This window comes from Leiobunum rupestre, chromosome 8 (genome assembly GCF_980474605.1).
Source record: "Leiobunum rupestre chromosome 8, qqLeiRupe1.1.hap1, whole genome shotgun sequence".
NCBI lineage: Eukaryota > Metazoa > Arthropoda > Arachnida > Opiliones > Sclerosomatidae > Leiobunum > Leiobunum rupestre.
In genome coordinates, this window is record NC_143391.1 from 41,105,479 (window position 1) to 41,177,567 (window position 72,089).

Genomic DNA, 72,089 nt, shown 5'->3' on the forward strand with positions numbered 1-72,089 from the left:
ATATTCATCATTCTTAAGAATTAAATCAAAATTTATATTTATTTTTTTAGTGTGGTTAACAAAACAGAGCTGCCAGGCATATTTATATCATTAATTATTCAATTCATTGATTTGTTAAACAATTGCTTGTGACGATTTTTCTTCAAAACCCTGTTTGACCAAAGCAATTTACCAAAATTTGGAATTTCAACACGGCAATCTGCCAGATAAATGGATATTGGACTGGAAATATTCATCATTATTAAGAATTAATTCAAAATTTATCTCGATTTTCTTAGTGTGGTTAACATAAAAGTGTTGCCAGTTTAATTAAATGTTTAATCACTTACTGTCTTTTTTTTCGTTATCAAAATATTAGTGTCGTTCTTACTTTTAAGCCGTAATTGACCGAGGCGACTAACTAAAAATGTCAATTTCCTTTATGAATTCCGTAAGTTTTTGTTGTTGTTGGAAATCCGCCAAAATCTTCCTTCTTAGGCAGATCAACTGGTTATAAAACTGAAAAAGTTAAGAAAATTATGGAGTGTGACTAATATAACAAAGCTGCCGGGCTTATATATATCAATAATTATTCAAGTTCATTGATTTGTTAATCAATTGCTTGTGTCGATTTTTCTTCAAAACCCTTTTTGAATTAAGCTATTTACCAAAATTTGGCATTTCAACACGGCAATCTGCCAGATAAATGGATATTGGACTGGAAATATTCTTCATTCTTAAGAATCAATTCAAAATTTATCTCGATTTTCTTAGTGTGGTTAACATAAAAGTGTTGCCAGTTTAATTAAATCTTTAATCACTTACGTTAATTTTTTTTCGTTATCAAAATATTAGTGTCGTTCTTACTTTTAAGCCGTAATTGACCGAGGCGACTAACTAAAAATGTCAATTTCCTCTATGAATTCCGTAAGTTTTTTTTGTTGTTGGAAATCCGCCAAAATCTTCCTTCTTAGGCAGATCAACTGGTTATAAAACTGAAAAAGTTAAGATAATAATGGAGTGTGACTTATATAACAGAGCTGCCAGGCTTATTTATATCAATAATTATTCACGTTTCTTGTTTTGTTAAACAATTGCTAGTGTCGATTTTTCTACAAAACCCTGTTTGACTGAAGCAATTTACCAAAATTTGGCATTTCAACACGGCAATCTGCCAGATAAATGGATATTCGACTGAAAATATTCATCATTCTTAAAAATTAATTCAAAATTTATATTTATTTTCTTAATCAAGTTAACAAAAGAGAGCTGCCAGGCTTATTTATATCAATAATTATTCAAGTTCATTGATTTGTTAAACAATTGCTTGTGACGATTTTTATTCAAAACCCTGTTTGACTAAAGCAATTTATAAAAATTTGGAATTTCAACACGGCAATCTGCCAGATAAATGGATTTTGGAACTGGAAATATTCATCATTCTTGAGAATTAAATCAAAATTTATATTTATTTTTTTAGTGTGGTTAACAAAACAGAGCTGCCAGGCATATTTATATCATTAATTATTCAAGTTCATTGATTTGTTAAACAATTGCTTGTGACGATTTTTCTTCAAAACCCTGTTTGACTGAAGCAATTTGCCAAAATTTGGCATTTCAACACGGCAATCTGCCAGATAAATAAATATTGGACTGGAAATATTCTTCATTCTTAAGAATCAATTCAAAATTTATCTCGATTTTCTTAGTGTGGTTAACATAAAAGTGTTGCCAGTTTAATTATATCTTTAATCACTTACGTTAATTTTTTTTCATTATCAAAATATTAGTGTCGTTCTTACTTTTAAGCCGTAATTGACCGAGGCGACTAACTAAAAATGTCAATTTCCTCTATGAATTCCGTAAGTTTTTTTTGTTGTTGGAAATCCGCCAAAATCTTCCTTCTTAGGCAGATCAACTGGTTATAAAACTGAAAAAGTTAAGATAATAATGGAGTGTGAGTAATATAACAGAGCTGCCAGGCTTATTTATATCAATAATTATTCACGTTTCTTGTTTTGTTAAACAATTGCTAGTGTCGATTTTTCTTCAAAACCCTGTTTGACTGAAGCAATTTACCAAAATTTGGCATTTCAACACGGCAATCTGCCAGATAAATGGATATTGGACTAGAAATATTCATCATTCTTAAGAATTAATTCAAAATTTATCTCGATTTTCTTAGTGTGGTTAACATAAAAGTGTTGCCAGTTTAATTAATACTTTAATCACTTAGGTTAATTTTTTTCGTTATCAAAATATTAGTGTCGTTCTTACTTTTAAGCCGTAATTGACCGAGGCGACTAACTAAAAATGTTAATTTCCTCTATGAATTCCGTAAGTTTTTTTTGCTGTTGGAAATCCGCCAAAATCTTCCTTCTTAGGCAGATCAACTGGTTATAAAACTGAAAAAGTTAAGATAACTATGGAGTGTGACTAATATAACAAAGCTGCCGGGCTTATATATATCAATAATTATTCAAGTTCATTGATTTGTTAATCAATTGCTTGTGTCGATTTTTCTTCAAAACCCTGTTTGACTGAAGCTATTTACCAAAATTTTTCATTTCAACACGGCAATCTGCCAGATAAATGGATTTTTGTACTGGAAATATTCATCATTCTTAAGAATTAATTCAAAATTTATATTTATTTTCTTAATCTAGTTAACAAAAGAGAGCTGCCAGGCTTATTTATATCAATAATTATTCAAGTTTATTGATTTGTTTATCAATTGCTAGAGTCAATGTTTCTTCAAAACCCTGTTTGACTGAAGCAATTTACCAAAATTTGGCATTTCAACACGGCAATCTGCCAGATAAACGGATTTTGGAATTTGAAATATTCTTCATTCTTAAGAATTAATTCAAAATTTATATCGAGTTTCTTAGTGTTGTTAACATAACAGAGCTGCCAGGCTTATTCATATAGATATTTATTCATGTTTATTTATTTCTTAAGCAATACACACAATCCTCCTAATGTGTTAAGTTTGTTTGAGCTATTCACAGCAACCTGCAAAGCCGTTATCACAACCAAAATATATCCACGGTCACACATATATACAAATTTACACTTATTTGTTACTTCTAGTCATACTTTGAAAGCATCGAAGATACCTTCGATCAGTGTAACTCTAATTTTTTACTTCTGATAACACTTATTTGTTACTACTAGTCAGCCGTTGAGTGTCACACTTATTTCTTCTGGTTATACGACAAAGACTAGTTCGATTAGTTTCATACTTATTTGTTACTTCTTATCACACTTATTTGTTACTTCGGATCACACTTATTTTATACTTCTGATCACACTTATTTGTTACGTTGAGTGTCACATTTATTACTTCTGGTCATACGCCGAAGACTAGGTAGATCAGTGTCATACTCAATTGTTACTTCTGGCCATACGTTGAAAGCGCGGCCCACTCTGAACGGCCTTGAAAAACGCCAGAGGGAAACGGGCGCGTAGACCTCTATTAACACGGATTTACAATGTTGGAAATTGCGGGGTCCGTATACGCTGCCCAAAAAACCTTACTTAGAATTAAATTTACGGAACGTTTTTACAAAACTAGGTTATATGTAAACCACAGCTATTCAAAAATATAACTTTCATGTAAATCGGACTTAAATATGTAGATTTTTAGGCGGAAATATAAATCCACGAAAACTGGGGTCCCGTAAATTACCCTAAAAACTATACTTAAATTTATTATTTACTGATATGACCGAAGTTGTAGGTCCGCTGAATCCTAACCTATCCAATAATATTTTTTTTTAACGTTATGGGACTTAATTTTAAACAAAATATCTACCACATAAAGGAAATCACCGAAAATAGTAAATTGGGCAAATTCCCAACATCTTGGGCTCCGATTTGAAAACTTTATGAAAGGCTATCAATGGTAATATCATAAGTGGTATTACTCTAAGTACCCAACTTCGAACGGATTCTATGGGGGCCATGCTTGTCCGTGTGCCAAACTCTCTCTCTCTAAAATAGTACTATTTATACCTGCTACTAAAAGGAATGCTAACCATTGCCGCTGTAGGCTTACGCTTTAGTGCTTGGTTACTAGAAAACCGAAGGGGAAGAAAAAAACGAATGTCTCTCGAGTTTCCTCTCTATTCCCGAGGCTCGCCTCGATTCGCGGAGAGGGGGTTAGTTTGGAATATTCTTTCCCCCAAAATCTTCTATACAAGAGAAATGGTGTAAACCCTGCCAAACCCTCCACCCCGTTAATTCCTGTTTGGCACATTAGTGGGCGCCACTAGCAGAAATAAAATTCAAATCTTTCCCTCTTCGATTCTCTCGAGGATTTTTCGCGCTCGCAACAGCCCCCTGAACCACTTCACGTGCCGACGTCACGAAAAGGGGGAGAACACGTCCCAGAGAACAGCGCGTCTTGGGTACTTAGAGTAATACCACTTATGGTAATATATGTACTTTTGAACGAGTTATCATTGACTCTTCTAGTTATAACCGTTGAAGAGGTATGCGTGACACGGCGGCATCGGCGGCAACGGCTACACTGTACGTGAGACTAATACACACAAATCCTTAGGATTGTGTGTAAAAACAGTAGTTTCGATCAAAATTCATAGGAATTGACAGAAAATTTATAAGTTGTTTAAAATTGGATTAATGTATAGATAAATTGCGATTTTTTGAAAAACAAAGTATTTATTTTGGTCAATTTGATCAAACTTGACCAAAATTGGAAAAAAATATATCTAAATTAGCCGAATTTTGAAAGTTTTGTAAAAATTATATAAAAATAAACTAAATTCGACCAACTATCTCAAAATTGTTTGAATTATTTTTTTTTCAAAATTGAAAAATGTTAATAACACAAAAAAAATTATCAAAATTAATAGTTTCAATCCAAAACGATAAAAATTTATAGGAATTGATGAAATTTATTTATAAAGTTGAATTGCTTTTTTTAAAATTATTTTCCAAATTTGGAAAATAATAGATAAAATTTTGTAAAAAAAAGTATAAAAAATTTAAAAAAATTGAAATGTCAATCAAAAACCGCATTAATTTCCAATCTATATCCGTAGTTGTTTTGGTTCTAAAAGATCTAAAATATTATTTACTGAAATAATATACAGGGTCTTTTTTTTTTGCTCGGAAAAGTTTTTTTTTTCAAAAACTATTTATAGTACCGATTTCAAATTTGGAAGGTCAATTCTCTATACCGGGGGACATCAGTTTGAGAAATTTGAGCGTTTTCGGTAATGTTTTTCACCAATTTTGAAAAATTATTTTTCGACCACTAGGTGCGAGATAAAAAATTTCTATTATAAAGTTGTAGGCCGTCATCGATAACCCTTAAAAATTGTTCACTCGACGAAAAACAATTTATTTATCAGTGAAAATTCGAGCTTGAAAAATTTACAAATTGGTGAAGCCAAATTACGATTGTTTGAAACGATAATTGAAACCGAATTACCTAATCCAGTTGAAACTTTGGTTTAAAAAACGACCGGATTTAAAAAACACGAGGCTATAGGTCAATCCTAAACATGCATTGGGTATTTAAAGGAAAACTTTGGGAGATTATTATCAGTGTTTGATAATATTTCGAACAATGCTTCGTTATTCAGTAGCTGAGCGTACCGAGATAGTTGCCATTTACTATGGAGAAGCAGCGCAAAACCTTAGAAGAGTGACTGAAATCTTCGCCGAAAGACATCCAAATGGAGCACCATCTGTAAATACAGTAAGACAAGCAATTTAATTTTTTCAATCAATTTGGTAACTTGCAACCTAGGTTTCGCGGATTGGGTCAACCGGATTTAGACTTCGAGAACAATGTACTCGCGTACTTTGTGGCATATCCTCGTCACAGTTGCGCTAACGCCGCTGCTGATTTGGGTTGTTCTGCAAATCGTGTGTGGAAAATTCTTCGTAAGAATCGCTATCACCCATACAGAGCTACGCTCCACCAAGGACTAATTGACGGAGACCATCAAAGACGTTATGAATTTAGCAACTGGTTACTAAATGCTGTCCAAGAAGATAGACAATTTTTGCGCCATGTTTTGTTCTCCGACGAAGCGTCATTTTCTAGAGATGGGCCCTTTAATCATCAAAACAGCCATCTTTGGTCTGACATCAACCCACGTTGGGGTTTTGAATATCATCACCAGGTTCAATTTGAACGGGTCAATGTTTGGGTTGGACTTGTTGGAAACCGTTTGATTGGTCCCTTTTTCCTGCCGACGAACCTCAACGGCCAAAGGTATTTACATTTTCTACAGAACGAACTGAGTGACGCAATCGACGACCTTCCATTGGCTGAAAGACGTCAGTTGTGGTTTCAGCAAGATGGCGCCCCTCCGCATTTTTCCCGGCAAGTAACTGAGCACCTCAACAACGAGTTTCCTGAAAGGTGGATAGGGAGAAATGGTCCAGTGCATTGGCCAGCAAGGTCACCTGACCTAACACCGCTGGATTATTTTCTCTGGGGATTCGTTAAAGCAAAGGTATACGCCACGCCCATTGAAACTAGGGAGGAACTCATTAGACGAATAATCAGTGCTTGCCGAGACGTCACACCAGAAATGGTAGAGAAAGCGTTTGAGAACTTAATTGTCCGCGCACAAACCTGTGTTGCAGCCAATGGTGATATTATTGAAAATGTTTTGTAAAAATTTATGTGAATAAAATATTTGCATTTAAAAACCAAACGTGTACATTTTTTCAAGTGTGAAAACTCTACTACATTTGTATTAGACTTGTTCCCTTTTCAATTATCGTTTCAAACAATCGTAATTTGGCTTCACCAACTTGTAAATTTTTCAAGCTCGAATTTTCACTGATAAATAAGTTGTTTTTCGTCGAGTGAACAATTTTTAAGGGTTTTTGATGACGGCCTACAACTTTATAATAGACATTTTTTATCTCGCACCTAGTGGTCGAAAAATAATTTTTCAAAATTGGTGAAAAACATTACCGAAAACGCTCAAATTTCTCAAACTGATGTCCCCCGGTATAGAGAATTGACCTTCCAAATTTGAAATCGGTACTATAAATAGTTTTTGAAAAAAAAAACACTTTTCCGAGCAAAAAAAAAGACCCTGTATAAAAAATAAATGAATTCCATTAAAAATTATATATTGAACGAAACGGTATTTTTTTAATCATAAGGTATAATAATGTTTGGTTTTTAAAATAAATGTTAACTATAGCGAAATAAATTTTGTTTAGTTAGTATATTTTGTTGTCAATATTGGTTTCTTCATGTAAACGGTAATACCTAACAGCAGAAAAATTGGCGCGTATGCTAAAATCTTGGCTACCAGTAATCCACGATGGATATTAATCCGTTAAATTTTTAATTAATTCTTAAGAATGAAGAATATTTCCAGTTCCAAAATCCATTTATCTGTCAGATTTGCAGTGTTGAAATGCGAAATTTTGATAAATTGCGTTAGTCAAACAGGGTTTTGAAGTAAAATCGACACTAGCAATTAATAAACAAAACAATAAACTTAAATAATTATTGATATAAATAAGCCTGGCAGCTATGTTATATTAGTCACACTCCATAATTATCTTAACTTTTTCAGTTTTATAACCAGTTGATCTGCCTAAGAATTAAGATTTTGGCGGATTTCCAAAAGCAAAAAAAACTTACGGAATTCATAGAGGAAATTAACATTTTTAGTTAGTCGCCTCGGTCAATTACGGCTTAAAAGTAAGAACGACACTAATATTTTGATAACGAAAAAAATTAAACTAAGTGATTAAAGATTTAATTAAACTACAACACTTTTATGTTAACTACACTAAGAAAATCGAGATAAAGTTTGAATTAATTCTTAAGAATTAAGAATATTTCCAGTCCAATATCCATTTATCAGGCAGATTGCCGTGTTGAAATGCCAAATTTTGGTAAATTGCTTCACTCAAACAGGGTTTTGAAGAAACATTGACACTTGCAATTGATTATCAAATCAATAAACATGAATAATTATTGATATAAATAAGCCTGGCAGCTCTGTTATGTTAACCACACTAAGAAAATCGATATAAATTTTCAATTAATTCTTAAGAATGAAGAATATTACCAGTTCCAAAATCCATTTATCTCGCAGATTGCCGTGTTGAAATGCCGAATTTTGATAAATTGCTTTAGTCAAACAGGGTTTTGAGGGTAAAATCGACACAAGCAATTGATTAACAAATAAATAAACTTGAATAAATATCTATATGAATAAGCCTGGCAGCTCTGTTATGTTAACCACAATAAGAAAATCGAAATAAATTTTGAATTAATTTTTAAGAATGAAGAATATTTCCAGTTCCAAAATCCATTTATCTGGCAGATTGCCGTGTTAAAATACCAAATTTTGGTAAATTGCTTCAGTCAAACAGGGTTTTGAAGAAAAATCGACACTAGCAATTGATTAACAAAACAATTAACTTGAATAATTATTGATATAAATATGCCTGGCAGCTCTGTTATTTTAGTTACACTCCATAATTATCTTAACTTTTTCAGTTTTATAACCAGTTGATCTGCCTAAGAAGGAAGATTTTGGCGGATTTCTGACAGCGAAAAAAAACTTACGGAATTCATAGAGGAAATTAACATTTTTAGTTAGTCGCCTCGGACAATTACGGCTTAAAAGTAAGAACGACACTAATATTTTGATAACGAAAAAAATTAACCTAAGTGATTAAAGATTTAATTAAACTGGCAACACTTTAATGTTAACTATACTAAGAAAATCTAGATAAATTTTGAATTAATTCTTAAGAATAAAGAATATTTCCAGTCCAATATCCATTTATCTGGCAGATTGCAGTGTTGAAATGCCAAATTTTGATAAATTCCTTCAGTCAAACAGGGTTTTGAAGAAAAATCGACACTAGCAATTGATTAACAAAACAATAAACGTGAATAATTATTGATATAAATAAGCCTGGCAGCTCTCTTTTGTTAACTACACTAAGAAAATAAACATAAATATTGAATTAATTCTTAAGAATGATGAATATTTCCAATACCAAAATTCATTTATCTGGCAGATTGCCGCGTTGAAATGCCAAATTTTGGTGAATTGCTTCAGTCAAACAGGGTTTTGAAGAAAAATCGACACTAGCAATTGATTAACAAAGCAATAAACGTGAATAATTATTGATATAAATATGCCTGGCAGCTCTGTTATATTAGTCACACTCCATAATTATCTTAACTTTTTCAGTTTTATAACCAGTTGATCTGCCTAAGAAGGGAGATTTTGGCGGATTTCCAACAGCAAAAAAACTTACGGAATTCATAGAGGAAATTAACATTTTTAGTTAGTCGCCTCGGACAATTACGGCTTAAAAGTAAGAACGACACTAATATTTGATAACGAAAAAAATAACCTAAGTGATTAAAGATTTAATTAAACTGGCACACTTTTATGTTAATCCCACTAAGAAAATCTAGATAAATTTTGAATTAATTCTTAAGAATGATGAATATTTCCAATACCAAAATTCATTTATCTGGCAGATTGCCGCGTTGAAATGCCAAATTTTGGAAAATTGCTTCACTCAAACAGGGTTTTGAAGAAACATTGACACTTGCAATTGATTATCAAATCAATAAACATGAATAATTATTGATATAAATAAGCCTGGCAGCTCTGTTATGTTAAATACACTAAGAAAATAGATATAAATTTTCAATTAATTCTTAAGAATGAAGAATATTACCAGTTCCAAAATCCATTTATCTCGCAGATTGCCGTGTTGAATTGCCGAATTTTGATAAATTGCTTTAGTCAAACAGGGTTTTGAGGGTAAAATCGACACAAGCAATTGATTAACAAATAAATAAACTTGAATAAATATCTATATGAATAAGCCTGGCAGCTCTGTTATGTTAACCACACTAAGAAAATCGATATAAATTGTGATTTAAATCTCGAGAATGATGAATATTTCCAGTCCAATATCCATTTATCTGGCAGATTGCCGTGTTGAAATACCAAATTTTGGTAAATTGCTTCAGTCAAACAGGGTTTTGAAGAAACATTGACTGTAGCAATTGATTATCAAATCAATAAACATGAATAATTATTGATATAAATAAGCCTGGCAGCTCTGTTATGTTAACAACACTAAGAAAATCGATATAAATTTTGAATTAATTCTTAAGAATAAAGAATATTTCCAGTTCCAAAATTCATTTATCTGGCAGATTGCAGTGTTGAAATGCCAAATTTTAATAAATTCCTACAGTCAAACAGGGTTTTGAAGAAAAATCGACACTAGCAATTGATTAACAAAACAATTAACTTGAATAATTATTGATATAAATATGCCTGGCAGCTCTGTTATTTTAGTTACACTCCATAATTATCTTAACTTTTTCAGTTATATAACCAGTTGATCTGCCTAAGAAGGAAGATTTTGGCGGATTTCTGACAGCAAAAAAAACTTACGGAATTCATAGAGGAAATTAACATTTTTAGTTAGTCGCCTCGGACAATTACGGCTTAAAAGTAAGAACGACACTAATATTTTGATAACGAAAAAAATTAACCTAAGTGATTAAAGATTTAATTAAACTGGCAACACTTTAATGTTAACCCCACTAAGAAAATCTAGATAAATTTTGAATTAATTCTTAAGAATAAAGAATATTTCCAGTCCAATATCCATTTATCTGGCAGATTGCAGTTTTGAAATGCCAAATTTTGATAAATTCCTTCAGTCAAACAGGGTTTTGAAGAAAAATCGACACTAGCAATTGATTAACAAAGCAATAAACGTGAATAATTATTGATATAAATATGCCTGGCAGCTCTGTTATATTAGTCACACTCCATAATTATCTTAACTTTTTCAGTTTTATAACCAGTTGATCTGCCTAAGAAGGAAGATTTTGGCGGATTTCCAAAAGCAAAAAAAACTTACGGAATTCATAGAGGAAATTAACATTTTTAGTTAGTCGCCTCGGACAATTACGTCTTAAAAGTAAGAACGACACTAATATTTGATAACGAAAAAAATAACCTAAGTGATTAAAGATTTAATTAAACTGGCACACTTTTATGTTAACCCCACTAAGAAAATCTAGATAAATTTTGAATTAATTCTTAAGAATGATGAATATTTCCAATACCAAAATTCATTTATCTGGCAGATTGCCGCGTTGAAATGCCAAATTTTGGAAAATTGCTTCACTCAAACAGGGTTTTTAAGAAACATTGACACTAGCAATTGATTATCAAATCAATAAACATGAATAATTATTTATATAAATAAGCCTGGCAGCTCTGTTATGTTAACCACACTAAGAAAATCGATATAAATTTTGAATTAATTCTTAAGAATGAAGAATATTTCCAGTTCCAAAATCCATTTATCTCGCAGATTGCCGTGTTGAAATGCCGAATTTTGATAAATTGCTTTAGTCAAACAGGGTTTTGAGGGTTAAATCGACCCAAGCAATTGATTAAAAAATAAATAAACTTGAATAAATATCTATATGAATAAGCCTGGCAGCTCTGTTATGTTAACCACACTAAGAAAATCGATATAAATTTTGAATTAATTCTTAAGAATAAAGAATATTTCCAGTTCCAAAATCCATTTATCTGGCAGATGCAGTGTTGAAATGGCAAATTTTGATAAATTCCTTCAGTCAAACTGGGTTTTGAAGAAAAATCGACACTAGCAATTGATTAACAAAACAATTAACTTGAATAATTATTGATATAAATATGCCTGGCAGCTCTGTTATATTAGTCACACTCCATAATTATCTTAACTTTTTCAGTTTTATAACCAGTTGATCTGCCTAAGAAGGAAGATTTTGGCGGATTTCCAACAGCAAAAAAAACTTACGGAATTCATAGAGGAAATTAACATTTTTAGTTAGTCGCCTCGGACAATTACGGCTTAAAACTAAGAACGACACTAATATTTGATAACGAAAAAAATTAACCTAAGTGATTAAAGATTTAATTAAACTGACACACTTTTATGTTAACCCCACTAAGAAAATCCAGATAAATTTTGAATAAATTCTTAAGAATAAAGAATATTTCCAGTCCAATATCCATTTATCTGGCAGATTGCCGTGTTGAAATGCCAAATTTTGGTAAATTGCTTCACTCAAACAGGGTTTTGAAGAAACATTGACACTAGCAATTGATTATCAAATCAATAAACATGAATAATTATTGATATAAATAAGCCTGGCAGCTCTGTTATGTTAACCACACTAAGAAAATCGATATAAATTTTGAATTAATTCTTAAGAATGAAGAATATTTCCAGTTCCAAAATCCATTTATCTCGCAGATTGCCGTGTTGAAATGCCAAACTTTGGTATATTTCTACACTCAAACAGGGTTTTGAAGATAAATCGACACAAGCAATTGATTTAAAAATAAATAAACTTGAATAAATATCTATATGAATAAGCCTGGCAGCTCTGTTATGTTAACCACACTAAGAAAATCGATATAAATTTTGAAATAATTCTTAAGAATAAAGAATATTTCCAGTTCCAAAATCCATTTATCTGGCAGATTGCAGTGTTGAAATGGCAAATTTTGATAAATTCCTTCAGTCAAACAGGGTTTTGAAGAAAAATCGACACTAGCAATTGATTAACAAAACAATTAACTTGAATAATTATTGATATAAATATGCCTGGCAGCTCTGTTATATTAGTCACACTCCATAATTATCTTAACTTTTTCAGTTTTATAACCAGTTGATCTGCCTAAGAAGGAAGATTTTGGCGGATTTCCAACAGCAAAAAAAACTTACGGAATTCATAGAGGAAATTAACATTTTTAGTTAGTCGCCTCGGACAATTACGGCTTAAAACTAAGAACGACACTAATATTTGATAACGAAAAAAATTAACCTAAGTGATTAAAGATTTAATTAAACTGGCACACTTTTATGTTAACCCCACTAAGAAAATCCAGATAAATTTTGAATAAATTCTTAAGAATAAAGAATATTTCCAGTCCAATATCCATTTATCTGGCAGATTGCTGTGTTGAAATGCCAAATTTTGGTAAATTGCTTCACTCAAACAGGGTTTTGAAGAAACATTGACACTAGCAATTGATTATCAAATCAATAAACATGAATAATTATTGATATAAATAAGCCTGGCAGCTCTGTTATGTTAACCACACTAAGAAAATCGATATAAATTTTGAATTAATTCTTAAGAATGAAGAATATTTCCAGTTCCAAAATCCATTTATCTCGCAGATTGCCGTGTTGAAATGCCAAATTTTGGTATATTTCTACACTCAAACAGGGTTTTGAAGTTAAATCGACACAAGCAATTGATTTAAAAATAAATAAACTTGAATAAATATCTATATGAATAAGCCTGGCAGCTCTGTTATGTTAACCACACTAAGAAAATCGATATAACTTTTGAATTTATTCTTAAGAATAAAGAATATTTCCAGTTCCAAAATCCATTTATCTGGCAGATTGCAGTGTTGAAATGCCAAATTTTGATAAATTCCTTCAGTCAAACAGGGTTTTGAAGAAAAATCGACACTAGCAATTGATTAACAAAACAATTAACTTGAATAATTATTGATATAAATATGCCTGGCAGCTCTGTTATTTTAGTTACACTCCATAATTATCTTAATTTTTTCAGTTTTATAACCAGTTGATCTGCCTAAGAAAGAAGATTTTGGCGGATTTCCAACAGCAAAAAAAACTTACGGAATTCATAGAGGAAATTAACATTTTTAGTTAGTCGCCTCGGACAATTACGGCTTAAAACTAAGAACGACACTAATATTTGATAACGAAAAAAATTAACCTAAGTGATTAAAGATTTAATTAAACTGGCACACTTTTATGTTAACCCCACTAAGAAAATCTAGATAAATTTTGAATAAATTCTTAAGAATAAAGAATATTTCCAGTCCAATATCCATTTATCTGGCAGATTGCCGTGTTGAAATGCCAAATTTTGGAAAATTGCTTCACTCAAACAGGGTTTTGAAGAAACATTGACACTAGCAATTGATTATCAAATCAATAAACATGAATAATTATTGATATAAATAAGCCTGGCAGCTCTGTTATGTTAACCACACTAAGAAAATCGATATAAATTTTGAATTAATTCTTAAGAATGAAGAATATTTCCAGTTCCAAAATCCATTTATCTCGCAGATTGCCGTGTTGAAATGCCGAATTTTGATAATTTGCTTTAGTCAAACAGGGTTTTGAAGAAAAATCGACACTAGCAATTGATTAACAAAACAATTAACTTGAATAATTATTGATATAAATATGCCTGGCAGCTCTGTTATATTAGTCACACTCCATAATTATCTTAACTTTTTCAGTTTTATAACCAGTTGATCTGCCTAAGAAGAAAGATTTTGGCGGATTTCCAACAGCAAAAAAAACTTACGGAATTCATAGAGGAAATTAACATATTTAGTTAGTCGCCTCGTACAATTGCGGTTTAAAAGTAAAAACGACACTAATATTTGATAACGAAAAAAATTAACCTTAGTGATTAAAGATTTAATTAAACTGGCAACACTTTTATGTTAACCCCACTAAGAAAATCTAGATAAATTTTGAATTAATTCTTAAGAATAAAGAATATTTCCAGTCCAATATCCATTATAAAATCAAAAATCAAATCAAAAATCAAGCTTTATTTATTATTAATGTATGTTATACGTAGTTGTTGGGCTAAGTCACGTTGTGACTTGTGAGCCCTTTATCTAGTTTAGTTTACAAATTTAACATTTATGCATATAAATAAAACACAAAATTAAAATTAACAAAAAAAAACAAATAAAACAAAACTTGAGCAACCGTTATTTAAAAAATATTTTAAATTAAGTTATATTTATTTTCAAAAATAATCACTTAATAGAAACATTTTTAGCTTTTTCTTGAATAAATGTTATTTTTCATTTACATTTATGGTTCCTACTACAGTATTAAATAGAGTTATACCGCTATACATCATTGAAGTTATCTTTTTACTCGTCTTACAATGGGGAATAGTGCAAAGATTGTTAGATCTAGTATTTATTTGTTTTAAATTGATATTTACAATTTTTTTTTACCGTGATAGTCGTTATATAAAAATATAAGTGAGAGGAATTTATAAAGTTGGTGGACATTTAAAATTTTGTTTTTCGAAAATAAACTTTTAGTATGCGATAAAAAAGGTACATTGTTTATAGTTCGTATTGCACGTTTTTGTAATATTTTCAATCTATTGATATTTTGTTCTGCTGTGTTACCCCAAATGCAGTAGCCGTAGCATAATTTTGAATAGAATAGCGCATAGTAAACTTCTTTTAATATTTTTTGGCTCATTATGTTCTTACAACGATACATGATACCACATATTCTCCTCAAGTATTTACATAAGTCATCGACGTGTTGGTTCCAGCTTAAATATTCATCAAATATGACTCCGAGGTATTTGTATGTCTTTACTCTATTTATTTTTTGTTAGCTATGTATAGTTCACCAGCACTACTTATATCTTTACCGCGATTTTTAAATATAATGTATTCCGTTTTGTCTAAATTTAGGGATAGGTTATTTTTTTTAACCATTTATTAATTTCTTCTAGAATTAAATTGGGTTTATGTACAACATAGTTGACGCATTCCCCCCCCCCCCCATCAGTAGTAAAGTGTCGTCTGCGTATAGATAGAGTCCCTCTTGTATTATGCCGGTTAAATCGTTTATATACAAGTTAAACAATATGGGCGAAATTACTGAACCCTGCGGGCAACCACTACGTAATGTTTTTACGTCAGATATCTTTCCATTGACTCTCGTATAACATTCCCTATTCTCTAGGTAGCTTTCTAACCAGTTGCTTGCTAGACCTCTAACGCCCATATCGTATAATTTATTTATTAAATTTTTATGAGGAATCGAATCGAATGCTTTTTTCAGATCTAAAAAAATTCCAATACATATTTCACTTTCATCTAAGAATCTCATAATTCGGTCATACGCCCCACATATTGCATTTAAAGTCCCCATACCGGCGCGAAAACCGTATTGGGAGTCAGATAATAGATTGTGTTTTTTAGTAAATGAAGTTAGTCGGTTAGCGATAAATGAGAGTATTGAGATAGGCCGGTAATTTTTACAATCGGTAGATTCACCTTTTTTATAGATTGGAATAATAAGGGTCTTCTTTAGGTGCTCTGGATATTTTCCAGTACTAAAGGATAAGTTTATTAAGTACACTGGAGGGATTAAGAGGTATGGTAATATGAATTTCATGGCTTTTGTGTTTATTTGGAATTATTGGAATTATTAGGTATGCTTAAAGAAATATCAAGAAGTTCGGTGTTCGTTACGGGATATAATAACATTGTATGTGGATTGTTAACACTTTTTCGTATCAGAATTTTGGGTATTAGTTGGGACCTCTTTAGTAAAAAACTCGTTTAGATTATTCGGGGAAATTGGTATTTCATTTTCGTTTTTCTCATTGCGGTTCATTAAAAAATTCATCGTAGTCCATTTTTCTTTCATAGTTTTACTATCTTTTAGTTTTTTAGAGTAGTATATATTGCGTGCATTTCTTATTTTGTTATTTACTGTATTTCGAAATGTAACATATTTTTTATATTTATAGAAGAGGGGAACCGTTTGGACAACTTTTGTAGTTTATGTTTCTCCCTTAGTAGGTTTCTGATGTCATTTGTTAGCCAGGAATCCGTTTTTTTGGTTATGTATTTGATCTCACAGCATTTCTCATATACTCTTGTAATTATTGTCTCGAAATAATTATATGCCTCGTTTATATCGTTTTTGAGATATAAGTTAATCTCAGAGACATGAATAGCAAGTTTATTTAAATTATTTTTACTTAAGTTTCTTATTTGCGTTGTCTTATTAATAATTCGTTTTTTTACACTCGGGAGATAAATTGGGAGGTGGTCGCTAAAATCAATATCCAAAACTTCCGCTTTAACTTTATAATTTATAAAAATGTTATCTATACAGCTCCCAGACATTTTTCTTGTGACTTCGTTTACAGTTCGATTGAGGTTGAAACTGCAAAATAAGTCTTGAATTGCGGTTGAGCAAGGGGAAGTTTTTAAAAAGTCAATATTAAAATCTCCAGCAATAATAACTTTATTTTGGACATTATTTTTAAACACATTTAATATCATTTGTTCGCAGGTTTTTAAAAAAATATTGAAGTCTGATTTATGTGGTTTATAGATGATAATGTAAATGTCTCCCGTTTCAGTCATTTTAATTCCATAACTTTCTATATGTAGATTAAAATTGCACATTTCTTGTAATATGACAATTTGGGTAGAATTTTTATAGTAGAACCCTACTCCACCTCCTATTCTATCTCCAATACCGCAAAATCTGTATCCAGGGTGGTAGTAAGCAGTATCATTTCTGAACCAGGTTTCTGTTAAGGCAAATATTTCCAGGGTAATTTTTAAATGATTTAGATTTGCGTAAAGTGTAGGGAAATTATGATGTGCGCTACGTAAATTTGCATATACAACACTCATAAAACGGATTTTTAGTAAAAATTGAATGATATATTTTTAGTAAGAGTATTTCAATTCCACCTCGTTAGTTAGATCATTAAAAATATAAGTTCTGGATTCTATTTCGATAGTAAAATTTGACTTAAATTTACTATGCCCTTTGCCATGCTCTTTTAAATATTGTCTTAAGAAATATCTCGCTTTTTCCTGATTAGGAGTAAAATCCGGTGATATATATATTTTTGAGCCTGTTAGTCTATATCCTTGTTTTAGAATATTAATTTTCATTTGGGGGTCATCTAGTTTAATAACAACTTTCCTAGATTGACCTTCTCTAACTACCCCCCTTCTATATACTTGGTAGGGTTTTAATTGAATTGTAAACCCTATGACATCATTAAATATATTATTGACTAAATCGACTAACTTAACTCTGTCTTCTCCAGAACACTCCGTCAAACCAGCTATAACAAGATTTCCCTTTCTATTTTCCGCTTCGAGATAGTTGATACGATTCATTAAATCAAGGTCACTTTTACTTCTTTCAGACATAGCTTTTTGGTGCGATTCAGTAAGATTATCAAATTCAAATTTTAAGTTCTGGCAGATTGCAGTGTTGAAATGCCAAATTTTGATAAATTCCTTCAGTCAAACAGGGTTTTGAAGAAAAATCGACACAAGCAATTGATTATTAAAATACGTGAAAAAGTAGATTAGTCCATAATTAAAAGGGATAATAAAGCTAAATCCTAAACAAATTTGAAGAAATTAAAAAACTTACTAATAACTCGTACCAATAATTCTTCGAGCAAAAAACGCGAAACTCGGATCAAATAGATCTTCGAGCAAAAAACGCGAAACTCGGATCAAATAGATCTTCGAGTAATAAACTAAATTAAAAATAAATAAAATAGCCAGAAATTCCAACGGTAGACCGGTTTCGTTCTATTTGGAACTTATCAGTACCGTGCGGGAAATCTGGCTGGCGACTGTCAAATCTAAAGGAGAAACTAAGCCTAAACATTAAAAATTTCAAAACGCGTTGCATATAGCAACGGAAAGCCGAAAAGGGGGAGTGTGGTGGAGAATAGTATATACGATAAGTTAAGTTAGAAGAAACCACCTATGGACTGTGAGAAGGATGATAAAATACGTGAAAAAGTAGATTAGTCCATAATTAAAAGGGATAATAAAGCTAAATCCTAAACAAATTTGAAGAAATTAAAAAACTTACTAATAACTCGTACCAATAGATCTTCGAGCAAAAAACGCGAAACTCGGATCAAATAGATCTTCGAGTAATAAACTAAATTAAAAATAAATAAAATAGCCAGAAATTCCAACGGTAGACCGGTTTCGTTCTATTTGGAACTCATCAGTACCGTGCGGGAAATCTGGCTGGCGACTGTCAAATCTAAAGGAGAAACTAAGCCTAAACATTAAAAATTTCAAAACGCGTTGCATATAGCAACGGAAAGCCGAAAAGGGGGAGTGTGGTGGAGAATAGTATATACGATAAGTTAAGTTAGAAGAAACCACCTATGGACTGTGAGAAGGATGATAAAATACGTGAAAAAGTAGATTAGTCCATAATTAAAAGGGATAATAAAGCTAAATCCTAAGCAAATTTGAAGAAATTAAAAAACTTACTAATAACTCGTACCAATAGGTCTTCGAGCAAAAAACGCGAAACTCGGATCAAATAGATCTTCGAGTAATAAACTAAATTAAAAATAAATAAAATAGCCAGAAATTCCAACGGTAGACCGGTTTCGTTCTATTTGGAACTCATCAGTACCGTGCGGGAAATCTGGCTGGCGACTGTCAAATCTAAAGGAGAAACTAAGCCTAAACATTAAAAATTTGAAAACGCGTTGCATATAGCAACGGAAAGCCGAAAAGGGGGAGTGTGGTGGAGAATAGTATATACGATAAGTTAAGTTAGAAGAAACCACCTATGGACTGTGAGAAGGATGATAAAAAAAGTGAAAAAGTAGATTAGTCCATAATTAAAAGGGATAATAAAGCTAAATCCTAAACAAATTTGAAGAAATTAAAAAACTTACTAATAACTCGTACCAATAGGTCTTCGAGCAAAAAACGCGAAACTCGGATCAAATAGATCTTCGAGTAATAAACTAAATTAAAAATAAATAAAATAGCCAGAAATTCCAACGGTAGACCGGTTTCGTTCTATTTGGAACTCATCAGTACCGTGCGGGAAATCTGGCTGGCGACTGTCAAATCTAAAGGAGAAACTAAGCCTAATCATTAAAAATTTCAAAACGCGTTGCATATAGCAACGGAAAGCCGAAAAGGGGGAGTGTGGTGGAGAATAGTATATACGATAAGTTAAGTTAGAAAAACCCACCAGTGGACTGTGAGAATGATGATAAAATACGTGAAAAAGTAGATTAGTCCATAATTAAAAGGGATAATAAAGCTAAATCCTAAACAAATTTGAAGAAATTAAAAAACTTACTAATAACTCGTACCAATAGGTCTTCGAGCAAAAACCGCGAAACTCGGATCAAATAGATCTTCGAGTAATAAACTAAATTAAAAATAAATAAAATAGCCAGAAATTCCAACGGTAGACCGGTTTCGTTCTATTTGGAACTCATCAGTACCGTGCGGGAAATCTGGCTGGCGACTGTCAAATCTAAAGGAGAAACTAAGCCTAAACATTAAAAATTTGAAAACGCGTTGCATATAGCAACGAAAAGCCGAAAAGGGGGAGTGTGGTGGAGAATAGTATATACGATAAGTTAAGTTAGAAGAAACCACCTATGGACTGTGAGAAGGATGATAAAATACGTGAAAAAGTAGATTAGTCCATAATTAAAAGGGATAATAAAGCTAAATCCTAAACAAATTTGAAGAAATTAAAAAACTTACTAATAACTCGAACCAATAGATCTTCGAGCAAAAAACGCGAAACTCGGATCAAATAGATCTTCGAGTAATAAACTAAATTAAAAATAAATAAAATAGCCAGAAATTCCAACGGTAGACCGGTTTCGTTCTATTTGGAACTCATCAGTACCGTGCGGGAAATCTGGCTGGCGACTGTCAAATCTAAAGGGGAAACTAAGCCTAAACATTAAAAATTTCAAAACGCGTTGCATATAGCAACGGAAAGCCGAAAAGGGGGAGTGTGGTGGAGAATAGTATATACGATAAGTTAAGTTAGAAGAAACCACCAGTGGACTGTGAGAATGATGATAAAATACGTGAAAAAGTAGATTAGTCCATAATTAAAAGGGATAATAAAGCTAAATCCTAAACAAATTTGAAGAAATTAAAAAACTTACTAATAACTCGTACCAATAGGTCTTCGAGCAAAAAACGCGAAACTCGGATCATATAGATCTTCGAGTAATAAACTAAATTAAAAATAAATAAAATAGCCAGAAATTCCAACGGCAGACCGGTTTCATTCTATTTGGAACTCATCAGTACCGTGCGGGAAATCTGGCTGGCGACTGTCAAATCTAAAGGAGAAACTAAGCCTAAACATTAAAAATTTCAAAACGCGTTGCATATAGCAACGGAAAGCCGAAAAGGGGGAGTGTGGTGGAGAATAGTATATACGATAAGTTAAGTTAGAAGAAACCACCTATGGACTGTGAGAAGGATGATAAAATACGTGAAAAAGTAGATTAGTCCATAATTAAAAGGGATAATAAAGCTAAATCCTAAACAAATTTGAAGAAATTAAAAAACTTACTAATAACTCGTACCAATAGGTCTTCGAGCAAAAAACGCGAAACTCGGATCAAATAGATCTTCGAGTAATAAACTAAATTAAAAATAAATAAAATAGCCAGAAATTCCAACGGTAGACCGGTTTCGTTCTATTTGGATCTCATCAGTACCGTGCGGGAAATCTGGCTGGCGACTGTCAAATCTAAAGGAGAAACTAAGCCTAAACATTAAAAATTTCAAAACGCGTTGCATATAGCAACGGAAAGCCGAAAAGGGGGAGTGTGGTGGAGAATAGTATATACGAAAAGTTAAGTTAGAAGAAACCACCTATGGACTGTGAGAAGGATGATAAAATACGTGAAAAAGTAGATTAGTCCATAATTAAAAGGGATAATAAAGCTAAATCCTAAACAAATTTGAAGAAATTAAAAAACTTACTAATAACTCGTACCAATAGGTCTTCGAGCAAAAAACCCGAAACTCGGATCAAATAGATCTTCGAGTAATAAACTAAATTAAAAATAAATAAAATAGCCAGAAATTCCAATGGTAGACCGGTTTCGTTCTATTTGGAACTCATCAGTACCGTATGGGAAATCTGGCTGGCGACTGTCAAATCTAAAGGAGAAACTAAGCCTAAACATAAAAAATTTGAAAACGCGTTGCATATAGCAACGGAAAGCCGAAAAGGGGGAGTGTGGTGGAGAATAGTATATACGATAAGTTAAGTTAGAAGAAACCACCTATGGACTGTGAGAAGGATGATAAAATACGTGAAAAAGTAGATTAGTCCATAATTAAAAGGGATAATAAAGCTAAATCCTAAACAAATTTAAAGAAATAAAAAAACTTACTAATAACTCGTACCAATAGGTCTTCGAGCAAATAACGCGAAACTCGGATCAAATAGATCTTCGAGTAATAAACTAAATTAAAAATAAATAAAATATCCAGAAATTCCAACGGTAGACCGGTTTCGTTCTATTTGGAACTCATCAGTACCGTGCGGGAAATCTGGCTGGCGACTGTCAAATCTAAAGGAGGAAACTAAGCCAAAACATTAAAAATTTCAAAACGCGTTGCATATAGCAACGGAAAGCCGAAAAGGGGGAGTGTGGTGGAGAATAGTATATACGATAAGTTAAGTTAGAAGAAACCACCTATGGACTGTGAGAAGGATGATAAAATACGTGAAAAAATAGATTAGTCCATAATTAAAAGGGATAATAAAGCTAAATCCTAAACAAATTTGAAGAAATTAAAAAACTTACTAATAACTCGTACCAATAGGTCTTCGAGCAAATAACGCGAAACTCGGATCAAATAGATCTTCGAGTAATAAACTAAATTAAAAATAAATAAAATATCCAGAAATTCCAACGGTAGACCGGTTTCGTTCTATTTGGAACTCATCAGTACCGTGCGGGAAATCTGGCTGGCGACTGTCAAATCTAAAGGTGAAACTAAGCCTAAACATTAAAAATTTAAAAACGCGTTGCATATAGCAACGGAAAGCCGAAAAGGGGGAGTGTGGTGGAGAATAGTATATACGATAAGTTAAGTTAGAAGAAACCACCTATGGACTGTGAGAAGGATGATAAAATACGTGAAAAAGTAGATTAGTCCATAATTAAAAGGGATAATAAAGCTAAATCCTAAACAAATTTGAAGAAATTAAAAAACTTACTAATAACTCGTACCAATAGGTCTTCGAGCAAATAACGCGAAACTCGGATCAAATAGATCTTCGAGTAATAAACTAAATTAAAAATAAATAAAATATCCAGAAATTCCAACGGTAGACCGGTTTCGTTCTATTTGGAACTCATCAGTACCGTGCGGGAAATCTGGCTGGCGACTGTCAAATCTAAAGGAGAAACTAAGCCTAAACATTAAAAATTTGAAAACGCGTTGCATATAGCAACGGAAAGCCGAAAAGGGGGAGTGTGGTGGAGAATAGTATATACGATAAGTTAAGTTAGAAGAAACCACCTATGGACTGTGAGAAGGATGATAAAATACGTGAAAAAGTAGATTAGTCCATAATTAAAAGGGATAATAAAGCTAAATCCTAAACAAATTTGAAGAAATTAAAAAACTTACTAATAACTCGTACCAATAGTTCTTCGAGCAAAAAACGCGAAACTCGGATCAAATAGATCTTCGAGTAATAAACTAAATTCAAAATAAATAAAATAGCCAGAAATTCCAACGGTAGACCGGTTTCGTTCTATTTGGAACTGATCAGTACCGTGCGGGAAATCTGGCTGGCGACTGTCAAATCTAAAGGTGAAACTAAGCCTAAACATTAAAAATTTAAAAACGCGTTGCATATAGCAACGGAAAGCCGAAAAGGGGGAGTGTGGTGGAGAATAGTATAAACGATAAGTTAAGTTAGAAGAAACCAGCTATGGACTGTGAGAAGGATGATAAAATACGTGAAAAAGTAGATTAGTCCATAATTAAAAGGGATAATAAAGCTAAATCCTAAACAAATTTGAAGAAATTAAAAAACTTACTAATAACTCGTACCAATAGGTCTTTGAGCAAAAAACGCGAAACTCAGATCAAATAGATCTTCGAGTAATAAACTAGATTAAAAATAAATAAAATATCCAGAAATTCCAACGGTAGACCGGTTTCGTTCTATTTGGAACTCATCAGTACCGTGCGGGAAATCTGGCTGGCGACTGTCAAATCTAAAGGAGAAACTAAGCCTAAACATTAAAAATTTGAAAACGCGTTGCATATAGCAACGGAAAGCCGAAAAGGGGGAGTGTGGTGGAGAATAGTATATACGATAAGTTAAGTTAGAAGAAACCACCTATGGACTGTAAGAAGGATGATAAAATACGTGAAAAAGTAGATTAGTCCATAATTAAAAGGGATAATAAAGCTAAATCCTAAACAAATTTGAAGAAATTAAAAAACTTACTAATAACTCGTACCAATAGGTCTTCGAGCAAAAAACTCGAAACTCGGATCAAATAGATCTTCGAGTAATAAACTAAATTAAAAATAAATAAAATAGCCAGAAATTCCAACGGTAGACCGGTTTCGTTCTATTTGGAACTGATCAGTACCGTGCGGGAAATCTGGCTGGCGACTGTCAAATCTAAAGGAGGAACTAAGCCTAAACATTAAAAATTTGAAAACGCGTTGCATATAGCAACGGAAAGCCGAAAAGGGGGAGTGTGGTGGAGAATAGTATATACGATAAGTTAAGTTAGAAGAAACCACCTATGGACTGTGAGAAGGATGATAAAATACGTGAAAAAGTAGATTAGTCCATAATTAAAAGGGATAATAAAGCTAAATCCTAAACAAATTTGAAGAAATTAAAAAACTTACTAATAACTCGTACCAATAGGTCTTCGAGCAAAAAACGCGAAACTCGGATCATATAGATCTTCGAGTAATAAACTAAATTAAAAATAAATAAAATAGCCAGAAATTCCAACGGTAGACCGGTTTCGTTCTATTTGGAACTCATCAGTACCGTGCGGGAAATCTGGCTGGCGACTGTCAAATCTAAAGGAGAAACTAAGCCTAAACATTAAAAATTTCAAAACGCGTTGCATATAGCAACGGAAAGCCGAAAAGGGGGAGTGTGGTGGAGAATAGTATATAAGTTAAGTTAGAAGAAACCACCAGTGGACTGTGAGAATGATGATAAAATACGTGAAAAAGTAGATTAGTCCATAATTAAAAGGGATAATAAAGCTAAATCCTAAACAAATTTGAAGAAATTAAAAAACTTACTAATAACTCGTACCAATAGGTCTTCGAGCAAAAAACGCGAAACTCGGATCAAATAGATCTTCGAGTAATAAACTAAATTAAAAATAAATAAAATAGCCAGAAATTCCAACGGTAGACCGGTTTCGTTCTATTTGGAACTCATCAGTACCGTGCGGGAAATCTGGCTGGCGACTGTCAAATCTAAAGGAGAAACTAAGCCTAAACATTAAAAATTTGAAAACGCGTTGCGTATAGCAACGGAAAGCCGAAAAGGGGGAGTGTGGTGGAGAATAGTATATACGATAAGTTAAGTTAGAAGAAACCACCTATGGACTGTGAGAAGGATGATAAAATACGTGAAAAAGTAGATTAGTCCATAATTAAAAGGGATAATAAAGCTAAATCCTAAACAAATTTGAAGAAATTAAAAAACTTACTAATAACTCGTACCAATAGGTCTTCGAGCAAAAAACGCGAAACTCGGATCAAATAGATCTTCGAGTAATAAACTAAATTAAAAATAAATAAAATATCCAGAAATTCCAACGGTAGACCGGTTTCGTTCTATTTGGAACTCATCAGGGGGCCTATTCTTGTCTTGGCGATAGCCATGTCGTTATGGCGGAATCGATAAAATATCGCCATAACGACATCGACTAGCGAAAACCTTATTCTTGTCTCCAAAATTCACTTCGACATCGCCGTATCGCCAGCGAATTATAACGACAGGGCTGGGGATGTCGGAATCGCGTTTCCTTGTCGTTATGACGTCATTTTTCGCTTCGAATCGCGGTATTTTCAAAATGGCTGCTTTACAGCTCGCATGATTTAAGTTTTGGCGTCTGTCAGAAATGGAAGAAACGAAGAGTTTGGGGTGGGAGAGAATTCTAAGAGGTAGATCAAAAGCTTTTGAACTTTCGGAAAATTAGTTTAGAAGGTTATTTCACCTAGATAAGTATTTAGTAATAGAGATTTGTGAGCATCTAAAAGCGACGTTAGAGTCAAACGCGTCTAACATAAGAGTTACGGATCTCCCTGTAGATTCAAAGGTGAGCCATGAATTTAAGAATTAAATTTCGTAATTATTAGCGTTTTAATAATTATATGGTTCATTAGGCGTTAGTGGCTGTTAGATTTTATGCTTACCAGAAAGCAGTTGGCCAAGATTTGTTTCTTGATGTCAGTCAGGCAATGGTCAGTCGCTGTCTGCATCAAGAAACCGATGTAATAAATAGCATTTTAATCCCAAAATGGATAAAATTTCCACTGAGTAAAGGGAAGCCACAAAGATGAGGTAATTATCAAATCTTCTCATAGCAGATAAATATTAATCTATTAATTTAACAATGCGTATAGATTTATGGAGAAGACCAGATTTCCGGGGGGCCATTGCTCAATAGATTGTACGCACATTGCAAATGTTGCTCCAATTTCACGAGATTCAAATTATCGTGAACATTTGTACATTAACAGGAAAGGAAACCATTCCTTAAATGTGCAATTGGTAAGCTTTATTTATATATATAAATAATATACATGTACATTCAAAAATTTACATAGTTTTTAGGTTTGCGATTGTGATTTGGTAATTTTGAATGTCAAAGCCAAGTTTCCTGGGCGTACTCATGATGCCCACATATACAATGGTTTCAAGATATCTTTGAAAAAAGTTATATAGCAACCAAGAACTCTAGAGATCATTCCTAAGGTAAGTTTTAAGTATTAACTTCTCAGTATGAGGGAGTATAGGCAACAGAAAAAGAACTATTTCTCTTTTCAAAACTTTATTACTGAAATTGTAAAAGATTCTTCAAAATAAAAAATTTGAATTTTTCACTTACTTTGTTTTAAAACTAAGCATATGAAACTCAAATAGTTTATACAATACAAATTCTCTTTTGAGAACTAGCTATATGACACCAAGTTTCCAACTGATCTTCCATTATCTTAGTTTGCTTATCAAGATTTGAATTTATTTTCTCAAGAAATTTGTGAGCCCTCGCATATGGCCCTGTTGCCTTTGTTGGTTGCGACCTTTAAACGGTTTAAGCCAAATTATCTTTTCCAAATTTTAAATATTTTTTAAAGTAAAGGATTTTCTACTTACCTCGTGCAGCTAGAGAAATATTTTTACCTTGGGAGTGATTAGAACTCACAGACGCTACTGGTGAACTATGATTAAATCTTGGAGATCTGCGGGAATGGGAGCCAGTGGGAGAAGAATGGGCGATAGTGACTGAATATGGAGGAGCCATTGTTGAAGAAGCTGCGGGACTTTGATCTAAAGTAGCCAATGCCGCATCCATTTTCTTCAATTATCTGTTATTAAAACCAAGAAATGTTAGCATGAAATGTATTCATGAAAGAATACTTACCCCAAAACCAGCTTCTGGTACTTCGTAGTGGCCAAATGTACCCCCTAGGCCACTCAATAAACGAGAGCTGCCCAGCATTTGCTCGACCTTCCTCAGTTGTCTTAGTTCTAGTTTGGGAAGTTCCAGTCAGCCAAACTCTGGAATATTTATGTATAAGTAATAGAAGTAACAGTATTTCTATTCCAAAAAAATTACTGCACCTCCAGTACGGTCCACCACAAGCATTAAGCTTTTGGACAAGACTAATCGACATCGCGGTGTACTGTACGCCTCGTTTGTACAGTTTGCATCAAACTTACGGCTAACGAAACGTTCATTAGCCTCCATGTATTCTAAAATTAAAACCTTTAGATTTCCGCAGAATTTAGTGGCGCGACTCAATGTTATTTTAAAAAAAACTACCAACGAAGAACAAAAACGACAACTGCGAAAACGTAAACAAACGCCAAAATATTACAGCAGCCGACAGAAATAAATAAGTGCGATTCTTATTGGACGATTAGAGGGGCGCGTCACCGGATTTTGACGTCACAACTCGCCTGACGGTATTTTCGTTTTTACGACATTTCTGATAGCGACAGGGGGACAAGAATAAGGTTCCAAGCGAATGTCGTTATCTCGAATGTCGGTATGGCGAAGTGATAAGGCGGAATCGTTATGTCGTAACCGAAACAAGAATAGGCCCCCAGTACCGTGCGGGAAATCTGGCTGGCGACTGTCAAATCTAAAGGAGAAACTAAGCCTAAACATTAAAAATTTCAAAACGCGTTGCATATAGCAACGGAAAGCCGAAAAGGGGGAGTGTGGTGGAGAATAGTATATACGATAAGTTAAGTTAGAAGAAACCACCTATGGACTGTGAGAAGGATGATAAAATACGTGAAAAAGTAGATTAGTTCATAATTAAAAGGGATAATAAAGCTAAATCCTAAACAAATTTGAAGAAATTAAAAAACTTACTAATAACTCGTACCAATAGGTCTTCGAGCAAAAAACGCGAAACTCGGATCAAATAGATCTTCGAGTAATAAATTAAATTAAAAATAAATAAAATAGCCAGAAATTCCAACGGTAGACCGGTTTCGTTCTATTTGGAACTCATCAGTACCGTGCGGGATATCTGGCTGGCGACTGTCAAATCTAAAGGAGAAACTAAGCCTAAACATTAAAAATTTGAAAACGCGTTGCATATAGCAACGGAAAGCCGAAAAGGGGGAGTGTGGTGGAGAATAGTATATACGATAAGTTAAGTTAGAAGAAACCACCTATGAACTGTGAGAAGGATGATAAAATACGTGAAAAAGTAGATTAGTCCATAATTAAAAGGGATAATAAAGCTAAATCCTAAACAAATTTGAAGAAATTAAAAAACTTACTAATAACTCGTACCAATAGGTCTTCGAGCAAAAAACGCGAAACTCGGATCAAATAGATCTTCGAGTAATAAACTAAATTAAAAATAAATAAAGTAGCCAGAAATTCCAACGGTAGACCGGTTTCGTTCTATTTGGAACTCATCAGTACCGTGCGTTGCATATAGCAACGGAAAGCCGAAAAGGGGAAGTGAGTTCAACACGGCAATCTGCCAGATAAATGAATTTTGGAAATGGAAATATTCTTCATTCTTAAGAATTAATTCAAAATTTATATCGATTTTCTTAGTGTGGTTAACATAACAGAGCTGCCAGGTTTATTTATATAGATAATTATTCAAGTTTATTTATTTGTTAATCAATTGCTTAATTCGATTTAACTTCAAAACCCTGTTTGAGTGAAGAAATTTACTAAAATTTGGCATTTCAACACGGCAATCTGCCAGATAAATGGATTTTGGAACTGGAAATATTCTTCATTCTTAAGAATTAATTCAAAATTTATATCGATTTTCTTAGTGTGGTTAACATAACAGAGCTGCCAGGCTTATTTATATCAATAATTATTCAAGTTTATGGGTTTGATAATCAATTGCTAGTGTCAATGTTTCTTCAAAAGCCTGTTTGAGTGAAGCAATTTACCAAAATTTGGCATTTCAACACGGCAATCTGCCAGATAAATGGATATTGGACTGGAAATATTCTTTATTCTTAAGAAATAATTCAAAATTTATCTCGATTTTCTTAGTGGGGTGTAAAAACAGTAGTTTCGATCAAAATTCATAGGAATTGACGGAAAATTTATAAGTTGTTTAAAATTGGATTAATGTATAGATAAATTGCGATTTTTTGAAAAACGAAATATTTATTTTGGTCAATTTCATCAAACTTGACCAAAATTGGAAAAAAATATATCTAAATAAGCCAAATTTTAAAGTTTTGTAAAAATTATGTAAAAATAAACTAAATTCGACCAACTATCTCAAAATTGTTTGAATTTTTTTTTTTCAAAATTGAAAAATGTTAATAACACTAAAAAAATTATCAAAATTAATAGTTTCAATCCAAAACGATCAAAATTTATAGGAATTGATGAAATTTATTTATAAAGATGAATTGCTTTTTTTAAATTATTTTCCAAATTTGGAAAATAATAGATAAAATTTTGTAAAAAAAAGTATAAAAAATTAAAAAAAATTGTAATTTCAATCAAAACCCGCATTAATTTCCAATCTATATCCGTAGTTGTTTGGTTCTAAAAGATCTAAAATATTATTTACTGAAATAATATATAAAAAATGAATTCCATTAAAAATTATTTATTGAACGAAACGGTATTTTTTTATGCATAAGGTATAATAATGTTTGGTTTTTAAAATAAATGTTAACTATAGCGAAATAAATTTTGTTCAGTTAGTATATTTTGTTGTCAATATTGGTTTCTTCATGTAAACGGTACTACCTAACAGCAGGAAAATTGGCGCGTATGCTAAAATCTTGGCTATCAGGAATCCACGATGGATATTAATCCGTTAAATGTTGTGCAATGTTTAAAGCAATTTGTCATTTGTGGAATTAGAATTTCCAATATACAGTAAAAGTGCAACTTTTAATGATTGTGAAAAACGTTTTGCGAAGACGTTATTCAAGAACCTGTGTAACATTTTAAAGGAATACACATTTCTAGAGGAAGAACTAGTTGGTATGATCATGGACTAATTCAATAGTCCATGGTATGATTTAATATTTAACAGCCGTAGTAGAAACACGTAAAATAAAATAAAACTATAGACAATACTACAAATATTTAATATTGTTTTTGGTAGAAATTACTTTGTAATTTCGATTTACATCTTTTTAATGTAATAATTAGTAAATTACGTAGTAAAATAATTGATTTGTAATATTAAATAAATAAGGTAGGATAATAATTTTAGTGTAATAATTACGTATTATAATAATTTATTTCATTAAAAATAATTATTAATTTTGAAATTTTATGATAAACTGATTTTAAATTATGGAAAATATATAAATAATTAAATTAAAATTAAAATGATTCGTAAAATAGTAATCTATTTTAAAATAAATTAAAATGAGTAGTAAAATAGTAATTTATTTTATATTACAATAAAATAAATTAAGTTAATAATTTAAAATTAATCATGAAATATAATTATTAATAAAATAAAATTAAATTAATTGAAATTATTAATAAATTTAATTTAATTTTAATTAATAAATAATTTAACGAAAGTAAATATTTTCATTAAAAAATAGTATAATCTAAAATAGTAAAAAATAAAATTAATTAAAAGGAAACAGTTAAAATTATTTAATTCACTCTTTGATCGTGTCTTCACTGGGCGCTGCCATTTTCATACAGGACTTGAGCTTCACCGTTAAAATGTTTGTTTTCCCTAAAACCGGTTTTGGGGGTCTGTAAGACAATAACGGCTGATTTGGAGAGCACGTAAAAGAGTGAATGGGAAATAATTCAAATTATAGATTATATTAATAGTTAAAATTAAACATTATTCAATTTAAAAATTTTGCTAATTTTGATCTATTATTTTCCAAATTTGGAAAATAATTTAAAAAAAGCAATTTAACTATATAAATAAATTTCCATCAATTCCTATAAATTTTGATCGTTTTGGATCGTAACTATTGATTTTGATAAGTTTTTTTAGTGTTATTAACATTTTTCAATTTTGAAAACAAAATATTTCAAACAATTTTGAGATAGTTGGTCGAATTTAGCTTATTTTTATATAATTTTTACAAAACTTTAAAATTATTCTAATTTAGATCTATTATTTTCCCATTTTGTTCAAGTTTGATCATATTGACCGAAATAAATACTTTGTTTTTCAAAAAATCGCTCAACCTTCTCCAAAAACCTGCTTTGCGGGATGCGTAAATGCAAGGCGAAGCATCGAGGGTAAGAAAATTTCAAGGCGGACAGGCAGAAGAAATACTAGGCCTTTAGCTTGTGAAAGGTATGCCGCCAAAATACGAGATCCCGCATTCGGCGAACGTGAAAACTTTGGGCAACGGTTGGTTTAGCGTACTAAACCATCTATTAATTATTTAACTTATGATTCTTACGCAGGGGCGAAACAACCATTGGGGCAGGTACATTTTTTCGAATTTCTATCGTCCGAAGGGTGGAAAAAATGTTTGAATTGCACTCGTCCGAACCGCCGAATTAACAAATGTTTCAATTGTTCGAATTGGACAACTTGTTTGTTTCATTCGTCCGAATCGGTGGCATCACTTATCCGAATAGGCCGATAAAAATATTATCCTACGAGGAGACTTCCCATCAGTACTTCCCCGCGTAAACCTTCGAAAAAGAGGATTTCTCTGATTAGTCGGAATTTACGGCCAACTTCGACGATTTTTTTGGCAATCTTATGAATTCGCAATTCGCGAATCGGCAAGTTTGAAAAAATGGATTCTCCAAAGAAAAGATTTGTTAATGTTTTTGATAAATGTAAATTAAATAGCATTTAAATAAAACAGCAAACAGATCCTCCAATTCCAATTAGACGATACATTTTATATTTTTAACTTATAATTTACGTGTTAATCATAAGAAACGTTCGCGTAAGGCCACGATTCTTGCTAAGGCTTATGTTTCCCACAAAAACACTGCAGCAGACGAAATTTGTTTTTAACGTTTTTTATAGTTTTGATATCGGTACATAGATGGCGCTCCAGTTGAACATACGTCACAGACTAACTTTTCCTTCCTACCCCCTTTCCGAAATCCTCTAGTAGTGAGGGAAAGAGAACAACTTAGGCGAAATATTTTTATCGGCCTATTCTGTCGCTAAATTAGTATTTCTTATTGCTGTTTTTTTGGTCCGGATTTTTTTTTAGTGCAAGAATTAAAAATAAAAACTACATTGTAAATATCGTTGTTTGTTCAAGTTTTATTTTTCTTAATTGCTGCTTTATCTATATGTTGTATATTTTACTTCATATTCGTATTAATATCGATCAATGTTGTGGTTATTTTAGGTTAGGTTAGGTTAGGTTCACGTTACTGTTACTATTTTCTTATATTCACAATATTTAAAAAACAACCAATTCCTAATGTTCGAAAAACGGACAAACGATTATTCGAACAAATGAAATTCGCCAGTAAAGTTAACAAAAATTGAACGACTAAATCACCGAAAAAAGTTGTGATAAATTTTTCGGGCAAATGAAATACGATTTTGGACATACGATCCTGTTTTCCGGCATTCGGACAAATGATCATTCGTACATGTGTACCACCGTTAGGACGAATGAAATTCGAACAAATGTACCCAAATCTAACCATTAGGCAGAGTAGGCACGTGCCAAGGGCGACATTTACTAGGGAGGGGGGGCAAACTTCTTAGTCTCTGATAAACCCCCACGGTCGTGTACTTGGCTGGCTCCTACTTAGCTGACAATGCCAAGATGCGGCAATTGTTTTGGTGCCTAGAGGCGCGGAAAGGGTGAATTCACCCCTGTTCTTACGATAAGTCACTTTTGATACTAACATATTACTTTAAAATTTTAAAATGTTGGTACGGTATGCGTACAGATTCGTTAGCCTATTTCCTGGAAGCATTTTGTCTATAAAATAATGGAATTACACGTAAGAAATTTTGAAGACAAGCCTAATTCGATAGTATAGTATGTTTTTAGGCTATTCCACAAAAAAAATCAAACTTGGCTAATTTTTCCAAGTAATGCAAGGAAGCTAACAACTTTATAGTAATTATTTAGAAAAACAACGGTTTATCGTACACTATAAAACTCTTTTTATTTAAAAAGAAAAAAGGGTTGCGTTACATGTTTCGGCAGTGGCGATTACGCCGCCGTTGTCAAACGCGTGTTACAAATCGATTTGTAACACGATAAACCGTTGTTTTTCTAAATAATTACTATAACTTATACACTAGTCGTGGAGTAGCAAAGTCATATAAGATAACAACTGTCTCCTGACTATATGGGGAAAATTTGAACTGGGGCTCTAGATAGTATTTTTCCCAATGGGACAAACACGGGCGACAGATTTTGAGAATTTTTAGAAACTGACATTTGCGCACTTTGGAAAATTTGTAATAAAGAAACTAACAAGTTCGCTAAAGCGATAATATAATTTCGTTTACCTCTTGGTCTATTTTTAATAACTGGCAGCATAAATCCCTTGCTTGAACGAAATTTTGGATCAAACTGTTCAATATTATATTTCCTTTATAAACTTTGCTGTTATGGGGGATATCATTAACCAGCAAGGCTAATACCCGAGCCCCAAGTCAGCTATCGACTTTTTATCCCGTTTTATAGACAAAATGCTTCCAGGAAATGGGCTCACGAATCTGTAGGCATACCGTAACAACATTTTAAAATTTTAAAGTAATATGTTAGTATCAATAGTGACTTAACGTAAGAACAGGGGTGAATTCACCCTTTCCGCGCCTCTAGGCACCAAAACAATTGCCGCATCTTGGCATTGTCAGCTAAGTAGGAGCCAGCCAAGTAAAGGACCGTGGGGGTTTATCAGAGACTAAGAAGTTTGCCCCCCCCCCTTGTAAATGTCGCCCTTGGCACGTGCCTACTCTGCCTAATGGTTAGATTTGGGTACATTTGTTCGAATTTCATTCGTCCGAACCGTGGTACAAATGTACGAATGATCATTTGTCCGAATGCCGGAAAACAGGATCGTATGTCCAAAAACGTATATCATTTGCCCGAAAAATTTATCACAACTTTTGTCGGTGATTTAGTCATTCAATTTTTGTTAACTTTACTGGCGAATTTCATTTGTTCGAATAATCGTTTGTCCGTTTTTCGAACATTAGGAATTGGTTGTTTTTTAAATATTGTTAATATAAGAAAATAGTAACATTAAAGTGAACCTAACCTAACCTAGCCTAACCTAACATAACCTAACTTAACCTAACCTAACCTAAAATATCCACAACATTGATCGATATTAATATGAATATGAATATGAAGGAAAATATACAATATATAGATAAAGCAGAAATTAAGAAAAAACAACTTGAACAAACAACGATATTTACAATGTAGTTTTTTATTATTAATTCTTGCGTTAAAAAAAATCCGGACCAATAAAAACAGCAATAAGAAATACTAGGGATGCAGCGGTTCCACTTTTTTGAACTATTTCGGTTCCGGTTCCTAAATGTTTGCTTTATCAGTTCCGGTTCCGTTTCCGGTTCTTAAAATTTTAATTTAGCGGTTCCGGTTTCGGTTCCGGTTCTCAAAATTTAGAACCGATCGGTTCCGGTTTCTAAACGGTTACTATACGGTTCCAGTTTGTTTAGTATTAATTAAAGTTAAATACACAAGCAATTAAAATGAAGTTAAAGATAAATAATATCCACCAAATTTTATATTCTAAATAAATAAATGTGCTGGATTTTATTTATAATATAAAATTTGTTTTTGATAAATTATATTTTAAAAATAGCAGCTTTTTCAGTGACGTAGCGATGGGTTCGCGGTCCTCCCGCGAAACTGTTTTTGGGCTCCCTTATAATCATTAAGGCCGAGTCGTGATTATCGCCATCTAGAGTTAGGGCTAACATGTATCGCCTTCTACAATTAGATTTAACACGTACTTGCATGTTAAATATATCAAACGCTTAAAAATGGCTTGAAGCCCTAAGTGAAACGATAAATCACGGCAATCAGCGTCTGGAGCATTAAAAACAAAGGATCTGGTAGAATCACGATCTAGATGACTTAATGTAAAACAATTAAAAAACAATTATTGCTACTATTCTCTCGTAGGGAACTCATGTCAGCGCGTTATTTGTTTATTCAATAAAGTAATTTAAAAATGAATCTTCTATTTGAAAATTTCCCCGGTTTCATCGTTTCAAGATGGACGGGGGGGATATTGTACTTTCAAGTTTTGGGGAGACATTGCCTTCCCTTCCGCTCCTCATTTCAGGGGCGTAGGAACGTTTTAGAAGTTAGAGGGGGCAAAGAGAAACGAAACGGGGGTCTAGGAGCTTAGCCCCGATGAAGAGTGAGTAATAGGTCGTGAATGTCATTAAGGCATTAACAGTAACAACAGTTATCATACGAAGTGTATTTTAGTCTTTAGAGTCGTTTATGAATTTAAGATACACAAATCCACAATAATAAAATGAGAATGGTTTTGAATTTTTAAAGGAGTGTAGCTTCACCGAATGCATGTGTTACTGTTTGACTACGATGTAAATTGGCGGGAAAAGAGACAGTTGAGCTTCTATAAGCTTTATATGCTTTTAAATTGAGAATGTGAGCTTTTGAAGATTTCAACTGACCAAAGAGTGGAAGGGGCAATAACATTAGTTGTCCCTACCAGAAAAATTCTAGGGAGGGGCTTTGCCCCCCTGGTTTCACGCCCCTGCCTCTTTTCATTGAAAAATATAAAGACGGGATTTCTATAACTCGTTTTTGAGTATATTGTTCTAAATGGAGTTCATATTATTTCGTTCAATAAGCATTGTCATTTGTGAAATGTAAGCAAATAAATAAGTTGAAATTTTAGATTTTCTAGAAAAAAACTACCCAGGCCAGCGATTAAATTATGTAAACGAATTTTCCTTACCTTAAAAACTTTAAATTCAGAAACCCAACTTAGTTATTAACTTACAAGGTTTAACGATCTGCTATAAAACACGTGTCTCGATACTTTTCAAACTTCAGTATGTTACTTTCATTATGTACGTTTTTTGGATAATTATGCGACGGTTGTTGTGGTTGTATTTATAAAGTTTTGGGCACGCCTGTTGAAACATAAAGAAATATTTGAAGCAAGTAAAACATTAACTTGAGTTGACAAGAGAAAAACCTAGACGAGGCCTCGCGCGGTTGGACTGTAAACAGTCCCATAGGCAATTTGGGGGCCCCTCGATAGAAGCCCCCCCGCATTGCGGAGTCTGCCGGGGCCTTATTTACAACACTGACTTTTCTGCAATTTCTCCTCTTAGTCGGTTGCGAAGAGGCTCAAAAATTATGCTTGCCCATCGCCCCACTAAATAATTGCTCGGAAGGCACACTAGTAGCAGTAGATGTGAAATATTTATTGTGGCCTTTGCTACATTTGTGAAATTGTGTCGAGTTTTCCGACTGAAGAATATAAAACTAAAACTATCGCGGATTTCCGGATTATGCCAGTTTTTAAAGCAAACATTTGGAGGACGAGCCCATTTTCAAATTGAGGATTCGTAAGGGTGTGTCAGTTGACAGTTAGGTAGAAACCCACATAGAGTTATATGAGATAGGATAAAGATGAGTTTATATGAAAAACTAATAGTAAATTAGGAAGTTTAATTACTAAATTTCAACATGCGCTAAATGTTGGTAAATAAAGTTATAGAACCGTTTAAAAACCGTTTAAAACAATGAAAAGCTCGGTTCCTGTTCCGGTTTCGGTTATCATTTTTTAGCAAATATCGGTTCCGGTTCCGGATACGGTTATCAAATTTTTTATATTATCGGTTCCGGTTTCGGTTCCGGTTCCTAGAATTTACTCGGTTCTTCTCGGTTCCGGTTATCCGTTACATCCCTAAGAAATACAAATTTAGCGACAGAATAGGCCGATAAAAATATTTCGCCTAAGTTGTATCTTTCCCTCACTATTAGAGGATTTCGGAAAGGGGGTAGGAAGGAAAAGTAAGTCTGTGACGTATCAACAGCAGCGCCATCTATGTACAGATATCAAAACTATAAAAAAACGTTAAAGCAAATTTCGTCTGCTGCAGAATTTTTGTGAGAAACATAAGCCTTAGAAAGAATCGTGGCCTTACAGTAAGGCCACGATTCTTTCTAAGGCTTATATTTACAATTTATTATCGCGGCTTTTTTCCTTCATTTAAATATCATCTTAACCAGTCTTTTTCTAATAATTTAGAGCAACACCAGTCATTATCTGGTAGGTAGGTTCGTTCGTCAACCGCTTTTCGAGATTTATTTCTCGATTTTCTGACGCTTTTCGCACGCGCGTTGCGGGCGTGAGCGTCGCGTGGCATTTTCTAAGGTACGCTACGATTCGTGTTTTCGCATCGAGTCGGCTTCGATTTCCGATATGGTTTTTAATTTCGTTTAGCACGTAGGTGTGAAACACGAAATTTATAAGAGAGTTCGACTCCGCCGCCGCCGCCGTAGCGCATTATAAAATATTTCTGCTGCTATCTTCGATTTAGACAAATTAAATATATTTTTTTAATATCTGACAAAAATATATTTTTTGAATCTTTCAAAATAACGGCTAACTAAACGGATAATACAAAGGACTTCGTAATTATTTTTAAAACACATTTAACTATTCATAAACTTCAAGTGAGAATTGGCACCACCAGATGGCGAGGGCGGCGGCAATATATATTTGGAATCAACCCGGGTTTATCTAAGTTATATGACCATTTTTAGTAATTTGAGAAAAAGAGGTAAGGCGGTATCCATGGGGGGTCACTAAGTTCGGGGTATCAATAGAGTAGTATCACCTCGTAGCTTTGGCCATGGCCGCCATTTTATGCGCGTTTTTTTCTCTATAGGAAAAAGCATGGGTGAAGTTGCGTGATGTAGCACTGATACTACTCTATGGACCCTCGAGCGTTCTTAGATGGATAAACACAATCCGGCGACAGCTGTTACAGTGAATAAAAGTGAAAATCAGTTCTTGTATTAGAATTTATTTGTAACTGGTAATCGATATTTATTGACAAGTTGTATTTTTTCAATATGGGAATATAGGTAAATTTATAAAATGTAAAATAATTCCCTATTGCGTAATGGTAAAGTCCGATTTAAAATCAAACATTTGGAAAAAATCGAATTTATTTGATATTTCTGCTCAATAATATTTCAGTGCCGGAAATATTCGAAATGTTTTCCGTAAAATATATGCTATAGGTTGTAATAATATTGACTATTGTAACCTCGTAGCGAAAGCGAAGGTAGGAAAGGTTTTGTCAGCCGTGACTAGTGACACCAGTTAGTAAATGTAAAATCTATACTGTAGTTATTTAGACGTGACTCTAACGCTAAGGCGTTCGTATTAAAATGGTCAATTGTCCGGCGACAAGCGACAGGTTGAAATAATGGTGTTGGTCCATTTGATCGAAAAATATGTGATCGACAGTCGATCATTATACGTTGCATTGATCGAAATTCCATTTGATCGAATCCCATTTGTCATTTGTTTCATAAGATCGAACCTTCAAATGATCGAATACTATTTGATCGAATTCAAAAGTATTTATAGTACCAGTTGGTATGTTTTTTGAATAATGATGGAATAATTCATTACTTAATGCAGAAGGAAAAACGATGGAATTATTCATTGCTTTAACTGTATTAAGCCACAAAGATGGAATTTTTTATGACATCGACGATAACGGCCCGTTGTTTTTGATATATATAAATAGGGTCAGGTTAGGATAGACTAGGTTAGGTTGATGTACGCGCGCCGTAGGCGCGTATGCACCGTTGTATACGAGGGGTCTGACCACGTTCACGGCCCTTATATTGCTAAAAATTAGGTCCAGAGTTTGTTTTTTAATAGGTATTTCTAATAATTATGTCCGAGATAATATTTTGTTTTCTACGTCACTGCGCTCAGGTTTTTTTCTGTATATTATTTTTCTTTAGTACAGTTTAAAAATATAATTATTATTCATAGAATCTACTGTAGTAGATTTGTGTAAAGTTCTTTTGTTCTATATTTATATCTAACATTTTTTTTTAGCGCGTTACCTGTTCTTGTTTACTTTTTTTTTTATATAATCAATTAAATATTTTAAACTATATGATGTATCACAGAGGGCTATAAGTCGCCTGATGACTTGGCCCTCTAATGTATAAATTTAACGTCCTTTTTAATAAACTTTTTTTGAATTTGAATTTGATCTCATTCGGACTAGATGTTGCCTTTTCGATTTACTCCCAAAAACTAGTAGTTTTACCCTACAGTAGATTTTGATCAAATTTCGTTCGATCAAATGCCGTTCGATCAAATGCCATTCGATCAAATGCCATTCGATCAAATGCACTGTAATCAAATGGAAATTCGATCAAATGGGACCCTTTCGATCATTTGGGAATCGATCAAATAGACTCAAACTGAAATAATAGGCGAGGGACTGTCCTCCGTTGAAAAACAGCGGGGTGCCAACAGGGAGGCAGAAATTGAGCCGGTCGCGGAGTAGGCAGGCCGCTCGACCTTCTCCAAAAAAGTGCCCGGGAAGGGCCGAGGGGTAGGAAATAGTTTCTGGCTGACAGGCAGAAGAAAATAGTGGAAATTAAAATCAAGTCTAATATCCCGAAATTGTAGCGTGAATCAATTACGTAAAACATGAAATCAAAATGAACATCGTATTCTAAAATCTCAAAACTATTGAATCACTCCTCGGTTTATATCCCGAATATTTTCTGATATTTTTGTCGTCTTCTGGACAACTGAACGTTTCCCGTATGTCGTATGGTCGAAATGTTTGTATTGATACTGAAGAGTGTTACCTCGTAGTGTAGGCGAAGGTAAAAAACGATTTGTCCGCTATGACTAATGAGGCGAGTTTGTAAACGTCACACCTAGTGTTAGTCATTAACACCTGACAGTAACGCGAGGTCGACAGCTCAGCGAAGAGGGAAAGGACTAAAGAATAGGCGAGCGAGCAGAGCTCCTCTTAAAGCAGCGGGGTGTCCACGGACAGGCAGAAAGTTTACCGTTCACAAAGCAGGCAAAACGCTCAACCTTCTCCAAAAACCTGCTTTGCGAGAAGCGTAAATGCAAGGTGAAGCATCGAGGGTAAGAAAATTTCAAGGCGGACAGGCAGAAGAAATACTAGCCCTTTAGCTTGTGAAAGGTATGCCGCCAAAATACGAGATCCCGCATTCGGCGAACGTGAAAACTTTAGGCAACGGTTGGTTTAGCGTACTAAACCATCTATTAATTATTTAACTTATGATTCTTACGCAGGGGCGAAACAACCATTGGGGCAGGTATATTTTTTCGAATTTCAATCGTCCGAAGGGTGGAAAAAATGTTTGAATTTCACTCGTCCGAACCGCCGAAATAACAAATGTTTCAATTGTTCGAATTGGACAACTTGTTTGTTTCATTCGTCCGAATCGGTGGCATCACTTATCCGAATAGGCCGATAAAAATATTATCCTACGAGGAGACTTCCCATCAGTACTTCCCCGCGTAAACCTTTGAAAAAGAGGATTTCTCTGATTGGTCTGAATTTACGGCCAACTTCGACGATTTTTTTGGCAATCTAACGAATTCGCAATTCGCGAATCGGCAAGTTTGAAATGATGGATTCTCCAAAGAAAAGATTTGTTAATGTTTTTGATAAATGTAAATTAAATAGCATTTAAATAAAACAGCAAACAGATCCTCCAATTCCAATTAGACGATTCATTTTATATTTTTAACTTATAATTTACGTGTTAATCATAAGAAACGTTCGCGTAAGGCCACGATTCTTGCTAAGGCTTATGTTTCCCACAAAAACACTGCAGCAGACGAAATTTGTTTTTAACGTTTTTTATAGTTTTGATATCGGTACATAGATGGCGCTCCAGTTGAACATACGTCAGAGACTAACTTTTCCTCCCTACCCCCTTTCCGAAATCCTCTAGTAGTGAGGGAAAGAGAACAACTTAGGCGAAATATTTTTATCGGCCTATTCTGTCGCTAAATTTGTATTTCTTAGGGATGTAACAGATAACCGGAACCGAGAAGAACCGAGTAATTTCCAGGAACCGGAACCGAAACCGGAACCGATAATATAAAAAATTTTATAACCGTATCCGGAACCGGAACCGATATTTGCTAAAAAATGATAACCGAAACCGGAACAGGAACCGAGCTTTTCATTGTTTTAAACGGTTTTTAAACGGTTCTATAACTTTTTTTACCAACATTTAGCGCATGTGGAAATTTAGTAATTAAACTTCCTAATTTACTATTAGATTTTCATATAAACTTTATTTTATCCTATCAGTAAGGTTTAAAATTAGACACCAATTCGCTAACTTTGGACACTATTAGGAAAACTATGGACAAGAAGGTAGATTTTTTGACAATTTCGTCTATCATTGAACATTTTAAAAAAACATAACTTACAAGGAGACGACCCGAGGTGTTACACACCGTTTTTGTTCAAACTCGGGAGATTGCTAAACCTTCATGTAACTTGAAAAATCCTAAAGGGATTTTATTCAATGGGCAACGGGTTTGACATGGCAACGAAAAATGTTTTTGACAACATAATATGAAAATTTTCCCATTGAAAATAACATGGGATTTTGACCTATTCCAAGGGTCCCCCCTAGGAAAGGTTTTGAAAAATTGAAAAAAATTTAAAATACCAAAATCATAAAAATTGATAAAAATTGACGATATTGCTAAAATTTGAAAAAAGTGAGAGAAAAAATTACAAACATTGAAAAAAATATTTCAAAATTGATTGAAAGTTTTTTTTTTCAAAATTGAAAAAACAAAAAAAAATTAAAAATATTGATCAAAAAGACAACAAGACGTACGACGGTCAGAATACACACAATCCTCCTAATGTGTTAAGTTTGTTTGAGCTATTCACAGCAACCTGCAGCGCCGTTATCACAACCAAAATATATCCACGGTCACACATATATACAAATTTACACTTATTTGTTACTTCTAGTCATACTTTGAAAGCATCGAAGATACCTTCGATCAGTGTAACTCTTATTTTTTACTTCTGATAACACTTATTTGTTACTACTAGTCAGCCGTTGAGTGTCACACTTATTTCTTCTGGTTATACGACAAAGACTAGTTCGATTAGTTTCATACTTATTTGTTACTTCTTATCACACTTATTTGTTACTTCGGATCACACTTATTTTATACTTCTGATCACACTTATTTGTTACGTTGAGTGTCACATTTATTACTTCAGGTCATACGCCGAAGACTAGGTAGATCAGTGTCATACTTAATTGTTACTTCTGGTCATACGTTGAAAGCGCGGCCCACTCTGAACGGCCTTGAAAAACGCCAGAGGGAAACGGGCGCGTAGACCTCTATTAACACGGATTTACAATGTTGGAAATTGCGGGGTCCGTATACGCTGCAAAAAAACCTTACTTAGAATTAAATTTAAGGATCGTTTTTACAAAACTAGGTTATATGTAAACCACAGCTATTCAAAAATATAACTTTCATGAAAATCGGACTTAAATATGTAGATTTTTAGGCGGAAATATAAAACCACAAAAACTGGGGTCCCGTAAATTACCCTAAAAACTATACTTAAATTTAATATTTACTGATATGACCGAAGTTGTAGGTCCGCTGAATCCTAACCTATCCAATAATATTTTTTTTAACGTTATCGGACTTAATTTTAAACAAAATATCTACCACATAAAGGAAATCACCGAAAATAGTAAATTGGGCAAATTCCCAACTTCTTGGGCTCCGATTTGAAAACTTTATGAAAGGCTATCAATTGTAATATATGTACTTTTGACCGAGTTATCATTGACTCTTCTAGTTATAACCGTTGAAGAGGTATGCGTGACACGGCGGCATCGGCGGCAACGGCTACACTGTACGTGAGACTAATACACACAAATCCTTAGGATTCTGTGTAAAAACAGTAGTTTCGATCAAAATTCATAGGAATTGACGGAAAATTTATAAGTTGTTTAAAATTGGATTAATGTATAGATAAATTGCGATTTTTTGAAAAACAAAGTATTTATTTTGGTCAATTTGATCAAACTTGACCCAAATTGGAAAAAAATATATCTAAATTAGCCGAATTTTAAAGTTTTGTTAAAATTATATAAAAATAAACTAAATTCGACCAACTATCTCAAAATTGTTTGAATTATTTTTTTTCAAAATTGAAAAATGTTAATAACACTAAAAAAATTATCAAAATTAATAGTTTCAATCCAAAACGATCAAAATTTATAGGAATTGATGAAATTTATTTATAAAGATGAATTGCTATTTTTAAAATTATTTTCCAAATTTGGAAAATAATAGATAAAATTTTGTAAAAAAAAGTATAAAAAATTAAAAAAAAATTTAATTTCAATCAAAAACCGCATTAATTTCCAATCTTTATCCGTAGTTGTTTTGGTTCTAAAAGATCTAAAATATTATTTACTGAAATAATATATAAAAAATAAATGAATTCCATTAAAAATTATTTATTGAACGAAACGGTATTTTTTTAATCATAAGGTATAATAATGTTTGGTTTTTAAAATAAATGTTAACTATAGCGAAATAAATTTTGTTCAGTTAGTATATTTTGTTGTCAATATTGGTTTCTTCATGTAAACGGTAATACCTAACAGCAGGAAAATTGGCGCGTATGCTAAAATCTTGGCTACCAGTAATCCACGATAGATATTAATCCGTTAAATGTTGTGCAATGTTTAAAGCAATTTGTCATTTGTGGAATTAGAATTTCCAATATACAGTAAAAGTGCAACTTTTAATGATTGTGAAAAACATTTTGCGAAGGAGTTATTCAAGAACCTGTGTAACATTTTAAAGGAATACACATTTCTAGAGGAAGAACTAGTTGGTATGATCATGGACTAATTAATTAGTCCATGGTATGATTTAATATTTAACAGCCGTAGTAGAAACACGTAAAATAAAATAAAACTATAGACAATACTACAAATATTTAATATTGTTTTTGGTAGAAATTACTTTGTAATTTCGATTTACATCTTTTTAATGTAATAATTAGTAAATTACGTAGTAAACTAATTGACTTGTAATATTAAATAAATCAGGTAGTATAATAATTTTAGTGTAATAATAACGTAGTATAATAATTTATTTCATTGAAAATAATTATTAATTTTGAAATTTTATGATAAACTGATTTTAAATTATGGACAATATATAAATAATTAAATTAAAATTAAAATGATTCGTAAAATAGTAATCTATTTTAAAATAAATTAAAATGATTAGTACAAAAGTAATTTATTTTAAATTAAAATTATTAGTAAAATAGTTATTTTATATTACAATAAAATAAATTAAGTTAATAATTTAAAATTAATCATGAAATATAATTATTAATAAAATAAAATAAAATTAATTGAAATAATTAATAAATTTAATTTAATTTTAATTAATAAATAATTTAACGAAAGTAAATATTTTAATTAAAAAATAGTATAATCTAAAATAGTAAAAAATAAAAATAATTAAAAGGAAACAGTTAAAATGATTTAATTCACTCTTTGATCGTGTCTTCACTAGGCGCTGCCATTTTCATACAGGACTTGAGCTTCACCGTTAAAATGTTTGTTTTCCCTAAAACCGGTTTTGGGGGTCTGTAAGACAATAACGGCTGATTTGGAGAGCACGTAAAAGAGTGAATGGGAAATAATTCAAATTATAGATTATATTAATAGTTAAAATTAAACATTATCGGCATTTTTTAATGGTTTTATTATAATACTGAAAAATATATTTATGAAAAAAAATTCAATTTAAAAATTTTGCTAATTTTGTTCTATTATTTTCCAAATTTGGAAAATAATTTAAAAAAAGCAATTTAACTATATAAATAAATTTCTATCAATTCCTATAAATTTTGATCGTTTTGGATCGTAACTATTGATTTTGATAAGTTTTTTTAGTGTTATTAACATTCTTCAATTTTGAAAACAAAATATTTCAAACAATTTTGAGATAGTTGGTCGAATTTAGCTTATTTTTATATAATTTTTACAAAACTTTAAAATTGGGCTAATTAAGATCTATTATTTTCCCATTTTGTTCAAGTTTGATCATATTGACCGAAATAAATACTTTGTTTTTCACAAAATCGCAATTTATCTATACATTAATCCAATTTTACACAACTTCTAAATTTGCGTCAATTTCTATGAATTTTGATTGAAACTACTGTTTGTGATCAATATTTTTTAAATTTTATATATTTTTTCTATTTAAAAAAAAATTATTTCAATCAATTTTGAAATATTTTTCGATGTTTGTATTTTTTTATTTATTTCTCACATTTTTTTAAAATTTTAGCCATATCGATTCATTTTCACCCATTTGGTTCAAATTGATCAAAATCGGATTTTTTTCGTAAATTTTTTTATAATTTTGATATTTTAATTTTTTTTTTAATTTTTTCACAGAAGGACCCTTGGAATCGGTCAAATCCCATGTTATTTTCAATGGGAAAATTTCCATTTCATGTTGTCAAAAACATTTTTCGTTGCCATGGCAAAACCGTTACCCATTGAATAAAATCCCTTTAGAATTTTTCAAGTTACATGAAGGTCTAGAAGTCTCCCGAGCTTGAACAAAATCGGTGTGTAACACCTCGGGTCGTCTCCTTGTTAGTTATATGTTTTTTAAAATGTCCAATGATAGACGAAATTGTCAAAAAATATACCTTATTGTCCATAGTTTTCCTAATTGTGTCCAAAGTTAGCGAATTGGTGTCTAATTTTAAACCTTATTGTCTTTAGTTAGCACCCCCCCCCAGTCCAATTCAATGATCATTTGTCTGAATGCCGGTAAACAGGATCGTAGGTCCGAAAACGTATTTGATTTGCCTGAAAAATTTACCACAACCTTTGTTGGTGATTTAGTCGTTCCATTTATAATAACTTTACTGGCGAATTTCATTTGTTCGAATAATCTTTTGTCCTTTTTTTTTCGAACATTAGCAATTGGTTGTTTTTTTAAATATTGTGAATATAAGAAAATAGTAACAGTAACGTGAACCTTACCTAACCTAACCTAAAATATCCACAACATTGATCGATATTAATACGAATATGAAGTAAAATATACAACATATAGATAAAGCAGCAATTAAGAAAAAAAACTTGAAAAAACAACGTTATTTACAATGTAGTTTTTATTTTTAATTCTTGCACTAAAAAAAAATCCGGACCAAAAAAACAGCAATAAGAAATACTAATTTAGCGACAGAATAGGCCGATAAAAATATTTCGCCTAAGTTGTTCTCTTTCCCTAACTACTAGAGGATTTCGGAAAGGGGGTAGGAAGGAAAAGTTAGTATGTGACGTATGTTCAACTGGAGCGCCATCTATGTACCGATATCAAAACTATAAAAAACGTTAAAAACAAATTTCGTCTGCTGCAGTGTTTTTGTGGGAAACATAAGCCTTAGCAAGAATCGTGGCCTTACGCGAACGTTTCTTATGATTAACACGTAAATTATAAGTTAAAAATATAAAATGAATCGTCTAATTGGAATTGGAGGATCTGTTTGCTGTTTTATTTAAATGCTATTTAATTTACATTTATCAAAAACATTAACAAATCTTTTCTTTGGAGAATCCATCATTTCAAACTTGCCGATTCGCGAATTGCGAATTCGTTAGATTGCCAAAAAAATCGTCGAAGTTGGCCGTAAATTCAGACCAATCAGAGAAATCCTCTTTTTCGAAGGTTTACGCGGGGAAGTACTGATGGGAAGTCTCCTCGTAGGATAATATTTTTATCGGCCTATTCGGATAAGTGATGCCACCGATTCGGACGAATGAAACAAACAAGTTGTCCAATTCGAACAATTGAAACATTTGTTATTTCGGCGGTTCGGACGAGTGAAATTCAAACATTTTTTCCACCCTTCGGACGATAGAAATTCGAAAAAATGTACCTGCCCCAATGGTTGTTTCGCCCCTGCGTAAGAATCATAAGTTAAATAATTAAATGATGGTTTAGTACGCTAAACCAACCGTTGCCTAAAGTTTTCACGTTCGCCGAATGCGGGATCTCGTATTTTGGCGGCATACCTTTCACAAGCTAAAGGCCTAGTATTTCTTCTGCCTGTCCGCCTTGAAATTTTCTTACCCTCGATGCTTCGCCTTGCATTTACGCTTCCCGCAAAGCAGGTTTTTGAAGAAGGTTGAGCGTTTTGCCTGCTTTGTGAACGGTAAACTTTCTGCCTGTCCGTGGACACCCCGCTGCTTTAAGACGAGCTCTGCTCGCTCGCCTATTCTTTAGTCCTTTCCCTCTTCGCTGAGCTGTCGACCTCGCGTTTTTGTCAGGTGTTAATGACTAACACTAGGTGTGACGTTTACAAACTCGCCTCATTAGTCATAGCGGACCAATCGTTTTTTACCTTCGCCTACACTACGAGGTAACACTCTTCAGTATTAATACAATCATTTCTTCCATACGACATACGGGAAACGTTCAGTTGTCCAGAAGACGACAAAAATATCAGAAAATATTCGGGATATAAACCGAGGAGTGATTCAATAGTTTTGAGATTTTAGAATACGATGTTCATTTTGATTTCATGTTTTACGTAATTGATTCACGCTACAATTTCGGGATATTAGACTTGATTTTAATTTCCACTATTTTCTTCTGCCGGTCAGCCAGAAACTATTTCCTAACCCTCGGCCCTTCCCGGGCACTTTTTTGGAGAAGGTCGAGCGGCCTGCCTACTCCGCGACCGGCTCAATTTCTGCCTCCCTGTTGGCACCCCGCTGTTTTTCAACGGAGGACAGTCCCTCGCCTATTATTTCAGTTTGAGTCTATTTGATCGATTCCCAAATGATCGAACGGGTGCCATTTGATCGAATTTCCATTTGATTACAGTGCATTTGATCGAATGGCATTTGATCGAATGGCATTTGATCGAACGGCATTTGATCGAACGAAATTTGATCGAAAGCTACTGTAGGGTAAAACTATTAGTTTTTGGGAGTAAATCGAAAAGGCAACATCTAGTCAGAATGAGATCAAATTAAAATTCAAAAAAAGTTTATTAAAAAGGACGTTAAATTTATACATTAGAGGGCCAAGTCATCAGGCGACTTATAGCCCTCTGTGTTACATCATATAGTTTAAAATAATTAATTGATTATACATTTAAAAAAAAAGTAAACAAGAACAAGTAACGCGCTAACAAAAAAAATGTAAGATATAAATATAGAACAAAAGAACTTTACACAAATCTACTACAGTAGATTCTATGAATAATAATTATATTTTTAAACTGTACTAAAGAAAAATAATATACAGAAAAAAACCTGAGCGCAGTGACGTAGAAAACAAAATATTATCTCGGACATAATTAATAGAAATACCTATTAAAAAACAAACTCTGGACCTAATTTATAGCAATAGAAGGTCCGTGAACGTGGTCAGACCCCTCGTATACAACGGTGCATACGCGCCTACGGCGCGCGTACATCAACCTAACCTAGTCTATCCTAACCTGACCCTATTTATATATATCAAAAACAACGGGCCGTTATCGTCGATGTCATAAAAAATTCCATCTTTGTGGCTTAATACAGTTAAAGCAATGAATAATTCCATCGATTTTCTTTCTGCACTTAAGCAATGAATTATTCCATCATTATTCAAAAAACATACCAACTGGTACTATAAATACTTTTGAATTCGATCAAATAGTATTCGTTCATTTGAAGGTTCGATCTTATGAAACAAAAGACAAATGGGATTCGATCAAATGGAATTTCGATCAATGCAACGTATAATGATCGACTGTCGGTCACATATTTTTCGATCAAATGGACCAACACCATTATTTCAACCTGTCGCTTGTCGCCGGACAATTGACCATTTTAATACGAACGCCTTAGCGTTAGAGTCCCGTCTAAATAACTACATTATAGATTTTACATTTACTAACTGGTGTGACTAGTCACGGCTGACAAAACCTTTCCTACCTTCGCTTTCGCTACGAGGTTACAATAGTCAATATTATTACAAACTATAACATATATTTTACGGAAAACATTTCGAATATTTCCGGCACTGAAATATTATTGAGTAGAAATATCAAATAAATTCGATTTTTTCCAAATGTTTGATTTTAAATCGGACTTTACCATTACGCAATAGGGAATTATTTTACATTTTATAAATTTACCTATATTCCCATATTGAAAAAATGCAACTTGTCAATAAATATCGATTACCAGTTACAAATAAATTCTAATACAAGAACTGATTTTCACTTTTATTCACTGTAACAGCTGTCGCCGGATTGTGTTTATCCATCTAAGAACGCTCGAGGGTCCATAGAGTAGTATCAGTGCTACATCACGCAACTTCACCCATGCTTTTTCCTATAGAGAAAAAAACGCGCATAAAATGGCGGCCATGGCCAAAGCTACGAGGTGATACTACTCTATTGATACCCCGAACTTAGTGACCCCCCATGGATACCGCCTTACCTCTTTTTCTCAAATTACTAAAAATGGTCATATAACTTAGATAAACCCGGGTTGATTCCAAATATATATTGCCGCCGCCCTCGCCATCTGGTGGTGCCAATTCTCACTTGAAGTTTATGAATAGTTAAATGTGTTTTAAAAATAATTACGAAGTCCTTTGTATTATCCGTTTAGTTAGCCGTTATTTTGAAAGATTCAAAAAATATATTTTTGTCAGATATTAAAAAAATATATTTAATTTGTCTAAATCGAAGATAGCAGCAGAAATATTTTATAATGCGCTACGGCGGCGGCGGCGGAGTCGAACTCTCTTATAAATTTCGTGTTTCACACCTACGTGCTAAACGAAATTAAAAACCATATCGGAAATCGAAGCCGACTCGATGCGAAAACACGAATCGTAGCGTACCTTAGAAAATGCCACGCGACGCTCACGCCCGCAACGCGCGTGCGAAAAGCGTCAGAAAATCGAGAAATAAATCTCGAAAAGCGGTTGACGAACGAACCTACCTACCAGATAATGACTGGTGTTGCTCTAAATTATTAGAAAAAGACTGGTTAAGATGATATTTAAATGAAGGAAAAAAGCCGCGATAATAAATTGTAAATATAAGCCTTAGAAAGAATCGTGGCCTTACTGTAAGGCCACGATTCTTTCTAAGGCTTATGTTTCTCACAAAAATTCTGCAGCAGACGAAATTTGCTTTAACGTTTTTTTATAGTTTTGATATCTGTACATAGATGGCGCTGCTGTTGATACGTCACAGACTTACTTTTCCTTCCTACCCCCTTTCCGAAATCCTCTAATAGTGAGGGAAAGATACAACTTAGGCGAAATATTTTTATCGGCCTATTCTGTCGCTAAATTTGTATTTCTTAGGGATGTAACGGATAACCGGAACCGAGAAGAACCGAGTAAATTCTAGGAACCGGAACCGAAACCGGAACCGATAATATAAAAAATTTGATAACCGTATCCGGAACCGGAACCGATATTTGCTAAAAAATGATAACCGAAACCGGAACAGGAACCGAGCTTTTCATTGTTTTAAACGGTTTTTAAACGGTTCTATAACTTTATTTACCAACATTTAGCGCATGTTGAAATTTAGTAATTAAACTTCCTAATTTACTATTAGTTTTTCATATAAACTCATCTTTATCCTATCTCAGATAACTCTATGTGGGTTTCTACCTAACTGTCAACTGACACACCCTTACGAATCCTCAATTTGAAAATGGGCTCGTCCTCCAAATGTTTGCTTTAAAAACTGGCATAATCCGGAAATCCGCGATAGTTTTAGTTTTATATTCTTCAGTCGGAAAACTCGACACAATTTCACAAATGTAGCAAAGGTCACAATAAATATTTGTCGTCTACTGCTACTAGTGTGCCTTCCGAGCAATTATTTAGTGGGGCGATGGGCAAGCATAATTTTTGAACCCCTTCGCAACCGACTTAGAGGAGAAATTGCAGAAAAGTCAGTGGCGTAAATAAGGCCCCGGCAGACTCCGCAATGCGGGGGGGCTTCTATCGAGGGGCCCCCAAATTGCCTATGGGACAGTTTACAGTCCAACCGCGCGAGGCCTCGTCTAGTTTTTTCTCTTGTCAACTCAAGTTAATGTTTTACTTAATTCAAATATTTCTTTATGTTTCAACAGGCGTGCCCAAAACTTTATAAATACAACCACAATAACCGTCGCATAATTATCCAAAAAACGTACATAATGAAAGTAACATACTGAAGTTTGAAAAGTATCGAGACACGTGTTTTATAGCAGATAGTTAAATTTTCCCATTGAAAGGGTCCTTCTGTGAAGAAAATTTAAAAAAAAATTAAAATACCAAAATTATAAAAAAATGATAAAAATTTACGAAACAAATCCGATTTTGATCAATTTGAACCAAATATGTGAAAATGAATCGAAATGGCTAAAATTTTAAAAAAATGTGAGAAAAAAAAATACAAACATCGAAAAATATTTCAAAATTGATTGAAATAATTTTTTTTAAATAGAAAAAATATATAAAATTGAAAAAATATTGATAACAAACAGTAGTTTCAATCAAAATTGATAGGAAATGACGGAAATTTAGAAGTTGTGTAAAATTGGATTAATGTATAGATAAATTGCGATTTTGTGAAAAACAAAGTATTTATTTCGGTCAATATGATCAAACTTGAACAAAATGGGAAAATAATAGATCTTAATTAGCCCAATTTTAAAGTTTTGTAAAATTTATATAAAAATAAGCTAAATTCGACCAACTATCTCAAAATTGTTTGAAATATTTTGTTTTCAAAATTGAAAAATGTTAATAACACTAAAAAAACTTATCAAAATCAATAGTTACGATCCAAAACCATCAAAATTTATAGGAATTGATGGAAATTTATTTATATAGTTAAATTGCTTTTTTAAATTATTTTCCAAATTTGGAAAATAATAGATCAAAATTAGCAAAATTTTTAAATTGAATTTTTTTTTCATAAATATTTTTTTCAGTATTATAATAAAACCATTAAAAAATGCCGATAATGTTTAATTTTAACTATTAATATAATCTATAATTTGAACTATTTCCCATTTACTCTTTTACGTGCTCTCCAAATCAGCCGTTATTGTCTTACAGACCCCCAAAACCGGTTTTAGGGAAAACAAACATTTTAACGGTGAAGCTCAAGTCCTGTATGAAAATGGCAGCGCCCAGTGAAGACACGATCAAAGAGTGAATTAAATAATTTTAACTGTTTCCTTTTAATTAATTTTATTTTGTACTATTTTAGATTATACTATTTTTTAATGAAAATATTTACTTTCGTTAAATTATTTATTAATTAAAATTAAATTAAATTTATTAACATTTTTAATTAATTTTATTTTATTTTATTAATAATTATATTTCATGATTAATGTTAAATTATTAACTTAATTTATTTTATTGTAATATAAAATAACTATTTTACTAATAATTTTAATTTAAAATAATTTACTATTTTACTAATCATTTTAATTTATTTTAAAATAGATTACTATTTTACGAATCATTTTAATTTTAATTTAATTATTTATATATTTTCCATAATTTAAAATCAGTTTATCATAAAATTTCAAAATTAATAATTATTTTTAATGAAATAAATTATTATACTACGTAATTATTACACTAAAATTATTATACTACCTAATTTATTTAATATTACAAATCAATTAGTTTACTACGTAACTTACTAATTATTACATTAAAAACAATATTAAATATTTGTAGTATTGTCTATAGTTCCTTTAAAATGTTACACAGGTTCTTGAATAACTCCTTCGCAAAACGTTTTTCACAATCATTAAAAGTTGCACTTTTACTGTATATTGGAAATTCTAATTCCACAAATGACAAATTGCTTTAAACATTGCACAACATTTAACGGATTAATATCCATCGTGGATTACTGGTAGCCAAGATTTTAGCATACGCGCCAATTTTCCTGCTGTTAGGTATTACCGTTTACATGAAGAAACCAATATTGACAACAAAATATACTAACTGAACCAAATTTATTTCGCTATAGTTAACATTTATTTTAAAAACCAAACATTATTATACCTTATGATTAAAAAAATACCGTTTCGTTGAGATAGTTGGTCAAATTTAGTTTATTTTTATATAATTTTAACAAAACTTTAAAATTCGGCTAATTTAGATATATTTTTTTCCAATTTGGGTCAAGTTTGATCAAATTGACCAAAATAAATACTTTGTTTTTCAAAAAATCGCAATTTATCTATACATTAATCCAATTTTAAACAACTTATAAATTTTCCGTCAATTCCTATAAATTTTGATCGAAACTACTGTGTGTGTATTAGTCTCACGTACAGTTTAGCCGTTGCCGCCGATGCCGCCGTGTCACGCATACCTCTTCAACGGTTATAACTAGAAGAGTCAATGATAACTCGGTCAAAAGTACATATATTACAATTGATAGCCTTTCATAAAGTTTTCAAATCGGAGCCCAAGAAGTTGGGAATTTGCCCAATTTACTATTTTCGGTGATTTCCTTTATGTGGTAGATATTTTGTTTAAAATTAAGTCCGATAACGTTAAAAAAAATATTATTGGATAGGTTAGGATTCAGCGGACCTACAACTTCGGTCATATCAGTAAATATTAAATTTAAGTATAGTTTTTAGCGTAATTTACGGGACCCCAGTTTTCGTGGTTTTATATTTCCGCCTAAAAATCTACATATTTAAGTCCGATTTTCATGAAAGTTATATTTTTGAATAGCTGTGGTTTACATATAACCTAGTTTTGTAAAAACGATCCTTAAATTTAATTCTAAGTAAGGTTTTTTTGCAGCGTATACGGACCCCGCAATTTCCAACATTGTAAATCCGTGTTTATAGAGGTCTACGCGCCCGTTTCCCTCTGGCGTTTTTCAAGGCCGTTCAGAGTGGGCCGCGCTTTCAACGTATGACCAGATGTAACAATTAAGTATGAAACTGATCTACCTAGTCTTCGGCGTATGACCAGAAGTAATAAGTGTGACACTCAACGTAACAAATAAGTGTGATCAGAAGTATAAAATAAGTGTGATCCGAAGTAACAAATAAGTGTGATAAGAAGTAACAAATAAGTATGAAACTAATCGAACTAGTCTTTGTCGTATAACCAGAAGAAATAAGTGTGACACTCAACGGCTGACTAGTAGTAACAAATAAGTGTTATCAGAAGTAAAAAATAAGAGTTACACTGATCGAAGGTATCTTCGATGCTTTCAAAGTATGACTAGAAGTAACAAATAAGTGTAAATTTGTATATATGTGTGACCGTGGATATATTTTGGTTGTGATAACGGCTTTGCAGGTTGCTGTGAATAGCTCAAACAAACTTAACACATTAGGAGGATTGTGTGTATTCTGACCGTCGTACGTCTTGTTGTCTTTTTGATCAATATTTTTCAATTTCATTTTGTTTTTTCAATTTTGAAAAAAAAACTTTCAATCAATTTTGAAATATTTTTTTCAATGTTTGTAATTTTTTCTCTTACTTTTTCAAATTTTAGCCATATCGTCAATTTTTATCAATTTTTTATGATTTTGGTATTTTAAATTTTTTTCAATTTTTCAAAACCTTTCTTAGGGGGGACCCTTGGAATAGGTCAAAATCCCATGTTATTTTCAATGGGAAAATTTCCATATTATGTTGTCAAAAACATTTTTCGTTGCCATGTCAAACCCGTTGCCCATTGAATAAAATGCCTTTAGGATTTTTCAAGTTACATGAAGGTCTAGCAATCTCCCGAGTTCGAACAAAATCGGTGTGTAACACCTCGGTTCGTCTCCTTGTAAGTTAAATGTTTTTTTAAAATGTCCAATGATAGACGAAATTGTCAAAAAATATACCTTCTTGTCCATAGTTTTCCTAATAGTGTCCAAAGTTACCGAAATTGGTGTCTAATTTTAAACCTTATTGTCTTTAGTTAGCACCCCCTCCCCCAGTTCAAATCAATGATCATTTGTCTGAATGCCGGTAAAAAGGATCGTATGTCCGAAAACGTATTTGATTTGCCTGAAAAATTTATCACAACCTTTGTTGGTGATTTAGTCGTTCCATTTATAATAACTTTACTGGCGAATTTCATTTGTTCGAATAATCTTTTGTCCTTTTTTTTCGAACATTAGCAATTGGTTCTTTTTTTAAATATTGTGAATATAAGAAAATAGTAACAGTAACGTGAACCTAACCTAACCTAAAATAACCACAACATTGATCGATATTAATACGAATATGAAGTATAATATACAACATATAGATAAAGCAGCAATTAAGAAAAATAAAACTTGAACAAACAACGATATTTACAATGTAGTTTTTATTTTTAATTCTTGCACTAAAAAAAATCCGGACCAAAAAAACAGCAATAAGAAATACTAATTTAGCGACAGAATAGGCCGATAAAAATATTTCGCCTAAGTTGTTCTCTTTCCCTCACCACTAGAGGATTTCGGAAAGGGGGTAGGAAGGAAAAGTTAGTCTGTGACGTATGTTCAACTGGAGCGCCATCTATGTACCGATATCAAAACTATAAAAAACGTTAAAAACAAATTTCGTCTGCTGCAGTGTTTTTGTGGGAAACATAAGCCTTAGCAAGAATCGTGGCCTTACGCGAACGTTTCTTATGATTAACACGTAAATTATAAGTTAAAAATATAAAATGAATCGTCTAATTGGAATTGGAGGATCTGTTTGCTGTTTTATTTAAATGCTATTTAATTTACATTTATCAAAAACATTAACAAATCTTTTCTTTGGAGAATCCATTTTTGGTCAAGTTTGATCAAATTGACCAAAATAAATACTTCGTTTTTCAAAAAATCGCAATTTATCTATACATTAATCCAATTTTAAACAACTTATAAATTTTCCGTCAATTCCTATAAACTTTGAATTAATTCTTAAGAATGAAGAATATTTCCAGTTCCAAAATCCATTTATCTGTCAGATTGCCGTGTTGAAATGCGAAATTTTGATAAATTGCGTTAGTCAAACAGGGTTTTGAAGTAAAATCGACACTAGCAATTGATTAACAAAACAATAAACTTAAATAATTATTGATATAAATAAGCCTGGCAGCTATGTTATATTAGTCACACTCCATAATTATCTTAACTTTTCAGTTTTATAACCAGTTGATCTGCCTAAGAAGGAAGATTTTGGCGGATTTCCAACAGCAAAAAAACTTACGGAATTCATAGAGGAAATTAACATTTTTAGTTAGTCGCCTCGGACAATTACGGCTTAAAAGTAAGAACGACACTAATATTTTGATAACGAAAAAAATCAACCTAAGAGATTAAAGATTTAATTAAACTGGCAACACTTTTATGTTAACCACACTAAGAAAATCGAGATACATTTTGAATAAATTCTTAAGAATAAAGAATATTTCCAGTCCAATGTCCATTTATCTGGCAAATTGCCGTATTGAAAAGCCAAATTTTGGTAAATTGCTTCAGTCTAACAGGGTTTTGAAGAAAAATCGACACTAGCAATTGATTAACAAAACAAAAAACTTGAATTATTATTGATATAAATAAGCCTGGCAGCTCTGTTATATTAGTCACACTCCATAATTATCTTAACTTTTTCAGTTTTATAACCAGTTGATCTGCCTAAGAAGGAAGATTTTGGCGGATTTCCAACAGCAAAAAAACTTACGGAATTCATAGAGGAAATTAAAATTTTTAGTTAGTCGCCTCGGACAATTACGGCTTAAAAGTAAGAACGACACTAATATTTTGATAGCGAAAAAAATCAACCTAAGAGATTAAAGATTTAATTAAACTGGCAACACTTTTATGTTAACCACACTAAGAAAATCGAGATACATTTTGAAATAATTCTTAAGAATAAAGAATATTTCCAGTCCAATATCCATTTATCTGGCAGATTGCCGTGTTGAAATGCCAAATTTCGGTAAATTGTTTCACTCAAACAGGCTTTTGAAGAAACATTGACACTAGCAATTGATTATCAAATCAATAAACTTGAATAATTATTGATAGAAATAAGCCTGGCAGCTCTGTTTTGGTAACCACACTAAGAAAATCGATATAAATTTTGAATTAATTCTTAAGAATAAAGAATATTTCCAGTTCAAAAATCCATTTATCTGGCAGATTGCCGTGTTGAAATGCCAAATTTTGGTAAATTTCTTCACTCAAACAGGGTTTTGAAGTTAAATCGAATTAAGGAATTGATTAACAAATAAATAAACTTGAATAATTATCTATATAAATAAAACTGGCAACTCTGTTATGTTAACCACACTAAGAAAATCGAGATAAATTTTGAATTAATTCTTAAGAATGAAGAATATTTCCAGTCCAATATCCATTTATCTGGCAGATTGAAGTGTTAAAATGCCAAATTTTGGTAAATTGCTTCACTCAAACAGGGTTTTGAAGAAACATTGACACTAGCAATTGATTATCAAACCCATAAATATTCATCATTCTTAAGAATTAATTCAAAATTTATCTCGATTTTCTTAGTGTGGTTAACATAACAGAGCTGCCAGGCTTATTGATATTAAAAATTATTCAAGTTTATTGATTTGTTAATCAATTGCTTGAGTCGATTTTACTTCAAAACCCTGTTTGAGTGAAGAAATTTACCAAAATTTGGCATTTCAACACGGCAATCTGCCAGATAAATGGATTTTGGAACTGGAAATATTCTTCATTCTTAAGAATTAATTCAAAATTTATATCGATTTTCTTAGTGTGGTTAACATAACAGAGCTGCCAGGCTTATTTATATCAATAATTATTCAAGTTTATTGATTTGTTAATCAATTGCTAGTGTCAATGTTTCTTCAAAACCCTGTTTGAGTGAAGAAATTCACCAAAATTTGGCATTTCAACACGGCAATCTGCCTGATAAATGGATATTGGACTGGAAATATTATTCATTCTTAAGAATTAATTCAAAATTTATATAGATTTTCTTAGTGGGGTTAACATAAAAGTGTTGCCAGTTTAATTAAATCTTTAATCTCTTAGGTTGATTTTTTTCGTTATCAAAATATTAGTGTCGTTCTTACTTTTAAGCCGTAATTGTCCGAGGCGACTAACTAAAAATGTTAATTTATTCTATGAATTCCATAAGTTTTTTTGTTGTTGGAAAACCGCCAAAATCTTCCTTCTTAGGCAGATCAACTGGTTATAAAACTGAAAAAGGTAAGATAATTATGGAACGTGACTAATATAACAGAGCTGCCAGGCTTATTTATATCAATAATTATTCATGTTTATTGTTTTGTTAATCAATTGCTAGTGTCGATTTTTCTTCAAAACCCTGTTAGACTGAAGCAATTTACCAAAATTTGGCATTTCAACGCGGCAATCTGCCAGATAAATGGATTTTGGTACTGGAAATATACATCATTCTTAAGAATTAATTCAAAATTAATGTTTAATTTCTTAGTGTAGTTAACAAAAGAGAGCTGCCAGGCTTATTTATATCAATAATTATTCAAGTTTATTGTTTTGTTAATCAATTGCTAGTGTCGATTTTTCTTCAAAACCCTGTTTGACTGAAGCAATTTATCAAAATTTGGCATTTCAAAACGCCAATCTGCCAGATAAATTTATTTTTGAACTGAAAATATTCTTCATTCTTAAGAATTAATTCAAAATTTATATCGATTTTCTTAGTGTGGTTAACATAACAGAGCTGCCAGGCTTATTTATATTAATAATTATTCAAGTTTATTGATTTGATAATCAATTGCAAGTATCAATGTTTCTTCAAAACCCTGTTAGAGTGAAGCAATTTACAAATATTTGGCATTTCAACACGGCAATCTGCCTGATAAATGGATATTGGACTGGAAATATTATTAATTCTTAAGAATTAATTCAAAATTTATCTAGATTTTCTTAGTGGGGTTAACATAAAAGTGTTGCCAGTTTAATTAAATCTTTAATCTCTTAGGTTGATTTTTTTCGTTATCAAAATATTAGTGTCGTTCTTACTTTTAAGCCGTAATTGTCCGAGGCGACTAACTAAAAATGTTAATTTCCTCTATGAATTCCGTAAGTTTTTTTGTTGTTGGAAATCCGCCAAAATCTTCCTTCTTAGGCAGATCAACTGGTTATAAAACCGAAAAAGTTAAGATAATTATGGAGTGTGACTAATATAACAGAGCTGGCAGGCTTATTTATATAAATAATTATTCATGTTTATTGTTTTGTTAATCAATTGCTAGTGTCGATTTTTCTTCAAAACCCTGTTTGACTGAAGCGATTTATCAAAATTTGACATTTCAACACGCCAATCTGCCAGATAAATTTATTTTGGAACTGGAAATATTCTTCATTCTTAAGAATTAATTCAAAATTTATCTCGATTTTCTTAGTGTGGTTAACATAACAGAGCTGCCAGGCTTATTTATATCAAAAATTATTCAAGTTTATTGATTTGTTAATCAATTGCTAGTGTCGATTTTTCTTCAAAACCCTGTTAGACTGAAGCAATTTACCAAAATTTGGCATTTCAACGCGGCAATCTGCCAGATAAATGGATTTTGGTACTGGAAATATTCATCATTCTTAAGAATTAATTCAAAATTAATGTTTAATTTCTTAGTGTAGTTAACAAAAGAGAGCTGCCAGGCTTATTTATATCAATAATTATTCAAGTTTATTATTTTGTTAATCAATTGCTAGTGTCGATTTTTCTTCAAAACCCTGTTTGACTGAAGCAATTTATCAAAATTTGGCATTTCAAAACGCCAATCTGCCAGATAAATTTATTTTTGAACTGAAAATATTCTTCATTCTTAAGAATTAATTCAAAATTTATATCGATTTTCTTAGTGTGGTTAACATAACAGAGCTGCCAGGCTTATTTATATTAATAATTATTCAAGTTTATTGATTTGATAATCAATTGCAAGTGTCAATGTTTCTTCAAAACCCTGTTAGAGTGAAGCAATTTACAAATATTTGGCATTTCAACACGGCAATCTGCCTGATAAATGGATATTGGACTGGAAATATTATTAATTCTTAAGAATTAATTCAAAATTTATCTAGATTTTCTAAGTGGGGTTAACATAAAAGTGTTGCCAGTTTAATTAAATCTTTAATCTCTTAGGTTGATTTTTTTCGTTATCAAAATATTAGTGTCGTTCTTACTTTTAAGCCGTAATTGTCCGAGGCGACTAACTAAAAATGTTAATTTCCTCTATGAATTCCGTAAGTTTTTTTGTTGTTGGAAATCCGCCAAAATCTTCCTTCTTAGGCAGATCAACTGGTTATAAAACCGAAAAAGTTAAGATAATTATGGAGTGTGACTAATATAACAGAGCTGGCAGGCTTATTTATATAAATAATTATTCATGTTTATTGTTTTGTTAATCAATTGCTAGTGTCGATTTTTCTTCAAAACCCTGTTAGACTGAAGCAATTTACCAAAATTTGGCATTTCAACGCGGCAATCTGCCAGATAAATGGATTTTGGTACAAGAAATATTCATCATTTTTAAGAATTAATTCAAAATTAATGTTTATTTTCTTAGTGTAGTTAACAAAAGAGAGCTGCCAGGCTTATTTATATCAATAATTATTTAAGTTTATTGTTTTGTTAATCAATTGCTAGTGTCGATTTTTCTTCAAAACCCTGTTTGACTGAAGCGATTTATCAAAATTTGACATTTCAACACGCCAATCTGCCAGATAAATTTATTTTGGAACTGGAAATATTCTTCATTCTTAAGAATTAATTCAAAATTTATCTCGATTTTCTTAGTGTGGTTAACATAACAGAGCTGCCAGGCTTATTTATATCAAAAATTATTCAAGTTTATTGATTTGTTAATCAATTGCTTGAGTCGATTTTACTTCAAAACCCTGTTTGAGTGAAGAAATTTACCAAAATTTGGCATTTCAACACGGCAATCTGCCAGATAAATGGATTTTGGAACTGGATATATTCTTCATTCTTAAGAATTAATTCAAAATTTATATCGATTTTCTTAGTGTGGTTAACATAACAGAGCTGCCAGGCTTATTTATATCAATAATTATTCAAGTTTATTGATTTGATAATCAATTGCAAGTGTCAATGTTTCTTCAAAACCCAGTTAGACTGAAGTAATTTACCAAAATTTGGCATTTCAACACGGCAATCTGCCAGATAAATGGATATTGGTCTGGAAATATTCTTTATTCTTAAGAATTAATTCAAAATTTATCTAGATTTTCTTAGTGGGGTTAACATAAAAGTGTTGCCAGTTTAATTAAATCTTTAATCTCTTAGGTTGATTTTTTTCGTTATCAAAATATTAGTGTCGTTCTTACTTTTAAGCCGTAATTGTCCGAGGCGACTAACTAAAAATGTTAATTTCCTCTATGAATTCCGTAAGTTTTTTTGTTGTTGGAAATCCGCCAAAATCTTCCTTCTTAGGCAGATCAACTGGTTATAAAACTGAAAAGTTAAGATAATTATGGAGTGTGACTAATATAACAGAGCTGGCAGGCTTATTTATATCAATAATTATTCATGTTTATTGTTTTGTTACTCAATTGCTAGTGTCGATTTTTCTTCAAAACCCTGTTAGACTGAAGCAATTTACCAAAATTTGGCATTTCAACGCGGCAATCTGCCAGATAAATGGATTTTGGTACTGGAAATATTCATCATTCTTAAGAATTAATTCAAAATTAATGTTGATTTTCTTAGTGTAGTTAACAAAAGAGAGCTGCCAGGCTTATTTATATCAATAATTATTTAAGTTTATTGATTTGTTAATCAATTGCTTGAGTCGATTTTTCTTCAAAACCCTGTTTGACTGAAGCAATTTATCAAAATTTGGCATTTCAACACGCCAATCTGCCAGATAAATTTATTTTGGAACTGGAAATATTCTTCATTCTTAAGAATTAATTCAAAATTTATCTCGATTTTCTTAGTGTGGTTAACATAACAGAGCTGCCAGGCTAATTTATATCAAAAATTATTCAAGTTTATTGATTTGTTAATCAATTGCTTGAGTCGATTTTACTTCAAAACCCTGTTTTAGTGAAGACGTTTACCAAAATTTGACATATGAACACGGCAATCTGCCAGATAAATGGATTTTGGAACTGGATATATTCTTCATTCTTAAGAATTAATTCAAAATTTATATCGATTTTCTTAGTGTGGTTAACAAAACAGAGCTGCCAGGCTTATTTATATCAATAATTATTCAAGTTTATTGATTTGATAATCAATTGCAAGTGTCAATGTTTCTTCAAAACCCTGTTAGAGTGAAGCAATTTACGAAAATTTGGCATTTCAACACGGCAATCTGCCTGATAAATGGATATTGGACTGGAAATATTCTTCATTCTTAAGAATTAATTCAAAATTTATCCAGATTTTCTTAGTGGGGTTAACATAACAGAGCTGCCAGGCTTATTTATATCAATAATTATTCATGTTTTTTGATTTTATAATCAATTGCTAGTGTCAATGTTTCTTCAAAACCCTGTTTGAGTGAAGCAATTTACCAAAATTTGGCATTTCAACACGGCAATCTGCCAGATAAATGGATATTGGTCTGGAAATATTCTTTATTCTTAAGAATTAATTCAAAATTTATCTAGATTTTCTAAGTGGGGTTAACATAAAAGTGTGCCAGTTTAATTAAATCTTTAATCACTTAGGTTAATTTTTTTCGTTATCAAAATATTAGTGTCGTTCTTACTTTTAAGCCGTAATTGTCCGATGCGACTAACTTAGAATGTTAATTTCCTCTATGAATTCGGTAAGTTTTTTTTGCTGTTGGAAATCCGCCAAAATCTTCCTTCTTAGGCAGATCTACTGGTTATAAAACTGAAAAACTAAGATAATTATGGAGTGTGACTAATATAACAGAGCTGCCAGGCTTATTTATAACAAAAATTATTCATGTTTATTGTTTTGTTAATCAATTGCTAGTGTCGATTTTTCTTCAAAACCCTGTTAGACTGAAGCAATTAACCAAAATTTGGCATTTCAACGCGGCAATCTGCCAGATAAATGGATTTTGGTACTGGAGATATTCATCATTCTTAAGAATTAATTCAAAATTAATGTTTATTTTCTTAGTGTAGTTAACAAAAGAGAGCTGCCAGGCTTATTTATATCAATAATTATTCAAGTTTATTGTTTTGTTAATCAATTGCTAGTGTCGATTTTTCTTCAAAACCCTGTTTGACTAAAGCAATTTATCAAAATTTGGCATTTCAACACGCCAATCTTCCAGATAAATTTATTTTGAAACTGGAAATATTCTTCATTCTTAAGAATTAATTCAAAATTTATCTCGATTTTCTTAGTGTGGTTAACATAACAGAGCTGCCAGGCTTATTTATATCAAAAATTATTCAAGTTTATTGATTTGTTAATCAATTGCTTGAGTCGATTTTACTTTAAAACCCTGTTTGAGTGAAGAAATTTACCAAAATTTGGCATTACAACACTGCAATCTGCCAGATAAATGGATTTTGGAACTGGATATATTCTTCATTCTTAAGAATTAATTCAAAATTTATATCGATTTTCTTAGTGTGGTTAACATAACAGAGCTGCCAGGCTTATTTATATCAATAATTATTCAAGTTTATTGATTTGATAATCAATTGCAAGTGTCAATGTTTCTTCAAAACCCTGTTAGAGTGAAGCAATTTACGAAAATTTGGCATTTCAACACGGCAATCTGCCTGATAAATGGATATTGGACTGGAAATATTCTTCATTCTTAAGAATTAATTCAAAATTTAACCAGATTTTCTTAGTGGGGTTAACATAACAGAGCTGCCAGGCTTATTCATATAAATATTTATTCAAGTTAATTTATTTGTTAATCAATTGCTTGTGTCGATTTTACCCTCAAAACCCTGTTTGACTAAAGCAATTTATAAAAATTCGGCATTTCAACACGGCAATCTGCGAATAAAATGGATTTTGGAACTGGAAATATTCTTCATTCTTAAGAATTAATTCAAAATTTATTTAGATTTTCTTAGTGGGGTTAACATAAAAGTGTGCCAGTTTAATTAAATCTTTAATCTCTTAGGTTGATTTTTTTCGTTATCAAAATATTAGTGTCGTTCTTACTTTTAAGCCGTAATTGTCCGAGGCGACTAACTAAGAATGTTAATTTCCTCTATGAATTCGGTAAGTTTTTTTTGCCGTTGGAAATCCGCCAAAATCTTCCTTCTTAGGCAGATCAACTGGTTATAAAACTGAAAAAGTTAAGATAATTATGGAGTGTGACTAATATAACAGAGCTGCCAGGCTTATTTATATCAATAATTATTCATGTTTATTGTTTTGTTAATCAATTGCTAGTGTCGATTTTTCTTCAAAACCCTGTTAGACTGAAGCAATTTACCAAAATTTGGCATTTCAACGCGGTAATCTGCCAGATAAATGGATTTTGGTACTGGAAATATTCATCATTCTTAAAAATTAATTCAAAATTTATCTCGATTTTCTTAGTGTGGTTAACATAACAGAGCTGCCAGGCTTATTTATATCAATAATTATTCAAGTTTATTGATTTGATAATGAATTGCAAGTGTCAATGTTTCTTCAAAACCCTGTTTGACTGAAGCAATTTATCAAAATTTGGCATTTCAACGCGGCAATCTGCCAGATAAATGAATTTTGGAACTGGAAATATTCATTATTTTTAAGAATTAATTCAAAATTAATGTTTATTTTCTTAGTGAAGTTAACAAAAGAGAGCTGCCAGGCTTATTTATATCAATAATTAGTTTATTGTTTTGTTAATCAATTGCTAGTGTCGATTTTTCTTCAAAACCCTGTTTGACCGAAGCAATTTATCAAAATTTGGCATTTCAAAACGCCAATCTACCAGATAAATTTATTTTGGAACTGGAAATATTCTTCATTCTTAAGAATTAATTCAAAATTTATCTCGATTTTCTTAGTGTGGTTAACATAACAGAGCTGCCAGGCTTATTTATATCAATAATTATTCAAGTTTATTGATTTGTTAATCAATTGCTTGTGTCGATTTTACTTCAAAACCCTGTTTGAGTGAAGAAATTTACCAAAATTTGGCATTTCAACACGGCAATCTGCGAGATAAATGGATTTTGGAACTGGAAATATTCTTCATTCTTAAGAATTAATTCAAAATTAATATCGATTTTCTTAGTGTGGTTAACATAACAGAGCTGCCAGGCTTATTTATATCAATAATTATTCAAGTTTATTGATTTGATAATCAATTGCAAGTGTCAATGTTTCTTCAAAACCCTGTTAGAGTGAAGCAATTTACTAAAATTTGGCATTTCAACACGGCAATCTGCCAGATAAATGGATATTGGACTGGAAATATTATTAATTCTTAAGAATTAATTCAAAATTTATCTAGATTTTCTTAGTGTGGTTAACATAACAGAGCTGCCAGGCTTATTTATATCAATAATTATTCAAGTTTATTGATTTGTTAATCAATTGCTTGTGTCGATTTTACTTCAAAACCCTGTTTGAGTGAAGAAATTTACCAAAATTTGGCATTTCAACACGGCAATCTGCGAGATAAATGGATTTTGGAACTGGAAATATTCTTCATTCTTAAGAATTAATTCAAAATTTATATCGATTTTCTTAGTGTGGTTAACATAACAGAGCTGCCAGGCTTATTTATATCAATAATTATTCAAGTTTATTGATTTGATAATCAATTGCAAGTGTCAATGTGTCTTCAAATACCTTTTAGAGTGAAGCAATTTACAAAAATTTGGCATTTCAACACGGCAATCTGCCTGATAAATGGATATTGGACTGGAAATATTTTTCATTCTTAAGAATTAATTAAAAATTTATCCAGATTTTCTTAGTGTGGTTAACATAACAGAGCTGCCAGGCTTATTTATATCAATAATTATTCAAGTTTATTGATTTGTTAATCAATTGCTTGTGTCGATTTTACTTCAAAACCCTGTTTGAGTGAAGAAATTTACCAAAATTTGGCATTTCAACACGACAATCTGCGAGATAAATGGATTTTGGAACTGGAAATATTCTTCATTCTTAAGAATTAATTCAAAATTTATCTCGATTTTCTTAGTGTGGTTAACATAACAGAGCTGCCAGGCTTATTAATATCAATAATGATTCAGGTTTTTTGATTTGATAATCAATTGCTAGTGTCAATGTTTCTTCAAAACCCTATTTGAGTGAAGCAATTTACCAAAATTTGGCATTTCAACACGGCAATCTGCCAGATAAATGGATATTGGTCTGGAAATATTCTTTATTCTTAAGAATTAATTCAAAATTTATCTAGACTTTCTTATTGGGGTTAACATAAAAGTGTTGCCAGTTTAATTAAATCTTTAATCTCTTAGGTTGATTTTTTTCGTTATCAAAATATTAGTGTCGTTCTTACTTTTAAGCCGTAATTGTCCGAGGCGACTAACTAAAAATGTTAATTTCCTCTATGAATTCCGTAAGTTTTTTTGTTCTTGGAAATTCGCCAAAATCTTCCTTCTTAGGCAGATCAACTGGTTATAAAACTGAAAAAGTTAGATAATTATGGAGTGTGACTAATATAACAGAGCTGGCAGGCTTATTAATATCAATAATTATTCATGTTTATTGTTTTGTTAATCAATTGCTAGTGTCGATTTTTCTTCAAAACCCTGTTTGACTGAAGCAATTTATCAAAATTTGGCATTTCAACACGCCAATCTGCTAGATAAATTTATTTTGGAAATGGAAATATTCTTCATTCTTAAGAATTAATTCAAAATTTATCTCGATTTTCTTAGTGTGGTTAACATAACAGAGCTGCCAGGCTTATTTATATCAATAATTATTCAAGTTTATTGATTTGTTAATCAATTGCTTGTGTCGATTTTACTTCAAAGACCTGTTTGACTAACGCAATTTATCAAAATTTGGCATTTCAACACGGCAATCTGCCAGATAAATGGATTTTGGAACTGGAAATATTCTTAATTCTTAAGAATTAATTCAAAATTTATATCGATTTTCTTAGTGTGGTTAACATAACAGAGCTGCCAGGCTTATTTATATCAATAATTATTCAAGTTTATTGATTTGATAATCAATTGCAAGTGTCAATGTTTCTTCAAAACCCTGTTAGAGTGAAGCAATTTACGAAAATTTGGCATTTCAACAAGGCAATCTGCCTGATAAATGGATATTGGACTGGAAATATTCTTCATTCTTAAGAATTAATTCAAAATTTATCTCGATTTTCTTAGTGTAGTTAACATTAAAGTGTTGCCAGTTTAATTAAATCTTTAATCACTTTGGTTAATTTTTTTCGTTATCAAAATATTAGCGTCGTTCTTACTTTTAAGCCGTAATTGACCGAGGCGACAAACTAAAAATGTTAATTTCCTCTATGAATTCCGTAAGTTTTTTTGCTGTTGGAAATCCGCCCAAAATCTTCCTTCTTAGGCAGATCAACTGGTTATAAAACTGAAAAAGTTAAGATAATTATGGAGTGTGACTAATATAACAAAGCTGCCAGGCTTATTTATATCAATAATTTGTCAAGTTTATTGATTTGATAATGAATTGCAAGTGTCAATGTTTCTTCAAAACCCGGTTTGAGTGAAGAAATTTACCAAAATTTGGCATTTCAACGCAGCTCAAAATTTGGCATTTCAACACGGCAATCTGCCAGATAAATGGATTTTGGAACTGGAAATATTCTTCATTCTTAAGAATTAATTCAAAATTTATCTCGATTTTCTTAGTGTGGTTAACATAACAGAGCTGCCAGGCTTATTTATATCAATAATTATTCAAGTTTATTGTTTTGTTAATCAATTGCTTGTGTCGATTTTACTTCAAAGACCTGTTTGACTAACGCAATTTATCAAAATTTGGCATTTCAACACGGCAATCTGCCAGATAAATGGATTTTGGAACTGGAAATATTCTTCATTCTTAAGAATTAATTCAAAATTTATATCGATTTTCTTAGTGTGGTTAACATAACATAGCTGCCAGGCTTATTTATATCAATAATTATTTAAGTTTATTGTTTTGTTAATCAATTGCTTGTGTCGATTTTACTTCAAAACCCTGTTTGACTAACGCAATTTATCAAAATTTGGCATTTCAACACGGCAATCTGCCAGATAAATGGATTTTGGAACTGGAAATATTTTTCATTCTTAAGAATCAATTCAAAATTTATATCGATTTTCTTAGTGTGGTTAACATAACATAGCTGCCAGGCTTATTTATATCAATAATTATTTAAGTTTATTGTTTTGTTAATCAATTGCTAGTGTCGATTTTACTTCAAAACCCTGTTTGACTAACGCAATTTATCAAAATTTGGCATTTCAACACGGCAATCTGCCAGATAAATGACTTTTGGAACTGGAAATATTCTTCATTCTTAAGAATTATTTCAAAATTTATATCGATTTTCTTAGTGTGGTTAACATAACATAGCTGCCAGGCTTATTTATATCAATAATTATTTAAGTTTATTGTATTGTTAATCAATTGCTTGTGTCGATTTTACTTCAAAACCCTGTTTGACTAACGCAATTTATCAAAATTTGGCATTTCAACACGGCAATCTGCCAGATAAATGGATTTTGGAACTGGAAATATTTTTCATTCTTAAGAATTAATTCAAAATTTATATCGATTTTCTTAGTGTGGTTAACATAACATAGCTGCCAGGCTTATTTATATCAATAATTATTTAAGTTTATTGTTTTGTTAATCAATTGCTAGTGTCGATTTTACTTCAAAACCCTGTTTGACTAACGCAATTTATCAAAATTTGGCATTTCAACACGGCAATCTGCCAGATAAATGACTTTTGGAACTGGAAATATTCTTCATTCTTAAGAATTAATTCAAAATTTATCTCGATTTTCTTAGTGTGGTTAACATAACATAGCTGCCAGGCTTATTTATATCAATAATTATTTAAGTTTATTGTTTTGTTAATCAATTGCTTGTGTCGATTTTACTTCAAAACACTGTTTGACTAACGCAATTTATCAAAATTTGGCATTTCAACACGGCAATCTGCCAGATAAATGGATTTTGGAACTGGAAATATTTTTCATTCTTAAGAATTAATTCAAAATTTATATCGATTTTCTTAGTGTGGTTAACATAACATAGCTGCCAGGCTTATTTATATCAATAATTATTCAAGTTTATTGATTTGATAATCAATTGCAAGTGTCAATGTTTCTTCAAAACCCGGTTTGAGTGAAGAAATTTACCAAAATTTGGCATTTCAACGCGGCTCAAAATTTGGCATTTCAACACGGCAATCTGCCAGATAAATGGATTTTGGAACTGGAAATATTCTTCATTCTTAAGAATTAATTCAAAATTTATCTCGATTTTCTTAGTGTGGTTAACATAACAGAGCTGCCAGGCTTATTTATATGAATAATTATACAATTTTATTGTTTTGTTAATCAATTGCTTGTGTCAATTTTACTTCAAAGACCTGTTTGACTAACGCAATTTATCAAAATTTGGCATTTCAACACGGCAATCTGCCAGATAAATGGATTTTAGAACTGGAAATATTTTTCATTCTTAAGAATTAATTCAAAATTTATATCGATTTTCTTAGTGTGGTTAACATAACATAGCTGCCAGGCTTATTTATATCAATAATTATTTAAGTTTATTGTTTTGTTAATCAATTGCTAGTGTCGATTTTACTTCAAAACCCTGTTTGACTAACGCAATTTATCAAAATTTGGCATTTCAACACGGCAATCTGCCAGATAAATGACTTTTGGAACTGGAAATATTCTTCATTCTTAAGAATTAATTCAAAATTTATCTCGATTTTCTTAGTGTGGTTAACATAACAGAGCTGCCAGGCTTATTTATATCAATAATTATTCAAGTTTATTGTTTTGTTAATCAATTGCTTGTGTCGATTTAACTTCAAAGACCTGTTTGACTAACGCAATTTATCAAAATTTGGCATTTCAACACGGCAATCTGCCAGATAAATGGATTTTGGAACTGGAAATATTCTTCATTCTTAAGAATTAATTCAAAATTTATATCGATTTTCTTAGTGTGGTTAACATAACATAGCTGCCAGGCTTATTTATATCAATAATTATTTAAGTTTATTGTTTTGTTAATCAATTGCTTGTGTCGATTTTACTTCAAAACCCTGTTTGACTAACGCAATTTATCAAAATTTGGCATTTCAACACGGCAATCTGCCAGATAAATGGATTTTGGAACTGGAAATATTTTTCATTCTTAAGAATTAATTCAAAATTTATATCGATTTTCTTAGTGTGGTTAACATAACATAGCTGCCAGGCTTATTAATATCAATAATTATTCAAGTTTATTGATTTGATAATCAATTGCAAGTGTCAATGTTTCTTCAAAACCCGGTTTGAGTGAAGAAATTTACCAAAATTTGGCATTTCAACGCGGCTCAAAATTTGGCATTTCAACACGGCAATCTGCCAGATAAATGGATTTTGGAACTGGAAATATTCTTCATTCTTAAGAATTAATTCAAAATTTATCTCGATTTTCTTAGTGTGGTTAACATAACAGAGCTGCCAGGCTTATTTATATCAATAATTATTCAAGTTTATTGTTTTGTTAATCAATTGCTTGTGTCGATTTTACTTCAAAGACCTGTTTGACTAACGCAATTTATCAAAATTTGGCATTTCAACACGGCAATCTGCCAGATAAATGGATTTTGGAACTGGAAATATTCTTCATTCTTAAGAATTAATTCAAAATTTATATCGATTTTCTTCGTGTGGTTAACATAACATAGCTGCCAGGCTTATTTATATCAATAATTATTTAAGTTTATTGTTTTGTTAATCAATTGCTTGTGTCGATTTTACTTCAAAACCCTGTTTGACTAACGCAATTTATCAAAATTTGGCATTTCAACACGGCAATCTGCCAGATAAATGGATTTTGGAACTGGAAATATTTTTCATTCTTAAGAATCAATTCAAAATTTATATCGATTTTCTTAGTGTGGTTAACATAACATAGCTGCCAGGCTTATTTATATCAATAATTATTTAAGTTTATTGTTTTGTTAATCAATTGCTAGTGTCGATTTTACTTCAAAACCCTGTTTGACTAACGCAATTTATCAAAATTTGGCATTTCAACACGGCAATCTGCCAGATAAATGGATTTTGGAACTGGAAATATTTTTCATTCTTAAGAATTAATTCAAAATTTATATCGATTTTCTTAGTGTGGTTAACATAACATAGCTGCCAGGCTTATTTATATCAATAATTATTCAAGTTTATTGATTTGATAATCAATTGCAAGTGTCAATGTTTCTTCAAAACCCGGTTTGAGTGAAGAAATTTACCAAAATTTGGCATTTCAACGCGGCTCAAAATTTGGCATTTCAACACGGCAATCTGCCAGATAAATGGATTTTGGAACTGGAAATATTCTTCATTCTTAAGAATTAATTCAAAATTTATCTCGATTTTCTTAGTGTGGTTAACATAACAGAGCTGCCAGGCTTATTTATATCAATAATTATTCAAGTTTATTGTTTTGTTAATCA

The 72,089-nt window shown here is 31.8% G+C and overlaps 1 long non-coding RNA gene across 1 annotated transcript; it reads right to left on the minus strand.

Annotated features, from left to right (window-relative positions):
* Positions 1–26,879: 26,879 nt before the first annotated feature.
* Positions 26,880–27,482, minus strand: LOC149933381 (uncharacterized). The gene is made up of 3 exons (XR_016473108.1): positions 27,332–27,482; positions 27,064–27,275; positions 26,880–26,990 (listed from the first exon to the last, which is right to left on the minus strand). It is a non-coding gene; the product is annotated as an uncharacterized LOC149933381 (long non-coding RNA).
* Between the last annotated feature and the right edge of the window lie 44,607 nt (positions 27,483–72,089).